General features: G+C 43.2%; 1 long non-coding RNA gene and 1 pseudogene across 1 annotated transcript; one reads left to right on the top strand and one right to left on the bottom strand.

The window, feature by feature from the left end:
* Positions 1-18,398: 18,398 nt before the first annotated feature.
* LOC100456880 (large ribosomal subunit protein eL15-like) lies at positions 18,399-19,010 on the top strand (annotated as a pseudogene).
* Positions 19,011-25,871: 6,861 nt separating this feature from the next.
* Positions 25,872-49,540, bottom strand: LOC134762128 (uncharacterized). Its single transcript, XR_010141791.1, has 7 exons — positions 48,865-49,540; positions 45,322-45,546; positions 36,206-36,386; positions 34,829-35,051; positions 27,481-27,650; positions 26,825-26,959; positions 25,872-26,297 (listed from the first exon to the last, which is right to left on the bottom strand). It is a non-coding gene; the product is annotated as an uncharacterized LOC134762128 (long non-coding RNA).
* Between the last annotated feature and the right edge of the window lie 22,549 nt (positions 49,541-72,089).

Genomic DNA, 72,089 nt, shown 5'->3' with positions numbered 1-72,089 from the left:
GACTTTCTCCAGTGATCAGCTAGATCTACTTGTCCAATCCAGATTAAATCCCCTGAATCAGCCAAAAGGCTTCCTCTCAGCCAAATCGATTCTCCCCATTTTTGTTTTCTAAAGTCCCTGGACTTCTCTTCTTTGGTGTACTCAATCCCAATATTAGTTTTCTTCTTAACTGGCCTTCCCCTTGAGACAATTAGAATGAAAAAAAAAAACAAACAAAACAAAACGGTTGTTTTCTCCCAAATTTCTCAGGGTCATATCAGCTAAGAACAACCTATCTCAGAAGGAAGGTACCTTTCATTCTCCGAGGCTGGTACAAATGATATACAGATAAATAATAAAGATGTCCATGCTGTTAACCTTCATAACCTGCTGGAGTAGGGTTAGGAACTGAGACAAAGACTGTCTGATTAGGATTTGATTTTCGATGATGAGACTGAGCTATAAAGCAGGAAGGAAAAATATTCATTCAACAAGCATTTTGAAGCTTCCAGACATTGTGGATCAGTATTGCCTCTGCATCTTCCTCCATTCTTCATCTCTCCGCATTCTTCTAGTGTCCAGAACAACAGCCATGACAACTAAGCAGATAGACTTAGATCTTTTCCAGAAGACTGGGGAGGGGAAATTGTGAAGACTTACACTTTTTTGATTGTTGCCCTTATTGCAACTGCTTCTCTAACTAGAGTACTTGTACCCCTGGGGGCATGCAGTGGCAAACTAGGCAGTTTAAAGGTATAGAATAAACAAGTTATATCTTCCTGGGGCATTGATTTTACTTGAAGATTTGGGGTTAAAAGATTTTTATATTAAAACAAACATATGTATTATGGAATAGAATGAGGAATTCACATGAATTCCTGAGATAAAACTAAGACTTCAAAGAGATGTGCTGTGGTGGGGCTGCTACAGGCGCTGCCCCCAGCCTCCCTGGAGGACACTCTCAGGCTCCTCTGCCAGAGGGAACTTTGCTGGGTGGAGACATTTGAAAAGCTCTGGTATACCCCACCTCCAAGAATGGCCCAGCTTGCAGGCAGAGCAGTGCAGGGTGTCTCCTGACCTCTGAAATTCATATAGATCATTGTGGGGAGCCCAGAAACCAGGGAATAAACTAGAAGAGGGTGTTCTTAACAGCAGAAGGGCCTGGCAGGCTGCTGCAGGACAGCTCCAAGAACTTGCTCTGTGTTCGAAGAGGACTAAAATAGCCGATTTCTCCCAGTCATGGGGATGCATCACCCGGGGGCCTGTCATTTCCTTGGAAGAAGTGGAATGGATTAGGGTTATCAGGAAAGAAGCAACTAACTCACTTTTATTGCAGGGGAACTTAGTCTCCAGCTGCTCCCAGGGGACAAACGAATTCATACGCACACCTACACACAGAGGCTCCACACACCTACCTGCTGTCCTCAGAGCCAGCCGGAGAGGGGAAAGAGAGCAAATGTGATTAATGGGGCCACCCCAGGGGACTTGCTGGATGGCAAGCAAGCCTGCAGGTACCACGGAGCCAATTTCAGTAACAGGTTTAAGGGAGCCCTGAGACAGAAGGAAATGCAGCTGACTCAGCCATTCCGGCCTCCTCTAAGTCCAGAGGGAGCCTCGGGAGGAAAGGAGTTGGAGATTGCTGCAGAGATCAGTGCTAGGGGAAGCTTACCACTCACACCTCTGTTGCAGCAGCACGGCTGATGGAGGAGATGCAGGCATTGCTAAGGGATGAGGGAACTTATTCCATGCATAGAGGTAACTCTGGTCTCTGTCTTGGCCAGTGTCAAAACGAAACATGATACTAAATATTCCTAGAGTGCTTTATAATTTTCGGAGCATTTTCATGAATATTATCTTCTTCATTTTTATAGTAATTTTGTGAAGAGGATAAAAGAGGCTTGGAAAGCTTATTAAGTTTTTTTTTTTTTCTTTTTCTGTTTGTTTGTTTTGGCAAGAGGTCATAGAGTCAGGGCTGGAAACATGGACTTGGCCTTGAGGCCAGTGTCCTGTCTCCACTCTTCCATGTCATTACCAGATGTGATGGATTTCTTGGCAATCAGTGTTGCCAAACATTAAAACCAGGGACCAAGGAGAAGGTGCAGGAGAGAAGGTTCTCTGAAGCTATGAAGAGAATGGCCAGGACCCGCTTCTGTGCTTCTCTCCTTGCTACCTGTGTGGTCTTAGACAGGTTCCTTAACCTCTCTGAGCTTTTGCAAAATAAGGATGACATCCACATATCACAAGGATTACTAAAATAGCTTATGTTACATGTTTGGCATGATGTCCAGCACACACTAAGTTATCAATGAAGATGAGTTGTTATTATCACCATTTTTCTTTTTGAAAATAGAAAAGAAATTTTCATTAGCTTAGAGAGGAACCAGAGAATCTCTCCAGCCCCTGGTATGTCAGAGACTTTTCAAAAGACACTATTAATCCAAAGAAGGCAGCAGGAAAAATCTAAACCCCAGAATCATTTGTGAATAAAATCATATTTGAACTAGCATCTGTTTACCAAAAAATCTTTATATTTACACACACACACGCACACACACACACACAGAGTTGACCCTTGAACAATAAGGGCTTGAGCTGTGAGCTGTGTGGGCCCACTTATACATGGATTTTCTTCTGTCTTAGCTACCCTGAGACAGCAAGACAAACGCCTGCTCTTCCTCCTCCTCCTCGGCCTACTCAACATGAAGACATTGAAGATGAAGACCTTTATGATGATCCACTTCCACTTAATGAATAGTAAATACATTTTCTCTTCATTATGATTTTCTTAATAGCATTCTTTCTTTAGCTTACTTTATTGTAAGAATACAGTATATAATACACACACAGAATATGTGCTAACTGACTATGTTATTGGGAAGGCATTCAATCAAGAATAGTCTCTTCGTAGTTCCGTGAGAGTTAAAAGTTATATGTGGATTTTTCATGGCATATGGGGTTGATGCCCCAACCTCCATATTGTTCAATGGTCAACTCTATATATACAAAATATATACATACATATTAAAAACGTGTTGGAGCTATCTTCTCTGCAGTGCACATTGTGGGCTCCCAGTCACTACAGCTGAACGACAGTGGGGAAGGTAGAGCTTCAGAGAATCTTCTTATGTCTCTTGCACAAAATAAGCAGGCAGACTCCAGGGAACTGTGGGGAGGACAGCACCAGCTGGAGGAGGGGGGTCGGGCCTTCAGCCCACCCCTGTCTGGTTGTGGCCTCTTCCGGAGCTCACTTGGCAAAGGTCTATATTGTTTAACTCCAGGACTGCAGCAGGAATGAACAAGGTCCTGTTTGTGACCTTGTACCCCTATTCACGGGGAGGGCCCCCATCTCCGGATGCCCTTTGAAACCTTTGAGAATCATTGTAGGAGACTCACACCGGAACTGGGAACTGACTTCTTTTACAAAGAAAGAAGCAAAGGCTCAGAGAGGCAAGGCAATCTGCCCCGGAGCCACACAGCAATTTCTCATCTTTACCCGACTGTCTGGCATCCATGTGGGCTTCCTGGGGCACTGTCCACAGCTACGGAAAATCACTGCAAGCTGCAGGCGCGGAGCAGGGGGTCGAGCCACATCTGCTGCGCGGTCTCTCCCCGGCTCCAGGCTGAACGCCAGCCTCGGGAAAAGCGTGTCTTCCGAGGCTCCCCGAGTCCTTGACCAGGACTCGGGCACAATGCAAACAGGAGAACAATAGGGAGTGTGTGAGGGAGCCCAGCCGGAGAGGGTATTGATCATGTTTAAAAAAAGAAACACACACCGAGGAGCACAGAAAAACCTTACCAACGCACCAGCTGGCTTAGCTAATTAGCGCGGGTGAGCCGTGTCAGCCGCCAGCTCGGAGCCAGAAAGAAAACAATTCGCTCAACAAACAGAACATCTAAGGAGGAACAAAAATAAAACAGCCACTGTCCCCACACCTCTGGAGAATCCGTGCCGTCCAGGGAAGGGGGATGTGATGGGGTGGAGGTGGCGCTGAGAGTGGGATGGAAGTAGGGAAGTCAGGAAGAGGGTGGGGAAAATCTAACCTCGGGGCCAGGGGAAGGGCCAAGGCGGCACCCAGCACTGAGCAAAGGCATCATGGTGCCAGGCCTGAGCTGCCCGGCCCCGCCACCGAAGGAACTGTGTCGACCCTCGAAGCACGGGCTCCAAGCCCGCCTCTGTTTTGGGGGTTCTTTAGCACCAGGCACTAGGATTCCTCTTCTGGGGAATTTACTTATGACGGAGGAAGCAAGGGGGCTGTGTTTGGGCACAGCCTGCAGGCCTGAGCCTGGAAAGGAGGCCTCACCCACAGCAGGCGAGGCATCATCGGGAGGTTGGTCTGTCGCAGATGAGAGGATGTCCAGGAAGTCCCTCAATTTGAATTCATGTGGCCAGTGCTGAATGCACATACATGGGCCTGGCCTACAGGCTTCTGCCTGTGAGAGCTGCGGCACCGTGGACTACACCACCCAGAGGACAAGACTGGTGCATGCTGCCCAGGGAGGGGAGGGACATCGGACAATTTCGGCTCCTCAAATGAGGTGATTCAGGTTATTTGGGTTCCAAGCTACCAAATAGTGCAAAGAGAACAGAGGAAAGGCATGATAGAAGGAAAAGAGGGAAGAAAGGAGGGAAGGAGGAAAGGAAAGGAGGGAGGGAGGGAGGGAAGGAGAGACGGAAGGAAGGAGGGAAAGAAGTAGGGAAAGAAGGAGGGAGTCAAGGAAAGAGGGAAGGAAGGAAGTAGGGAGAGAGGAAGGAGGAAGGGAAGGGGGAAAGGAGGGAAAGAAGGACGGAAGCAAGGAGGGAATGAAAGAGGGAGGGAGGGAGAGAGAGGAAGGGAGGGAGGAAGTGACTTCTTTGCATCATCTATTATACCTCAGTGATCTTCACAGTACCCAGTGGGATTAATATAATCATTCCATTTCCAAAGACAAAGAAATAGGGCACAAATAGGTCACACAGGGAGGAAATAAATGGTGCAGGTGGATTTGACATAGCAGAATGCCCAAACTCAGGGACTCCTGACTATTCTGTTGGACTCTGCAGACAGTGTAAATGAAGTGAGCGACATTTGTACCCCTACAAAGGGCTGTGCACCCCCCGTCTCTGTCAATGCCCCCTCTTCCCTGCTGCTCGGGCTCCACTGTTTTGTTTTTTGTTGTTGTTGTTGTTGTTGTTTCCCCCATAGACCAGGAGCCCTCTGATCAGAAAGAAACCTCACTCGTGAGGTTAATTATCTCTCTATTTCAGGATACTCCCAGGAGGCAATGTGATAGAGTGGAAAGAATGTTGGGACCAGATTCAAGAGACTGTGCTTGGGCCCAGCTGTCCTACTCCCTACTTGTGTGATGTTTAATAAGTCACCCCATCCCTGTGGACCTCAGTTTCATCATCTGTACAATGGGAGTTCACTCACAAATTTGCTACGAAGATTATTTGTGACATTATATATACCAAAATATCAAGTCATTTTAAAACTGTAAAGTACAAGTGTTACTAGGAGTATTATATTAAAAGAGAATCCCAGAGAGTTCAACATGTTTTTCTCTTTGTATGTTTAAAATTACACAGTGGATAGATCTCCAATAATGCCATATCCAACAACAGAGCACAAGGATCGGGGGGACATATTAGGGGTCTAAGGCCTTCCCTGGCTTATCAAATCACATTGCCTGGTAATGCCCCCCTTTTCTTTCTCCCATGAAGAAGAGGTCCTGAGCATGGGCTATGAATTAGGAGGTCACTTTGTGGAATCTTTTTCTTTAAGTATGGATTTGATCATGTTTGTAAATGTACATGTGAACGTGCCCACATTCATTTCCATCCATTTTTTGCTTTTATGTCTCAGTCAATAGTTTTTGGCAATGCCTTTGCAACACCATGAACTGCAGACAGGAAATAAGACCCATCCATTTGTGCTGGTACAAGCTAAAGATTTTCTATAAAGTGCCCACATTTCCAGGCTGGGGGAATGGATTTCACTGTAGGAAAAAAAATACTGTGAGGTGAGAGAAGTGCAGCAAAGGAAAATATTGGCCACTTTAATGATTTACAGAAGCATAAAAAACCTCCTTGCCTGCTGATATTTCATATTTCCCCTTCTGCCAGTAAGGGGGCTGGGGTATGGGTCTGATTTGAGCTGTTCTATGAGGAAGCATGAGAAAGCCCGGGCTGGCCCCTTCCAGAAGACTCTGTCACCTCCAATGATGCACTGTCTGACCCAAGAAAAAAGAACTGGCAGTGGGGTTGGGGTTGGGGGAAGGGGTGAAGCAGGAATAAAGGTAGACACACCTCTCAGGTGGGACTACCCGTTCTGGAGCCCTGGAAGGCTCTAAGAAAGGCTGCTTCCCCATTTTACAGATGAGACAACTAAGAGAAGACCAGAGATTTGAAGCGACTTTCCAAAGATCATCTTTCTAGTATGTAGACAAACTGGAACCAGAATGCAGGCCTTCCAGCTGCCAGCCTCAAATCCTTTCTACTATACCCACTATTAATATTGTTAGCATTATTGTTGGTATAATTACCATAACAAAAGGACCCTTGAGCACTTTCTATGTGCCAGGAACTATACTAACAACTTTACATACATCATCATATTTAATTTTCATACTGCTCTACAAGATATGTGTTATGATTCCCACTGTAGATGAGAAAACTGGGGCTCAGAGAGATTAAATGACTTACTAAGATCATCGATTTCAACTGAAATCTGTGTGACTTCAGAATCCATACCAAAGCCACTTTCCAGTGAGTATTTCTAAAGAGCAGAAAATGTAGGGACATAGAGTAAGAAATGCTACTTCTCAGAGAAGCTGCTCAAACTCACCAACAAAGAAACCCAGTCAAAAACAACTGGCTTGACCAGTTCAGAGGATGGGGCTTTAGAGCAAAGCCCAGGATGGTTGGATGTAGACGGTAAACAAATGCGAAGCAGCCCCTTTCCTGTACAGTTGCGGTAATTTGAATGACTTGCAGCAGTGAGTAGTGGGAATTGAGCTATTAATAAAAAGAGCCGGCAGAATGATTTACAGTCAGACATTAATATGGAGATTTTCATAAACACAATAATTCACACCCAAGCAGAGTCATAAATGTAAAGTTGCATTAACTATTCTAGTTGGCATGGAATGTCACCAGCAGTGTGAAATTGAACATTCCATTGTACCGTAATAATGGACTGATGGAAAAACTTTTAGTAGAGAGAAGGAGAAGGGGAAGGGTGGGGAACTGGGAGACCAGATATTTTCTGTTTCCACCTTGCTTCTTCCTAGAAGTCACTGTCACAAAGCTCTGCCCTTGCCTTATACTTTTTAAAAAATATACTTTCCATCTTGCAATAATTTTATATTTCCATAAAAGTTACAAAGATAGTAAGTAGAAAGAGTAAATTTTTCATCCAGTTTGCTCTGTTTTTTTTTTTTTTCTCATTCAAATAAGATACTTTAATTGTTTTCTGGTAATAGAGCAAACTAGCATACTATTTTCAAATTAGAGCACTCTGCTGGCATAATTGTAAAGTCACACAATATAAATAATCAAGAATTCTGTTCTATCTGTGGCTTATTATGGTTTCTTTACATCTTTGTTTTCTTTTTTTAAATTAATTAATTTATTATTATTATACTTTAGGTTTTAGGGTACATGTGCGCAATGTGCAGGTTAGTTACATATGTATACATGTGCCATGCTGCACCCACTAACTCGTGGGTAGTGAGTAGTGCGCTGCACCCACTAACTCGTGGGTAGTGAGTAGTGCGCTGCACCCACTAACTCGTCATCTAGCATTAGGTATATCTCCCAATGCTATCCCTCCCCCCTCCTCCCACCCCACAACAGTCCCCAGAGTGTGATGTTTCCCTTCCTGTGTCCATGTGTTCTCATTGTTCAATTCCCACCTATAAGTGAGAATATGCGGTGTTTGGTTTTTTGTTCTTGCGATAGTTTACTGAGAATGATGATTTCCAATTTCATCCATGTCCCTACAAAGGACATGAACTCATCATTTTTTATGGCTGCATAGTATTCCATGGTGTATATGTGCCACATTTTCTTAACCCAGACTATCATTGTTGGACATTTGGGTTGGTTCCAAGTCTTTGCTATTGTGAATAGTGCCGCAATAAACATACGTGTGCATGTGTCTTTATAGCAGCATGATTTATAGTCCTTTGGGTATATACCCAGTAATGGGATGGCTGGGTCAAATGGTATTTCTAGTTCTAGATCCCTGAGGAATCGCCACACTGACTTCCACAATGGTTGAACTAGTTTACAGTCCCACCAACAGTGTAAAAGTGTTCCTATTTCTCCACATCCTCTCCAGCACCTGTTGTTTCCTGACTTTTTAATGATCGCCATTCTAACTGGTGTGAGATGGTATCTCATTGTGGTTTTGATTTGCATTTCTCTGATGGCCAGTGATGGTGAGCATTTTTTCATGTGTTTTTTGGCTGCATAAATGTCTTCTTTTGAGAAGTGTCTGTTCGTGTCCTTCGCCCACTTTTTGATGGGGTTGTTTGTTTTTTTCTTGTAAATTTGTTTGAGTTCATTGTAGATTCTGGATATTAGCCCTTTGTCAGATGAGTAGGTTGCGAAAATTTTCTCCCATTTTGTAGGTTTCCTGTTCACTCTGATGGTAGTTTCTTTTGCTGTGCAGAAGCTCTTGAGTTTAATTAGATCCCATTTGTCAATTTTGGCTTTTGTTGCCATTGCTTTTGGTGTTTTAGACATGAAGTCCTTGCCCATGCCTATGTCCTGAATGGTAATGCCTAGGTTTTCTTCTAGGGTTTTTATGGTTTTAGGTCTAACGTTAAAGTCTTTAATCCACCTTGAATTGATTTTTGTATAAGGTATAAGAAAGGGATCCAGTTTCAGCTTTCTACATATGGCTAGCCAGTTTTCCCAGCACCGTTTATTAAATAGGGAATCCTTTCCCCATTGCTTGTTTTTCTCAGGTTTGTCAAAGATCAGATAGTTGTAGATATGTGGCATTATTTCTGAGGGCTCTGTTCTGTTCCATTGATCTATATCTCTGTTTTGGTACCAGTACCATGCTGTTTTGGTTACTGTAGCCTTGTAGTATAGTTTGAAGTCAGGTAGTGTGATGCCTCCAGCTTTGTTCTTTTGACTTAGGATTGACTTGGTGATGCGGGCTCTTTTTTGGTTCCATATGAACTTTAAAGTAGTTTTTTCCAATTCTGTGAAGAAAGTCATTGGTAGCTTGATGGGGATGGCATTGAATCTGTAAATTACCTCGAGCAGTATGGCCATTTTCATGATATTGATTCTTCCTACCCATGAGCATGGAATGTTCTTCCATTTGTTTGTATCCTCTTTTATTTCATTGAGCAGTGGTTTGTAGTTCTCCTTGAAGAGGTCCTTCACATCCCTTGTAAGTTGGATTCCTAGGTATTTTATTCTCTTTGAAGCAATTGTGAATGGGAGTTCACTCATGATTTGGCTCTCTGTTTGTCTGTTATTGGTGTATAAGAATGCTTGTGATTTTTGTACATTGATTTTGTATCCTGAGAGTTTGCTGAAGTTGCTTATCAGCTTAAGGAAATTTTGGGCTGAGACAGATTTTCTAGATATACAATCATGTCGTCTGCAAACAGGGACAATTTGACTTCCTCTTTTCCTAATTGAATACCCTTTATTTCCTTCTCCTGCCTGATTGCCCTGGCCAGAACTTCCAACACTATGTTGAATAGGAGTGGTGAGAGAGGGCATCCCTGTCTTGTGCCAGTTTTCAAATGGAATGCTTCCAGTTTTTGCCCATTCAGTATGATATTGGCTGTAGGTTTGTCATAGATAGCTCTTATTATTTTGAGATATGTCCCATCAATAGCTAATTTATTGAGAGTTTTTAGCATGAAGGGTTGTTGAATTTTGTTAAAGGCCTTTTCTGCATCTATTGAGATAATCATGTGGTTTTTGTCTTTGGTTCTGTTTATATGCTGGATTACATTTATTGATTTGCATATGTTGAACCAGCCTTGCATCCCAGGGATGAAGCCCACTTGATCATGGTGGATAAGCTTTTTGATGTGCTGCTGGATTCAGTTTGCCAGTATTTTATTGAGGATTTTTGCATCAATGTTCATCAAGGATGTCTAAAATTCTCTTTTTTGGTTGTGTCTCTGCCAGGCTTTGGTATCAGGATGATGCTGGCCTCATAAAATGAGTTAGGGAGGATTCCCTTTTTCTATTGATTGGAATAGTTTCAGAAGGAATGGTACCAGTTCCTCCTTCTACCTCTGGTAGAATTCGGCTGTGAATCCATCTGGTCCTGGACTCTTTTTGGTTGGTAAGTTATTGATTATTGCCACAATTTCAGCTCCTGTTATTGGTCTATTCAGAGATTCAACTTCTTCCTGGTTTAGTCTTGGGAGAGTTTATGTGTCGAGGAATTTATCCATTTCTTCTAGATTTTCTAGTTTATTTGCGTAGAGGGTTTGTAGTGTTCTCTGATGGTAGTTTGTATTTCTGTGGGATCGGTGGTGATATCCCCTTTATCATTTTTCATTGCATCTATTTGATTCTTCTCTCTTTTTTGCTTTATTAGTCTTGCTAGCAGTCTATCAATTTTGTTGATCCTTTCAAAAAACCAGCTCCTGGATTCATTAATTTTTTGAAGGGTTTTTTGTGTCTCTATTTCCTTCAGTTCTGCTCTGATCTTAGTTATTTCTTGCCTTCTGCTAGCTTTTGAATGTGTTTGCTCTTGCTTTTCTAGTTCTTTTAATTGTGATGTTAGGGTGTCAATTTTGGATGTTTCCTGCTTTCTCTTGTGGGCATTTAGTGCTATAAATTTCCCTCTACACACTGCTTTGAGTGCGTCCCAGGGATTCTGGTATGTTGTGTCTTTGTTCTCATTGGCTTCAAAGAACATCTTTATTTCTGCCTTCATTTCATTATTTACCCAGTAGTCATTCAGGAGCAGGTTGTTCAGTTTCCATGTAGTTGAGAGGTTTTGAGTGAGTTTCTTAGTCCTGAATTCTAGTTTGATTGCACTGTGGTCTGAGAGAAAGTTTTTTATAATTTCTGTTCTTCTACATTTGCTGAGGAATGCTTTACTTCCAACTATGTGGTCAATTTTGGAGTAGGTGTGGTGTGGTGCTGAAAAGAATGTATATTCTGTTGATTTGGGGTGGAGAGTCCTGTAGATGTCTGTTAGGTCCGCTTGGTGCAGAGCCGAGTTAAATTCCTGGATATCCTTGTTAATTTTCTGTCTCATTGATCTGTCTAATGTTGACAGTGGGGTGTTAAAGTCTCCCATTGTTATTGTGTGGGAGTCTAAGTCTCTTTGTAGGTCACTCAGGACTTGCTTTATGAATCTGGGTGCTCCTGTATTGGGTGCATATATATTTAGGATAGTTAGCTCTTCTTGTTGAATTGATCCCTTTACCATTACATAATGGCCTTCTTTGTCTCTTTTGATCTTTGTTGGTTTAAAGTCTGTTTTATCAGAGACTAGGATTGCAACCCCTGCCTTTTTTTGTTTTCCATTTGCTTGGTAGATCTTCCTTCATCCCTTTATTTTGAGCCTATGTGTGTCTTGGCACGTGAGATGGGTTTCCTGAATACAGCACACTGATGGGTCTTGACTGTTTATCCAATTTGCCAGTCTGTGTCTTTTAATTGGAGCATTTAGTCCATTTACATTTAAAGTTAATATTGTTATGTGTGAATTTGATCCTGTCATTATGATGTTAGCTGGTTATTTTGCTCGTTAGTTGATGCAGTCTCTTCCTAGTCTCGATGGTCTTTACAATTTGGCATGTTTTTGCAGTGGCTGGTACCAGTTGTTCCTTTCCATGTTTAGTGCTTCCTTCAGGAGCTCTTTTAGGGCAGGCCTGGTGGTGACAAAATCTCTCAGCATTTGCTTGTCTGTAAAGTATTTTATTTCTCCTTCACTTATGAAGCTTAGTTTGGCTGGATATGAAATTCTGGGTTGAAAATTCTTTTCTTTAAGAATGTTGAATATTGGGTACTACTCTCTTCTGGCTTGTAGAGTTTCTGCCGAGAGATCCGCTGTTAGTCTGATGGGCTTCCCTTTGAGGGTAACCCGACCTTTCTTTCTGGCTGCCCTTAACATTTTTTCCTTCATTTCAACTTTGGTGAATCTGACAATTATGTGTCTTGGAGTTGCTCTTCTCGAGGAGTATCTTTGTGGCGTTCCCTGTATTTCCCGAATCTGAATGTTGGCCTGCCTTGCTAGATTGGGGAAGTTCTCCTGGATAATATACTGCAGCGTGTCTTCCAACTTGGTTCCATTCTCCCCGTCACTTTCAGGTATACCAATTATACGTAGATTTGGTCTTTTCACATAGTCCCATATTTCTTGGAGGCTTTGCTCATTTCTTTTTATTCTTTTTTCTCTCAACTTCCCTTCTTGCTTCATTTCATTCATTTCATCTTCCATCGCTGATACCCTTTCTTCCAGTTGATCGCATCGGCTCCTGAGGCTTCTGCATTCTTCACGTAGTTCTCGAGCCTTGGTTTTCAGCTCCATCAGCTCCTTTAAGTACTTCTCTGTATTGGTTATTCTAGTTATATATTCTTCTAATTTTTTTTCAAAGTTTTCAACTTCTTTGCCTTTGGTTTGAATATCCTCCCATAGCTCGGAGTAATTTGATCATCTGAAGCCGTCTTCTCTCAGCTCGTCAAAGTCATTCTCCGTCCAGCTTTGTTCCGTTGCTGGTGAGGAACTGCGTTCCTTTGGAGGAGGAGAGGCACTCTGCTTTTTAGAGTTTCCAGTTTTTCTGCTCTGTTTTTTCCCCATCTTTGTGGTTTTATCTACTTTTGGTCTTTGATGATGGTGATGTACAGATGTGTTTTTGGTGTGGATGTCCTTTCTGTTTGTTAGTTTTCCTTCTAACAGTCAGGACCCTCAGCTGCAGGTCTGTTGGAGTACCCGGCCCTGTGAGGTGTCAGTCTGCCCCTGCTGAGGGGTGCCTCCCAGTTAGGCTGCTTGGGGGTCAGGGGTCAGGGACCCACTTGAGGAGGCATTCTGCCCGTTCTCAGATCTCCAGCTGTGTGCTGGGAGAACCACTGCTCTCTTCAAAGCTGTCAGACAGGGACATTTAAGTCTGCAGAGGTTACTGCTGTCTTTTTGTTTGTCTGTGCCCTGCCCCCAGAGGTGGAGCCTACAGAGGCAGGCAGGCCTCCTTGAGCTGTGGTGGGCTCCACCCAGTTCGAGCTTCCCTGCTGCTTTGTTTACCTAAGCGAGCCTAGGCAATGGCGGGGCCCCTCCCCCAGCCTCGCTGCCGCCTTGTAGTTTGATCTCAGACTGTTGTGCTAGCAATCATCGAGACTCCGTGGGTGTAGGACCCTCTGAGCCAGGTGAGGGATATAATCTCCTGGTGCGCCGTTTTTTAAGCCTGTCAGAAAAGCGCAGTATTAGGGTGGGAGTGACCCGATTTTCCAGGTGCCGTCTGTCACCCCTTTCTTTGACTAGGAAGGGGAACTCCCTGACCCCTTGCGCTTCCTCAGTGTGGCAGTGCCTCGCCCTTCTTCGGCTCACGCATGGTGCGCGCACCCACTGTCCTGCGTCCACTGTCTGGCACTCCCCAGTGAGATGAACCCGGCACCTCAGATGGAAATGCAGAAATCACCCGTCTTCTGCATCGCTCACATTGGGAGCTGTAGACCAGAGCTGTTCCTATTTGGCCATCTTGGCTCCTTGGCCAGTTTGCTCTTTGTTAACATCTTACATACCCATGAAATATTTGTCAAAAGTAAAAAATTAACATTGGCACAATACTGTCAACTAAACTCCAGATTTTATTTGAATTGCGTTCAGTTTTTCCATTATTGATCATTTTTTTTTTTCTGTTTTAGGATCCCATCTAGGGTGCCCCGTGGCACCTAGTCATCATATCTCCTTAGTCACTGGTCTGTGACAGGTTCTCTGTCTTTCCTTGTTTTTCATGACCTTGGCAGTTTTGAAGGGTACTGGTCAGTTATGTTGTGGAATGTCCTTCAATTTGAGTATGTCTGATGTTTTCTCCTGTTTAAACTGGGGTTATGGGCTTGGAGAAAGCCTACCACTGAGCTGAATTGCCCTTCTCATCACATCATATCAGGGGGTGCATTATATCCATGTGACTTATCACTGCTGCTGTTGACCTTCATCACTTGGTTGAAGTAGATAGTGTTTGTCAAGTTTCTAAACTGTAAAGTCACTATTTTTTTGCCCTTTCTGTGTTCTTTCCTGTGGAAGCCAGTCACTAACTCCAACTCATAGTGGGTGGGGAGTAGAAAGGAAGGCAGGATTGAGATCTACTGCATGAGGGGAAGATAGACACATATATTATTTGCCCCCTACTTTTAAAAAATTAATTTTAGATTGATCTGTAAATTTTACTATAAAATGTCCTGTCTTTTAAAGCAGATTATTTTGAACATAATTTGACTTGTTTTAGATCACCTCCTGCCATGAGTAAACTCAAATCCCCCAAACTCTGTGACCTTTCCTCAGTTCTGATCCTCTGTGATCTCTGCAGAATTTGACATTGTTGGCCAATCTCTCTAATGGAAAAAACCTCCCCCTACTGCCCCTGCCATTGATTAGTCTCCTCTGCTTTCTTGTCTTCCTTCGTAACTCACTGACTTTCCATATCTATCTCTATTTCCATCTTGATCTCTGTTCCTTTTCTTCCTCCCTCCTCCTACCATATGCACTGTCAGGGTTCTCTGTGGTCCTCTTGCACCAATATTTCCCTTAGCAATCCTTCTCCTTTCTCACCAGTGTCTCCCTTAGCAATCTCATGCATTAGATGGTTTAAATCATCATTATCATCCAGACGACTCTTAGATGGACATCTCCACCTCAGCCTATCTCTATGCTATAGTGCCTCTATCCAAACTCTCTCTTGGCCACCTCCACATTCTGCTATGCCATAAACGCATCATCTCTCAATTAGCGTACGGTTTCAGCTGCTTTAACGTAAGCTGAAATAACATGGTCTAAACAATACACCCGGTTTATTTCTCTCTTGTGTGAAAATCTGAGCTGGTAGAGGTCTGAGGGCTATGGGAGTGGGAATAGCTCTGCTAGGGTCCATGCTATCCAATACCACTGCCTTGGATGTTGCCTTTGCCTACGTGGTAGAATCTGAATCCTGAATGCCGCTTTCCTGTACAGACCTTCAGGAACTAGAAAGAAGAATGAAAAACAAGTAGCCTCCCCCCTCCTTTTTTTTTTTTTTTAAGGAAACAAACTAGAAATGGTACACATCACTCTGTTCACATCTCATTGATGAAAACTTAATCACATAGCAATACCCAGTTACAAGGGAGCCTGAAAAATAAAGTCTCTAGCTGGGTGGCCAACTATACAACATAGAAGGGAATGAATATTGGGACAATTGACAGTCTCTGAAACCACCATTTTGCTCTATTTCCTGAGTCCTGTAACTCCTTTCTTGACCCACTTCTCCTCCAGTCTTCTTAATATGTGCTACTATATTGTTAATATTTATGAATTCTCATTCTAGTAATCATAATTGCAAACTTAGGTATCTTTGATAGCTCCTCTTATTTCACTGTAACAACTTCCCACATGTTTAAGATTTCCTCTCCCTTCTTACTGACCCTACACCAATTCAGACCTTCATTGCCTCTCATCTGAGGTCTTATGATAATTTTTTCTTTATTTTTTTTCATCAGCCAATGGGCAAAGGAAGAAGTCTTATGATAATTTTATAAATAGTCTTCATGCTTTTAGTCCCTCATTACTCTAAAGCATCTTTAATATGGCTGCTGATTAATCTTAGTCAACACAGCTGAACTCCTCAATCCCATGCACAAATCCTCAACAGCTTCCTACCACCAACTCAATAAAGTTCAAGTTTATTACCTCAGCCCTAAGCCTTAAGAGACTCTCTGGTCCACCTTCACTCTCTCTATTTGGTTCTGCATTATATGCATTCTCCCTTCCATGACAATTCCTGACGTAATCTCCCCTCCCTGTTACTTCATCATCATAATTGAATAACAGCTAACATGTATTGATTGCTTACTTTGAGCCAAACACAGCTATATACGCTACTTCATTAAATACTTGCAACAGGAGTGACATCAGCAAGATGGTGGAATAGGACTTTCTGGTGCTCATCCTCTCACAGAAACAGTCTTTAGAAACTGGTCTAGTTTGAATAGCTATACATGCATAATACCTTCACAGAGCAAAGGAAAGCAGGTGAGAGATTGCAGCACCTGGGTGCAGCACAGAGATTTTTAAAAGACACACTTGAGAGGGCAGGAAGGATAATTTCACATTACCTGTATCAACTCCATCTCCAACTTCAGGCAGCACAGAGAGATGCTCTCTGTTTGGGGAAGGAGAGTGAAGCAAGCACAGGACTTTGGCTCAGATCCCAACACTGGGCCCACCCCAGTCAAACCAAGCATCGGACAGGTTCCCATGGCTCTAGATTACAGGCCAGCACCACAGACCAAGCCTCTAGGCCTACTTTTATGCCAGGCCAGCCCCAGCAGCACCAGGCTGTGGACCAGCTCTCATAGACGCAGCCTTCAGGTTTACCCCAGTGCTGGGTCAGCCCCCAAAGACTCAGGCTCCAGACCTGCCTCAAACTTCAGGTCTGCCCCACTGTCACACTGACTCTAGTGGCCCAAGGTTTACATCCCCAGCACCAGGTCAGCCCCCATAGACCAATATTCCAGGTCAGGGCCCACAGGCCTGGCTTCCAGGACCTCCTCAGGTCCAGGCTGACCCCTACTGACTCAAGCCCACTGTGTCCCAGGATCAGGTTGGCACTCACTGATTCGGGCTTCAGACTTATCCCCATGGACTCAAGGTTCAGGTCCATCCCAGCTCCTGGTCAGCCCTGGCAGACTCAGGTTCAAAGCCTGCCCCAGCATCACATCAGCTCCTGTGGACCTAAGCTTCAAATTGGCTTCTGTGGATACAGGTGTTAGACCCACCCTCATGGACCCAGGCTCCAGGCCAATGATCCAGGTTTCAGGCCCACTCCCCAGCAGACCCAAACTCTAGGACTGCCCTGGTGGATCTAAGTTCCAGGCTCATCTCCATGGATTCAGGCACCAGAACTTCCCATCTGCTCACTCAGGCATCAGACCAGCCTGCCTAAGTCTCTAGCAGCAAGCTCACTTACAAATCGTGTCAGATGGCTTGCCTAGAATCTCTGGATGAGCTGACTTGTAAAGGTCTTTTCCTGATGACACCAGTTTCTAAAGACTGGAATAAGTGCCTACATTCTCAAATGTGCAAACACCACTGCATAGCCACAAATATCATGAACAATCAGGTAAACATGACACCACCAAAGAAACAAAATAAAGCACCAGTAACTGACTCTAAAGAATAGAGATTTATAGACTTCCTGACAAAGAATTCAAAATAACAGTCTTAAAGAAGCCCCATGAGCTACAAGAGGATACAGAAACAAAAATCAGGAAAACAATATACAAACTAAATGAGAGGTTCGACGAAGGGTACAAACCATGAAAAAGGACCAAAGACAAATTCTGGAGCTGTAGAATCCAATGACCGATCGAAAAATTTTATAGAGAGCTTCAACCACAGATTTGATCAAACAGAAGAAAGAATCATTGAGCTCAAAGACAAGTCATTTGAAATTGCCCAGAGGAACAAAATGGAAAAGAAAAAGAAAAAGAGTAAAGAAAGCCTACAGAAATTTTAGGACACCATCATGTGAACAAATATATGCATGATGAGTATTCATGTGAGGCTTGTCTATCCCTCATAGTACCAAATGATTCCCTGGTTATGATTCTGAAAGCAAGGAATTTAATGCTGACATACATCAGAAGCAAATCACTGGTTAGAATGCTGCAGATTACATGTGTTACCTAATGAAAGATGACAAAGCTGCTTATAAGAAACAGTTCTCTCAATACATAAAGAACAACATAACCCCAGACCTGATGGAGGAGTTGTATAAGAAAGCTCATGCTGCTATATGAAAGAACCCAGTTTATGAGAAGAAGCCCAAGAAATAGGCTAAAAAGAAGAGGTGGAACCATCCCAAAATGCCTCTTGCCCAGAAGAAAAATCAGGGACCTCAAAACAAGGCAGGCTTCTTCAGAGCCCAGGAGTGGGCTGCTGAGAGCTAAGTCAAGTAATTTTCTATGAGGATTTTTCAGATAAATACAATAAACTTACTGACCAGGCAGCAAACAAATAAATAAATATGTAAATAGATTTTCACCAAGTCACATAACTAAACTCCCAAAAGTCAAAAACAAAAGAGAATTTTGAAAGGAGCAAGAGGAAAGCAAAAATTACATACAAGGGAACGCTCATAAGACTACCTGCGAATTTCTGAGCAGAAACCTTGCAGACCAGGAGAAAGTGAGATGATATATTCAAAGTACTAAAGGAGACTTTCTATCTGGTGCCATCAGGTAAACCAAGATGGGTGCATACAAATACATCCAGGAGCTATGGAAGAAGCAGTCTGATGTCTTGCACTTTCTTCTGAAGGTCGGCTGCTGGCAGTACTGCCAGCTCTCTGCTCTGCACAGGGATCCCCACCCCACCTGGCCTGATAAAGCATGCCAACTGGGCTACAAGGCCAAGAAAAGTTACATTATATATAGGATTTGTAAGCGCCATGGTGACCAAAAATGCCCAGTTCCTAAGGGTGCAACTTATGGCAAGCCTGTCCATCATGATGTTAACCAGCTAGAGTTTGCTTGAAGCCTTCAGTCCACTGCAGAGGAGTAAGCTGGACACCACTGTGGAACTTTAAGAGTCTTGAATTCTAACTGGGTTGGTGAAGATTCCATGTACAAATTTTTGGAGGTTATCCTAATTGATCCATTCCATAAAGCTATCAGAAGAAATCCTGACACCCAGTGAATCACCAAATCAGTTCACAAGCACAGGGAGATGCATGGGCTGACATCTGCAGGCTGAAAGAGCTATGGCCTTGGAAAGGGCCATAAATTCCACCACGCTTTTGGTGGTTCTCGCTGGGCAACTTGGAGAAGGCACAATATTTTCCAGCTCTACCGTTACCATTAATATAAGTAAAGTTCATAAAATTCCTACATAATAAACAACTTAGGACAGTCATGTCTGTCTACAGGTGTTATTTGCCTGTTAAAATTAGTCTGCAGATTGTTTCATGAATGCTTTGTCAAATTATGAAAGTTAAAGTGCAGTAATGTTTGACAATGACCATAAGTGATGGTGTATCTTGTTTCTAATAAGATAAACTTTTTTTGTCTTTGCTCTTATTAGGAAGTTATATGTCAGTGTTTAAAACATATTGTGTGGTATAATAGGTTTAAAATAAATTATCTAAAAAAGGAGAAGGAAAAAAAGTACTAAAGGTAAATAACAACAACAACAGCCAACAAAGAATACTATATCTGGCAAGGTAGTCATTCAGAAATGAAGGAGAGATAAGGACTTTTTCAGACAAACAAAAGCTGTGGGAGTTCATCACCATTAGACCTGTCTTACAAGAAATGCTAAAGAGAATGCTCCAAGCTGAATAAAAAAAGATGCTAATTAGTGATACAAAAACACATGAAAGTATAAAACTCGGAGGTAAGTCAATTTCATTGTAATCAATAAATCAAGTTTAATCGGAAAAAATCCTCACAATAATCCCATAATATAAATGATAGTTATAACTGTTGTACAAATGAGGAGCAGAGGCTCTGAAGTGTCAATTAAATTATCTCCAATTTTATGATTAGAATGTGACAGAGCCAAAGTTTGGTCCCAACTTTGTGTGACTCCAGAGCCTGTGTTTTTAGCTTGAAATGACACCATCTTTCATCCTATGTCTCTTCCCAGGTTGTTCCTTTATCAGAAATGCACTTTCTTCTTATCAACTCATGGCAAAATCTTAACCATGTTTCAAGATCTGCCTTGCATGCCTCTTCTTCCAGAAGACTTCCCTAAAAACTCTCAGTTGGAATTTACGCCTCTTTCCTCTAACTCCTATAGCCACATGTCTGCACCTTTCTTTCAACACTTAGCATCTCCTACCTCATATTATAATGCCTTGTAGAGATGTATTAATTTCTCTAGACTCAATCATGAACTCAAGAAAGTGAATACTATTGGGCAATCTAGGTCATGTTTTTGTCCCTGAAGTGGAGCATTTATTACCTGGACTCAGCCTTCACATGTAAATATAGTATCAAAAATATTTTTCAAATATAGCCCCTCTTCTTCATCTGTATTACTGCTTCCCTCATTCATGCCCTCAACATGTCTCTCCTGAACCACTGCAATTGTTCCCTAACTTATGTGCCTAATCCATTTTTAAATTCCTCCTCCATAAGGCTTCCAGAGTAATCAATCCCTATTAGTGGCTTCCACTGGTCAATGTGATATCCTCTACACATCTTAACCTGGTATAGAAGACTCTCAGTATTGAGGACCATACCTACCTCTTAAGTATAGCCTGTACTTGTCTTTTTTATGATCTAGAAATATTATCTACACTATGCAAGGTTTCATACTTTCATGCCTTTCTCAGGCTATTCCATCGTTCTGAATTGTTTCCCCATCTTTCTTTGTTTATCTTCATCAAGACTCATCTTGGGCAAGATGACCTTCAAGAAGCATTACCTGAATTCCACTTCCACTTTGGGCTAGCTGCTCTTCTTCTTTTCTCTTATGACATATTAATATCTTACCATGCTCAGATGCATATTTTTCTTCACTGTACTATGTTAGTGGAAATTATCTATGTAAGTGTCTGTCTCATTCATCTGTGTGCTCACTTTTTAGGGTTAGGAAACATACCCTGTTTATCTTTGTCTTCCTTGCACCTAGGTTAGTACATATATTGAGTACTCAAACATAGTAGTTTGTTGAATGAATCGTAAAAATCAGTTATTGTATTATACCTTAATACAGTGATACCAACAGGGCCTGCTGAAGTTTACATATTGCCTATATTAAATGATTTCATCTTGCTGTTTCCCTGCAGTCTGTTTGCTGTCATGTCACACTGTAGTGAAAATACTTGCCTCTATCAGCTCCTCTTCCAATAGGATTTTATTGAATGTCCTTCTAATACAGGTTCATAGATATAGATCAGAAAATCAACATGGCTACAATAGTATTAGAACAAGACTACAATGATTCTGATGGGATTTCACACGGGCTTCTGTGTCAGTAAATTTTGTGAATTTTATAAATATAGCAGCAACACCTGTTTTGATTGGTTAAATTATTTTGATCCCATTTCTGGTTCTCAGTATGTTCTGGAGAGATGTGGCTCTAGGATTCAGATGACAGACCCAAAGCGAACTGGGATACACCATGCACCATTCTGCTCTTTCTTTGATTATGGTAATTTTAGTTTGACCAGGACTATTTTAGGCATATGCTTTTTGCATTCATGCATTTTATCGCATTTGATCCCCAGAAGATCCCTTTGCAGCTGATATATTATCTGAATTTTACAGGTAATAGAAGAGACACACAAAAGTTAATGGGCACATCTAAGGTCACACAGTCAGTAAGTAAATGAGTCATGCTGAAAATCAGGTGTCTTCACTCAAAATCCAATGTTCTTTCTTCTATCCCACACTTTGCTCCATATAATTTTTGTGTGAGAAAACTGTATTTGTCTAAACCACTGTTTTTTCAAACTGCAGGTTGAAACTCGCTAGTTGGTCATAAAATCAATTTAGTGAAGGCCAAGCAGCATTTGAATAGAATGGAATGGAATGGAACAGAATGAAATAGAATAGAATAGGTGGAGTATGACATGTCATGACATGTCAGAGTGTAAGTATTGTTTCTTGAAAGTTTTTCTCAGGTCACAATGTAAAATTTTTTTTCTTTCTTTCCTTCTTTCCTTCCTTCCTTCCTTCTTTCCCCTCCCTCCCTCCTTTCTTTCTTTTCTTTTTTTTCCTCTCTCTCTTTCTTTCTTTGTTTCATGGAGTCTCACTCCATTGCCAAGGCTGGAGTGCAGTGGTGCAATCTCAGTTCACTGCAGCCTCTGCCTCCCAGGTTCAAGCGATTCTCCTCCCTCAGCCTCCCGAGTAGCTGGGACTACAGGCACATGCCACCATGCCTGGCTAAATTTTGTATTATTAGTAGAAACGGGGTTTTACCACGTTGGCCAGGCTGGTCTCAAACTCCTGACCTCAGGTGATCCACCCGCCTAGGCCTCCCAAAGTGTTGGGATTACAGGTGTGAGCCATCATGCCTGGCCTAAAATATTTTTCTTATATTGGGTCATAGTAAAAAAAAAAAGCCTCTTTTTTAACGACTTTGTCTAAAACTGAAGTTCCCAAAGTGATCTTATCATTGCCCAAATGCCAGGCATATCTCAGTTCTCATCTTCTTTGATCCTTTGGTGGAATTTGATACTTTCCTCTACTTTCATCATCAAAAAATGCTTGTCTTCCCTGGCCTCTGAGCTCTCCCTTTCTCCTGGTAGTTCCATCTCTCCAACAATCCTCATTCTAGCACCTAAACATTGATCTTCCCTAGAGTTCTCCAGGACCCACTTTTCTTCTTGCTCTATCTTCTTGGCATAAAAAAACAGCTTCAACCATTGTCTAAAAACCATTGATCCCTAGATGAATGCATCTAATCATGAGTCCTCACCCAAACTCCAGACTCATATTTTTAGCTGTCTACTGAACACCTCCTTCTTGATATCCGTGAGTCTCTCAGAGTCAACATGTCCACATGAATTTATTATCATCTCTTCAAATGTCCTCTCCTTCTACGTCAGTGGGGGACACCTTCATTCGCCCAGCCACCAAAGCTAATAGCCTGGGAGTCCTCCTAGAGTTCTCTCTGTCTCTCCTGCCTTGACATCCAATCAATGGCCACATCCTGTCAATTCTGCCTCTGCTATACCGCTTGAAATTGTCTGCTCTGCCACTTTCTTAGTTCACAGCCTAATTATCTCTCATTGAACTACCGCCTCCATTATCCCCTCTTCTAGTCAATCTTTCACATTGCTGCCACAATTTCAAAGATGCAAATCTGACCAGGTTGGCTCTCTGTGTAAATCATCACAGAGTTTGTGCCAGCATGGACTGACGAAGATGCATGCTTCTCAGCATTACCTGCAAGCCTCTTCATTCTTCTCACTCCTGCTTCCTTGCCTCCTCCTCTCCCTTCTCTCTCCTGTCTGCTCAGGTTCTCTTCTGTGCTGCAGTGGACATGCCAGGCTCCTTTGACCTTCCTGATGAATGCACACACTGTTGTCTTCGCCTGAATGCTCCTCTCCTTGCTCACCCTCATTCACCTGCCAACATTCTATTTCAGGTGTAACTCTACTGCTGCCTCCTGGAAGGTTCCTCTTCCTCAGACTTATCTCTTGTGTAGATACTCTAGGGTGCACCCATGGCTTTAGGACATTCCCTAAGTACGTTTTGCCTCTCAGATTACCCTCGATTATAATTGATTATTTGCATTTCAGATTCCACCGCTCTACTGTGAACATCTCAAAAACTAGAATTATGACTCATCCACTTTCCTATGCCCAAGGCACCAGCATATAGTAGGTGTTCAATAATATTTGTAAAATAAATGAAGTCTCAGTTCTGCCATTTACTAGCTATTACGTTGAGCAACTCCCTTAACCTCTTAAGCTTCATTTTCTTCCCTGTAAGTGGACAGAAACTAATGGTTATCGAGTACTTCTATGCATCGGGCCCTATATTGTATGTCTTTACATATGTTATTTAATTTTCACCACAAACCTCTGAAATAGAAATGATTCCTTATCCTATAGGTAAGAAAAGGGAGAGAAATGAAGCAAATTGTCCATGGTTTGGTAGTCAGAGCCAGAATTTGAACTTCAGTCTGTGATTCCACAGCTCTTTCCACTACACCAAGCTGCCAATAAAATGGAGAAGAAGACTATCAATCTCACTGGGATTAAATGTGATAATGTATGTGAAAGCACTTTGTAAACTGTTAAACGCCATCAAAATGTGAGATGATATTATTGTCATTAAGATCTGCCATGGTCTGCATATCATGGTCAGAATTTTCAGTAACTGATATTGGAAATCATTCTGTTGTAGCTGGCTGCAAGGGCCTGTGGGAATCAGACACCTCTCTGGGGCTATTTCCGCAGAATACTTGCTCCCCTGCTTGTAGATGCGAATAAATAGCAGCAATGCAACAGGAGGCCCAGTGGTGCGCAAGGATGCAGCATGCCCAAGGAGAAACGATGATAAGTATGCTTGTCAATTACAGGTTACAGCACCCTATGAATGTCCTGGTGACACCATTGTGGTTTAGAATCTTCAGGCTGCTTTGTTGTTGCAACATCCCATTTAGAATCTTGGCGTGTGCTGAGGGTCGCGAACTGCACTGCTTTTAGCTGCTGCCACCAGTTTGTGAATCATCCTGTTTACAATCTTTCAGATGCTATCTGGGTGGCGTGCCTGCAGAAAAGCAGTGATATATGGCATTGCCTGCATCAGGGAGGTGACAGGGAACCGCCATGAGAGGCAAGATTCACAGTCAAAACATACTGCATTTAGCTGGCCATTTAAGTCACCCAAGGCCATCAGGTAGGTCCTGACAGGACAGCTGACCAAGGGCATATGATGGTCATGGGCCACCAGAGTTACTTTCTCCTATTGAAGGCATGGATGTTGGAAATGAAGCCTTGCATTTTTACTGACCGTGCAAACTGCCTAGGCAGTGGAAGGTTAGCTCCTTAATTTTCTCTTTCATCATTTGAATGCTACTTAATTCCATGTAACATCATTGGCTTGTTAATGTCTCTTGTTTTTTATTGCTGCAAAGAATCATGCTCTAACCGATCTGGACAAATCATGCACATGTCTGTAATTTAATGTCTGCTGACTCCAGTTGGAGACATTTTTCTTCAAGCATATTTTCCCTGGGTCTAGAAAACCTTTCTTGTGACTTGTGTCCCTCCAACATCCTTTTCCAAACTCAGTTTTCCTCTCAAGTTAATAAACAAAAGCAAGAGAAGACTTTACAATGATTCAATAAAAAGGCTGTGGAGAGAGATTCTCCTGGATATGGAATCAAATTTTGAAAAAGTTTGCCTTATTTCTTAGAAGCTATGAAATGTGATTTCCTCTAATGAGTAACAACTAATTAAAGCCTGTGTGTTAAAGCAAATGCATCCCAATTTTATCCCTTCAGAGGCAGCCTCCTCTGAACGCTTTCAGCTTTGTCCCAGACATGGTAGCCCGTGTTCAATTTTGGAGTGCAATATGTAGGACTGAATCTGATTTAAACATTGCCAGCTCACTCTAGAAAATTCCTAATATACTATGAAGTGCTAAGACATTTGCAATAGTCTGGCTTCTCTACCGCAAGTAGATAATTAGTTGCCCTTGTTCATCAACAATGTGTTTAGATATCAACTTATTTTAAATTTCTTTGGGGGCAGACACACACACATTATATATAATGCATATATATATATATATACACCCACATTATGTGTACATAGAGACATTATATATTATATAATGCTTATATATAATGTATACATATACACACACATATACATATATAAAATCCACCATCTTCTGGTGGAAAAAGAGGAAAGGGGGTTAATGTGTGTGAATATATATAATGTATATAAATTACATATAGATGTATATGTATATGTTAGGTATATATATTATATACATAAAGTGTATATATACATTATATACATAAAGTGTATATATACATTATATACATAAAGTGTATATATACATTTTATATGTATATGTTAGGTATATACATTATATACATAAAATGTATATATACATTTTATATATTAACACTGATATGTATATAAAATGTATATACATTATATACACATTAATGTTAATGTGTATATATACAGTTGTGTGTATATATACATATATATACACACACACACACATATATATACACACACACACATTAACCCCCTTTCCTCTTTTCACCAGAAGATGGTGGATTATGGATCATGTGCAGGCCATGTTATTACCCCCTGCAGAGTAGTCAGAGAGAATCAGATCAAGTGATAGAATAGACTTAATCATCATCATTTTCATCCTAAATACTTAACATCCTGGCTTGCAGGACCTCTGTATTTACTGTGGAGGGGTGTGTACATGTGTTGCCATTTTAAAGATGGCAAGAGTGAGGCCTGAAACATAAAGTAATTTCCATAAGCTGAGCAGTTTGTAAGGGTGGGAATCGAAACTGATGCTCTTGACTCTCTGTTCCAGCACTCTACACTGGTCCAAGCTGTTTCCAAACACACTGGAGACAGTAAACATTTAGGGTTCTCTGGTCTTCTTGCCTCCATCTTTGATCATTTCTGTTGTTTTGGAGAGCCGAAGGCATCTGTAAGGAACCAAATCTTATAAACTCAGTGCCTAAGTTGTGCCCCTGATATGCTGTAACTTACAGGTAACAGCGTTGAATTGAAACTAATAGCCCAGCATGGCTCACTGCAGTGTTCTGAACTTACCTACAGTTTCACTGTGGTGTTACTTATGGAGATGACAGATTTAGTGTAGCTCAGCTTAATAAAATAGCATTTATGGGAATATCTGTGAAATTAGAGCACACTTCAGCCAACGTGGCATCATACACATTCCCCTCTACTTAGGACACTGTTCTTTGGAGACTGACATGAGCCCTGGGCAGTTGAAGAGCATTTGGGATACAGGGAAGGTAACCTAAAAAGGATTAGGAGAAACTTCCTAGCTTTTACGAGGTAATTCTCCTTCATGCTCTATTCCACTTTTGATGGAATGAATATCTCCATCACAAGTGCCTGTGTTGTATCAGGGTGTTCTAGTTCCTGAGCAGTCTCTGGAGACAAGTAGGTACAGTTGAACTTAGCCAAGCAAACACTCATTTTTCACCTCTGTGATCCTGCACATGTTTATCCACCTTCCTGAGCCTCCCTTTCCTCATGTCTAAAATCTGGGAGTTGGCTTAGTAATCTCCAAAAGGCTAGAATTAGAAGTCTGTTTCTTCGGGGTCGTTCACTCCACAGTCTAGGATGAAAGCAAAGCGTTCAGTCAGCATGACTTGGGGGAATCATCTCTGCATTTCACAGCTCTGAACTCCACCTAACCCCTGTCTGCCTCCCACTCCCACTAGCAGATATTACCTAGAACTGCCTGAAGTCACTGAGTTCCCAGACACAGAATGTAATAGGAGTGGTATTGTGCCCTCCAAGTCTTGTCTTTCTTGAAAATGTCTATGGTAGTTTTCTATCGGGTCTCCATAAAATGGTCACGAGCCTAAAATTAGTATTGAGGCAAATAGTTGATAGATTGTTTGACTCCACTGAGTAACTTGCCAGATGGTTTTAGAGCTGTGTAGACATAGTCTCGGGCAAAACTGTTGAAAGCATTTGTGTAGGCAAGCCCAGCCTCAGTGTCACAATGACCAGCTGGGAAGTGAAAAATGTAACCAAACAATGGACTGCTTTCTTTTCATCAAGCCAAATAACCAGTTTTACTGATTTTCTTTTCCCACTGACTTAATTGTTTTTGCAACTGATGTGACTCACTTCACAGATTGTTTCCAATCATGCGGGCGCAGCCCGAGTTGCGGAGCCTTGTGGTTACTGTTCCTTCCACCCTAGTGAGGTGGGAGTCGAGAAGTCCGGTGACTCACCACAGGCTACCAGCCACGTGATGGCGCTTCATCACATTGTCCTTCTGTGTGCCCAGCACTTTGCTGCGGACATGGAAATAAACAGATGCTATGGGATAGCAACACATGCACACACACTATATCAAGAAAGTATGGTCAAGACGCCGTAAAACTCAAAGGGCTAGGCATCTTGAAACTTTGTAAATAGCCATTAACCCAGGACAAATTGGGCCCATTAATAAAGAAAAATGCCAATTTCATTGATTTGCCTGTCTTACAGTTCACCTGCTTCTCTTCTCAGTGTGACAAGCTCCACCTCCAATCATCCTGCACTCTCTAACAGAGAGACTAGAAACTAGCGCTGGCTGAATCAGCTCTGTGGAGCCCAAACCAGAATGCGTCTGATCCAACTTTGTGGAATGGGGTAGGAGTGTAGTTGGGAGCTTAATTGAGCAGATAAACTGGTCAGTAAGTCTCAGAAGCCATAGCTAAAGGGGTCATCAATGCGAGGAGCACCTGAAATGGTTATAGGGTGTGAGAGTCTGTAAGCGCCAAGACTTAGGAGAGGATGAATACAAGGAACCAAATGCTGAAATGGGTGAGCAAAAGTCCTACAGTGGGTCCTACAGAATGCCCGAGACAGGCAGCTGTTGATGGTGGCTAGTTTCCTACCAGCTCCTGGGCCTCTGGCTGAGGGCAAGCCAGTCCCGAGATATCAGAGTAGAGACATGGCACTATCATTTTGCAAAGTGCTTTCTATCAAATTGTTTCTGCTAAAGCTAAATATACCCACACCCTATAACTCTGGCAATTTCACTGTTAACTATCTAGAAATACATGTGTATAACCACTAAAGGACCCGTTACAGTGATTAGAACAGCATTATTCATATAACCCCAATCCAGAAACAGCCCAAATGTTTCTCAACACTGGAACCGATAATTGCGATTTACTTAGAAGTAGGATAATATGCAGCAATGAAAAAGAACAAACGGTTGCTTACAAACATATTATTAAGCAAAAAAGAGGTAGATGCAACATAATGTACTGTGTATGCGTCCATTTATATAAAGTTCCAAAACAGTCAAAATGAATCTATGGTGACTGAAGTCAAGTGATCACTTTTGGAGACAAAGGTAGAAGTTAGTGGCTGGAATGGGGTCCAACGGAGTGCTGGGAATTTTCTATTTCTTGATCTGGGTGGGAGTTATGCTGGCGTATTTACTTTTTGTATATATTGTAATCACATACAAATATTTATATTAATAAAAATTTTAGGCAGGTTATAAAAAGGGGGACAGGCAAAGTAGACACTGGGGTATAAAAGTCCTCTGTCACCAGGTGCATGTCTCATGGGAATAAGCATGATTGCACTGACCTATTATGTAGATTTCATCTTGCCTGGTGTCTGAGGGTGTTCAGTCTGTGTGGTCATGTCAGAACTTAGTGGAAAACCTGAAGACTGAGGGGAGAACAATCTGATGTCCATGCCCTTCACCTAGAGAGGAATGCCCAGAAAGGGGTGGTTGTGGCAGGGAAGGTGAAAGTGCAAGTGCATGCTTGGGAGAGTAGGGAGAGTATAAACGTGTATGGAAGCAGGGGAAGGCAGGGACCACTGGCTTCTCACATCTGGACTCTGAAACCACCATCTGATGCAACACTTCTCAGAAGCACCCATGCTAATCACCACCAGCTGACACCCCCAGCCACATCTGCACCACCCCAGCTAATCACTGCCCACAATTGCCTACACCTGTCTTCCCCTCCTGCCCGTCCCTGCCACCTGCCTGCCTGCCACTTTCAGTTCTCACGCTAAATCAATAACAAAGTCCTCTGAGGGCTGCCTAGCTTCTCTGTTGATGCCCCCTCCCCTTAAACCCACTTCCCCTCCTCCCCTCTCCAAGCCTGATCCATCTGCCCAAGCTCAGATCTGCTTCAACAGGACTGGCAGGGTGGCTCTGGTTGCAGACAGCATGGCTCTCCATGTCCTTAGCAGCTGCCGATGCTGCAGTTTAAGAATCACCATGTCTGGAGAAAGTCCATTAAAAGACAGTAGCAATGTATATTGTGCAGTGACCCTCTGGGCACCCAATTCCACCTTGTTAATGATCTCTTTGAAATAGCCAAGGCTACAGAGGGAAATGTGGTTCAGAGGTCCCCAGGACTGTGTTTTTAGGACACAGCTGCACTTGCTATGTTTGGGTAACACTCAGGAATCACTCTCCTGCTAATGGGGGCAGGTCCTCAGAGACCCACTCAGCCAATTAAAATACTCTTCAGGAATGTGCTGAATGTCCAGCCACTGGGCAGATCTGTGAATGTTTATCCTGGCAAGGAGAAAGCTAAAGATGTAGCCATCTATTCCATGTGGAGGAAGGAATGTTCCAACGGTGAGTCTCATAGCTGTTTCTCTCCTTAGTCAGGACACTCGGGTGAAAGTGACATATTCCAAACACACCCACTGCCTTAACAGAGGTGATATACAATCCCCTGTTATCCAGCTGTGACTCTACCACTGCCCTCCCACTCAAGAAAGCAAACTGAAATGCAAGTAAAGCAAGAGAGACGTTACGATAAGCACTCTTTCAAATTTTCTCTATTTACAAAATCACCTTCTGAGATGTGATGTTTTATTATTGGTAACAAATTACTTGCAGTGTACCTCAAAACAGATGAGGCAAACCAGTGTGTTTTGACAAGTAAGCTAGGAACTGTTGCTAGAGAATATGGAAACCATCAGCTAACCACACTATAAGAAATACATTGGTGGCAGGATATAAGGAAGAACTACCAGGTAGTAAGACTTGAGCATTCAATAATAGCTCAGCAAACATTTAATGAGTGCCTGCTTGGTGTCAGGCTCTTTCCTAGGCTTGGGGCGTGATTGCTTATTGCAAGAGTAACTGGAATCTGTGAATATCTTTAACAAAAATGTAGAAAATCATTTAAAGCAGAGATTTGACAGAAAATGGCCTGGGTTGAAGACATTCTCAAGATATTTAATTCCCATTTCCTTCCATTCTTCTCCAAGCACTTAGGGATGATTTCAGGGCTATAATCAGGTCTGGGCTATAGAGTGTGAGAGTCTAAGAAGCAGCTCTATCATGTGGTTCGTAGTCTCACCTGCCTGTACCTGGTCACGAGTTCTGTGAATTCATGAGCTTTGGAGAGGGGGTGAGAAAATGGCTCTTAAACGTGATCTCTCTGTGGAGGAAGGATGCCAGTGCCCTGACCACCATGGCCTTACTAATGGGAACAGTGTTTTCAAGGGTCCTAAATTGGAAGTTAAGAGACATATATTCTAGCCCCACTAGAGCATAATAATTTTAGGAAGACATTAAGGGTCCAAGGCCTCACATATCCACCCAGCAACAAGGGGCTTCAAGCCATGATGTTGAAGTACATTGCTGTTAAAACACAGATGCCTGGAAGCTGGAGAATACCATTACTCTAACTCTCCATGGGGAAATCTGACACTGTACCATTCTATTCCATCCTCACATGTTATGACAAAGTTCTGTCCATTATTTTTAAACCATGAGCATACCTCCAAGCCCACTACCCTTCTGTGATACAGTCTCTGTCCTTTCCAAACTCCTACTCCCTCACATTTAATCATCCAGTTATTTTCCCATTCCAGAACTCTCCTTAATCTCTCAGATTAAGGAGAGAAGCATGTCCTTTCTGGCCTCATTAGTCTCCCTGAGCCTGTGCCCCTGGCCAGTCATTTCACCTGCCCTCAGCCAATCTGGAAGTTCCCACTCTCCTGACCAATGAGTCCCTTGGTGCCAGAACCCAAACACAGCCCAGGTTCAACCTGCTGCCCTAGCAAACACTGCAGGAGAAAAAAGTCATGGGCCCACCCATAATCCATAAAGTGAGCTGGGCCACCATCTCTTCGGGAACCATTTCCTTAGCTTTAACTGACCTCCCCATCAGAGTTCTTCCAAACCATCCTCATTTTCCTCAATCTCTCCAATCTGCTGCTATCCCACACCCTTACTGTGTGAGTTGGCTGGGGCTGCTGTAACAAATACTACAGACTGAGTGCCTTAAGCAACAGAAATTTACTTCCTCACAGTTCTAGAGGCTAGAAGTCCAAGATCAAGGTGTTGGCAGAGCTCGTTTCTTCCAAGGGCTCTCTCTTTGTCTAACAGATGGCTGCCTTCTCCTAATGCATGTCTGTGTCCTAATGTCCTCTTCTTATAGGGAGTCCTATTAGATTAAAGCTCATTCACTCATATGCCCTATTTTACCTCAATTTCCTTGTTAAAGGCTCTGTCTCTAAATACAGTCACATTCTGAAGTACTGGGGGTTAGGACTTCAACATATAAATTTGGCAGGGGAGGGATGCAATGTAGCCCATACTACGTACCCTTAAATGACAACCTTGCTTTCTGTTTATTGGAAGACAAGAGCCATCTGATTTACCTTCCCCAGTTGCCCTGCTCTTTGCTCCAATGATTCCCAAATTTTCAGATGGCCTCTCTCTTTTCCCCTCTCAGCTCCAAGTTAGTTTGAGTAATAGCTTTTCTGGAAAGCTTTACTTAGCCCTTGGAGCAGAGTAAAACATTTCTTCCTCTGCAGTGTCATTGTATTTTGCTTCCAAGATAAAGAAAACTAACTCTCTGGAAGGCCTACTACGTGCTCAACACTGTGCTGGGCACATTAGCACAATGTTCTTGTGTGATTGTTGTAGCAACCCAGGGGAGTGGTGGTTAAAGCTGAGAAAACTGAAGCCCTGGGAATTTACCTTCTCCTGAGTCTCTCAGTCGGTACGTGGGCAGAGGTACTATTCAAAATACCACAAATGTTTCTATCCTAGAATCTGACAGTTTTCTAGTGATTCTTTTTACCTCCTTCTCTGCTAGAGGGGAGTGGCCATAACTTGCCCTTTCTTTATGCAAAGTGCCCTGCCACAGAGGAACCTAGCCCATGCCCGTTGAATGGGTGAATGAATGAATCTTCTTTATTAAAACTAAACTTAGTAAAGTCATGTTCTTGATCCCTTCTCCTCTGAGTCCTTCTCCAGACATTTTCCCCATCATCTTGCATCTTTAACATCTTCCTTTCCACTGACTAATTCTCTCCACCTTGGATACATCTTCTCTATTTCTCTTTTATTTTTAATACTTCTCTATGCCTTGATACCTCAAGCTATCAGACTATCACTTTACCTCTCTTTCCCCTCAATCTAATTGAGAGAGAAGCCCTTCTCTCTGGAGATGCTACTTCAGATGGTCTATTGTGAGATGTTGGTATTTTTTAAAGCCACCCAAAGAGCCAGGTTTAGGGACCTCCAATCCATGCTCTGGGCCTCCACTTCCTTACCTCACTGACACTTGCAACTGGCTTTCACTGTTACCAACAAAATCGCTCTTGCAAGGTTTTCAAAGACTTTCTAAATGCCACATCCTCCTTGGGCCTCTGCAGCATTCATCTCAGATGGTCACTCTCAGGATCCCTTCACTTTTACCACAACCATCTCTCTGCCCTTCTTATTCTCCATCTACTGCATTAGTTGCTTGTTCTCTTCCCACCTACCAGATGGAAAATTCTCCAAGGTCTGATTTTCTTCCCTTGTCTCTTCTTTCTCCATATTCTCTCCCCTAGACAATTGTATTTACTTCCCTAATTCCAATTACCTTGTCCATGTAGATGATTTAGATATAAATATCTCAAACCCCAGCATCTCTCTAGAGTTCTGGACTCAATTATCTTCGTTTTTGGAAGAGCTCCACCTGTATGTCTGTCCTGGGTTCTCCCAAAAGCAAAACTTGAGGCAAGAAATGGGTGCAGGTAGTTCATATGGGAGGTGATCCCAGCATGTAACAGTGATTGAGCAGGGAGAATTAGTCAGGAGCAGGAAGCACTGATGTGAGAAACATCATCAGGATCAGTGCTGTGGGCAATGGAGCCTCCATTCCACTGGGACCTCCTGAGAAGTTGACAGATGCTTTCAATTGTTCTTCTGAAGGACTAAAGGTGCAGCACTGATCCCATTCCCCATGAGCTGGGAGTCTCCCAGGGCATTATCTTCCCTACACTCAAGCTATTCTGTGGGCAGTCCAAGCAATCTCCTAGGTTTTGAAGAAGGTCCTGGGGCACGATGTGGAAAGAAGCACAGAAAGCCCTCAAGGTGGGATGCAAGTCAAGTGCTGGGTGAGTCTGAGGCCTTGTGGGACTCTCCACTATAGCTGTGCTGCAGTCAGAGGTGGATCAAAGGGAGATTGACACCATCAGCATCCTTTCTCCCAAGTCAGCTCAACCAAATATCAAAGCACAAAGCTGCAGTGACTTCTGACTCTTCACCCCTCATCTTAGTGTGTAGTTATTAGAACCATGTCCTATTTATTCCAATCAGACTTGCTGTCCAGCATTGTCCCCTCATGGCTTTCTCATGATTGCCTCAGCACAAGATTTTAATTACCATCTTCTGGACTCGTATCTATTAACTTTTATCTCTACTGTCTATCTTGCCCCCTTCCAAACTACCTTACACATAGATGCAAGATTATTCTTCCCAAAGATGTTTAAGTATCATAAACTGCTAAGAAGTTTTCCATGGTTTCCAATGGATGGCCAAAATGTGTCCAACATCCTTAACCTGGCATCTGATACCCTCTTTGTTCTGCCACTGTTTCATCAGGGCAAAAGTGTTATTACCCACCTACCTGTATTTTCTCTCCAGGACTTTTGACTGCTTTAGCTACACTACTCTAATTTATTTTTGCATTTACATCTTTATTCTCTCCTTTCCCCCTGCATATAATTTTCTAGATGGCCCCATGCACTGAAACCATTCTAATCCCACCTGTCCTTTTAGGCCTATGTGTGTACAATATTTATCTCCTCTATGAAACCCAAATACACATCTACTTCCTTTCTCCTGAACTCCAAATGCTTAATCTCTTCTTATCTTTTCTTCATTTATTATTATTTTTAGCAACATGGTTGTGTTTGATTTGCCTTTTTCCTAGGTAGAGTGTGGCTGGGTCCTTGAGGGTAGGGGTGATAGCTGCATCATCTTTGACTCTTCTGTGGCATCAAGCACAGTGTCATGTACAGTAAATGAAGGGAGAAAAGAAGGCAGGAAAGGAGGAAGAGAAGGAAAAGTAAATCTGATATCACACTGAGAAACAAGCTGCACAGAAGAACAAATGCTAGAAGCCAAGTAAGGGCCAGCATATGCTAACCAACTCACCCCTCCAACAGACTCCCTCCTCTTTGAAAAGGACTTTATTGTTGCTCATTATCTCACCTGCCCTTGCTGCTGAGCGCCCACCTGGAGTCAAGCGCCTTCTGCCTGAGACAGCTGTTTCTGATGTCTGGGTAAAGGTTGTGTAGACTTCAGCTGGGGATAACTGGCAGGAGGAAGGGTACCCTTTCCCAGTTACAGATGGCAGAGGTGAAAAATACATAAAGAAAACATGCCAACTGTTTCCAAACCACCCTTAGGTGTGTCAGCACAATGTCCACAACAACTAGGTGAAATGAAAAAAGATATAAATCAAACATGGTTTTCACTACATAATGTCGAATACTTGATATCACTAAAGTTGTAGCTACCCCAGACTGTCAGATTGCCTGAATTGGCAGTATGTTCTTTACTATATATATATATAGAGAGAGAGATGGGTTTTAACCAAATCACCAGTGTCTTCCAGCACCATAGCAGGATCAATTGCTATCCGTAAGTCTTCAGATATCCCAAATGACTGGTTGATTTGGTCAAACATGAGGCTGGACTCACCCATCAATGACATGACCAACTCACCTGTGACTTTGGCTTGGTGCCGAGTCAGCCTCTGTCACAGACTAGCCACACTTAATTAAATCAGCAGTCAGAAAGATTCCATTGCTTCTCAGTTCCCTGGCCCCACGAATGGCAGAAGGCCAGAAATAGGGCCTGTGAGATTATGCATGAGCGACAGCAAATCACAACTATCTAACTTTTCCTCCTTTCCTCATGTTCCCATTAGAATAGAGACAGGCTTTGATTTTTATTCCCTCAACATGCTTTGCTTAAAAACCAACTGGCTATAGGAAACACTAGAAAGGAGATGGGTATTATCTTCAGGATTTCCTATTTTCCCTCTTATATCACCTTTCTTCATTTTAGATCACCAATTCCAGTCTCCTGTCCTTGAAAGTAGTGTCACCTACTCTAATGTTAATTTTACAATCATACCTCTCACTCCTTTCCTGCTCCTGTTTTCCTTCCATCCAAACTACCTACTGTGTATTATCATGCATCCATCCTTTCATTTATCCATTTAGAAGATAGATACTGAGCACCTATTACGTGCTCAGATAATGCCCCATTGTGTTGGAGCTGGGATGCACATGGTAATATGCTCCTTTTGAATATAGTACCTTAATATAAAAGAGTGACCCAAGGGGTTGGGATTACAGGCACTATGGCAGACCCAAAGATTGAGAGTCACTACATGAGGACAGACAGGACTTTAATGACTTTCTGAAATAAAAAAAGCAGTTGATCCATCCTCTGCTCCTTCTTTCTTTGGTTAGAAGCCTGGCCTTTCCCTTGCCATTCAAACAGGACTTTGTGTAACATGAAAAGGATGAAGGTTCCCATTCTCAAGGACATTATGATTGATGGAATTCCTTGACTTACCATTATAAACTCGAATGAAAGACAGGACCATACAGAAAGTGGATTGGTCTCTTCTTCCCCTTCCAGGAAAAGCAAAAAGTACAGCGCTGCCCAGGCCAGCAGTCTCAGCCATAGCATCTGTTCGTGATGTCCTATCTGTCTTGGAACCCAACGAGTCCACCATGTGATTGATGGTGTTCCACTCGATAGGGAACGGAACAAGCAATGATTTGTCATTCACCATAAAGTACTGCTATTTCATCTGCTCCCATTCCCCGGGACGCAGCTCTGGCTGTTTGCTCTATGCATCAATTTATAGTTTATCCTAAGACTAATGATGTTGTGTTTACGAGGCAAGGTGGGGCTTTGTTTTTGTGTTCTACCAGCAGAGGATTACATTACTGATTGATCGCACACGGTTGTCTGACGCAAAAACATTTTGAATTGATACCTGGATTTGAACTACAATCAACTTCCTCGACAATTGCCCCTTGGTGATGAATAGATCAAGGAGCTGCAGCTTTCTAATAGGGCCTCAAGGAGATTTTGACAATCCCTGTTAGAAGTGAACAGTTTGTTGAGGTGTATGGGAGACAAATAGATCATCCAAAGGGCTGGCCTGTGGCTTTCAGGAGCCCGAAGACATGCTCTAAGACCCCACTATTCGAAACAGCTGAAACAGGCAGGAACAGCCATTTGCTGGTATATGTTGAACAATCAGTTCTCCTAAGGGGGGTGGGGGTGGGAATAAACCTAATTTGTAGCATTACCAATTTCTCTGGTATAAATATTGCTACCATGGCCAATTTCAAGCTACCAATGTGATGTCACTGAACACAAATTTGGGAAGGGAGGCATACCATTGGCTCTCATGAGCTGGTACTGGGTAGCTCCAACACACTATTCAACAAGGACTAGTATTTATTTATTATATACTGTCCTGTTCTAGGAAATTTTTTTTCTGATGAGAAAATTAGGGTCCAGAGAAGGTATGTAAGTTACCCAAGATCACACAGAGATACAGTTGAGTCTTCTCATGCCGTGGCTACACTCTTTTTGTTATCTCCTATAGTGCAGAGCGTAGAACTAGCAGGTGGTTGGGCCAGCTGGTTAACTCCAGAGTCTGATTTCAAGGTCTATGCTCCTTCCATACACCACGTTGCTGCTACAAAGAATGGTAGGATTCAGGCTGTCCACTTTTGTCTACACTTCTGCCATTTAAGCCTGGTCAGTTCTGCTCTTGCCCAACTTGCTTTGGTGGGGAAATTCAAGTCTGCCTCTGTACTCATCTGCCAATTTCTCTCAGCCCCAGTAACTCTAAGGAAAAGGTTATAAGTTTTCATGGTGACTCCTGCCTAGAATCTGGAAAGAGACAAGATGACCCCTAGGAGATCCCAATCATAACAGTCCAAGAAGCCAATTCAACAACCAATTTGCCTGGAAATCTAAATGACTTCCCCCTTGGATTTGTTTTCACCCCTTTTAATTTTCTACCCACTGTCTTTGCAAGTTCATTTCCTTCCTGAAATTCTGAAGCAAATGAGGCAGTGCTGGTTGGCGGGTGAGCACAGGGCTGGGGCAGTGACCTGCCCTGTGCTCTGTCTGGCAGACTCTGGTGCAGTGCAAAACAGCAGGGCATTAATGGCTATTAATATCCACAGAGGAAGTGCTGAAAGGCCAACCACATAATTACCATTTATTCATCATATCAACTGGTCTTCAGCTCCTTCCGGCGGTATGTCATATTGTCATGGAGTGGGGAGTTTGTGGGGAAGGGGGGAATAAAGAGGAGGATTAGCAGCCCCTTCCCCACCACCCTCCCTTCCCTGCTGTGATGGGAATGGGGGTCACAACGCAGGGCACTGTGGCTCTCTAAGCACAGAGGTAAACAGGAAGCTCTGGGCACGATCTGGGTGGTAGAGAGCAGTGGTCAAGGAGGGCAGCTGCCAACCAAGGGCAGCAATGCCAGGCTGTTCTCCTATCTCCTTTCTTAAGAATTGAGCTCCACAGCTGCAGAAGAAGGCTGTGTGGAGCAAGCAGAGCGGGGATGAGACCAGAGACTCTGTCTGCAATTCTTAGCTCCTGAGAAGTGAGTGGATTTTGGACTGCTCATGAGTTCAAATAATTTCCTGAGGTTATCCAGCCACCCTTTCTGGCACTTGCATTTCAGGTTCCTGGGGCACCCTGCTCCTTAATCCCATCCCCTGAGAATGGAGTACTTTGGTTTCTGGGGACTCCAAATCTGGACAGGGATGGTGGGGAAGAGATTAGTGTTGTGTTTTTTCTTTCCCCCTGGTACCAGCTTGACTGGCAGACTGGGCAAAGAAGAGCCCATTCTAAATGCTCCCCGGGGTCCAGAATGGAACTCATTACATCAAAACTGGTGGTAGCCAGCAGCTCTGCTTTGTGAGCTGTGAAACAAATGTTTATCCACCACTCAGTGCGGTTCAAAGCTATTTAAGGAGCTCAGGGTGTTGAGCTGCAGGCAAGAGCTATATGTGCACGGCCAGCCCTGGCACTGAGTGCAGTGGGCAGATCTGGGGACTGTAGCCTCCAGGCTCTTTGGCTGCAGGACTCAGCTGAAGGCAGAGTGGTCAGAATGAAATGGCCACTTTCTCTTCGTTGCATTTTGTCTTTCATCTCAAGCCCCTTCCTGTCCTTTCTCCCATTTCCCTTTCATTTGCCTTCCACGTTTTTATCTTTTCTCTCTCTCTCTCTCCCCCCCTTCTGATTTTTTCTTCCTCTCTATGCCTTTCTTTCTTTTCTTTAGCCTTTCTTCATTCCCCTTTATTCTTTCATTTTCCACTTCTCTTCCCTCAGATAGGCCTGTGGCTCTCTCATTATACTGTCATATGCATTATTCTCTGTCTCAGTGATGTAATCCACAAAATGCATGGAAGAATAAAATAAAGCTAAAGTCTTTACCCGCACAAAACCACATCTAAGGAAAAGGTGGCGCAGTGTGAACCTAATGTGTTCTTAGGGAAGGGAGAGAGGTCAGTAACAGAGCGTGCCCAGTGTAAGTTCCAGGAACTTTTCTGGAATGACATAAGGTGCTGATAATTTCCTGTCTATACATGCCAGTGCCTCCACGCGGTAGCATCATGTGCAGTGTTTTTGTTTTTTAAAGAGCTGTGAAGATCACCAGTTATAAGTGAGAAAGCTGCGATCCACGACACTGGTTTCCAGAGTTTGGTGGAGGTGGCTATTGAATTTGTGTATGAGTCACTTCTGTTTTAAGACAAGAGGTACTGGTGAGGATACCCAGAGAGTGCAGATGAATGAGGGAAAGTGAGGTGGCAGTCACTACCAAGGGCTCGACATCTACATTTTCAGTGATTCCTCATTGAAATGATTCCTCGTTCCTTACTTTACAACTATTGTAAAGTAAGTGTTATGTTCTGACTATCTACTACTGCATAACAAACCACCCAAACAGTAGCTTAAAGCAATAACTATCTTTTATTTTGCTCTTAAATCTTGGAGTTGCCTGAGCTTGTCTAGGCAGTTCTTACTTGGGAGGGTCTGTCTTATAGTTGTAGCCAGGGAATAGCTGGGACTGAATTCATCCTTAAAGCTTCTTCAGTACATGTCTGGAGCTTGGGCTGCAAAGACAAAGACAGCTAGGGCTCTTGGGCGTCTCACCTGTTGTCTGACGTCTCTCCAGGGTAGCCAGGGATCTCATGCAGCAGCAGAAGGCTCCCAAAGCAGGCATCCCGAGAGAAACCAGCAGAAGCCAAAGGCCTTTCCTAAGCCACCCTTGGAAATTTCATAGCATCCTGTTCACTGCATCCTAATTCTTGAAGTCTGTCACACAGTTTATCTAGGACTTTCAAGGGGAGGAGACCTAGATTTTGCCTTTTGATGGAGGAGTATCAAAGAGTTTGCAGACAGGTTTTAAAACCACCACATGTTGTTAAGCTGTTTTTTTACCACCCAAGGTTCAGGTAGTTATCCAGCCCTGCTGTGAAGTATTGCAGTGGTTAAACACAGATGTTGTAGCCAGACTGCGGGGCTCAAGTACCATATTCATTGTGTATGAGCACTGTGATGTTGGGCAAGTCACTTAATACTTTGAGAATCAGTTTTTTTGTCTGTTCAATGGTGATAATATTCCTGACTCACAAGATTGTTGTAAAGATTAAATTAATATCTATTAAGTACTTAAAAATAGGGTCTTACATCTTGTTGGCATTCTACAAGTATTTGCTATTATTATTTTTATTAGATTCCCGTTTTATAGATGAGAAAGCTGAGATGCAGAGAGAGAGAATATCAATTGGCCCCTGTCACATAACTGGGATTCGAAAACAGTCCCAACAGATTCCAAAAATCCTCTCTGAGTTCCTGATAGCAGCACCTCTTCCCTCCTATACAGAACTGCTTCCAACTTTAAAATCCCTGTAAGTCTAGAATTTGGAATTTATAGGCCCCCAGGCCTTGGAAGAAGGTCCCCCAGGAGCTAAACTCTGGACTTATGACCCACCTTCACCCTAACCATTTAAGTCCAGCCACAAAGAACATTGATGGGGAAAGCAAGGTCCCTACACTGGCCTTTTATGCACATTTTTGACCCTTAGGGGTTAAAAGGGTAGAGATGTTAGAGGAGATGGCCCAAAAATAAGGAAACAGTACCTAATGACATTTGCAGGCAAAGGAAACGATACTGGATCCTACTTCAAAAGGCAGTTTTTTGAGACGTTAAGTTTTGGTTCCTGTCTCTGTAAAGAGAACTGTACTGTGTACCACATGGTTTTTACCAGGACCATGTGAGAGCCTAAGGGTGAAAGTACCTGGTAAACCACTGGGTCCTGGCCACCTGTCAGTCATGAATTGAGCCCAGCAGAGAGCAAGGTGATAGCCTTGGACAACTGCCTTGCTTAAGCTGGGACATGGTCAGAGCAGCCCTGATGTGGGGAGAGGGCTGTCCTTTGGGCTGTTGCAGCCTGGGCTGACGTCCAGTCATGGTTTCAGATTGCCCATGGGCCTCTTTGACAGGCATGCACACCTGCACTTTCGAAAACACACAGACGTGAATGCACACAGTCTGCACACTGAAACATGTCTCCCACGTGCATCTACACATGCATAAACACACACACTGTCTTTGTCTGATGTCCACTGCATGTGCAGAGGCATTTCAGATAAACACCTGTTGCCTCCTAGGCCAAAATGAGGGCATGGATGCCCCCACCCTACCCTCTGAGAGCCCAGCATTGCCTGAGGTCCCTGAGGCCCCTGTGGGAGGACAGACCATCTTCTTTCAGCTTCTCTAATGCACAGCTTCTTCTCAGCGTCCGCTGCCATGCAGCCTCCAGCCCACACAACCACAGGAGCCCAGCTCCTGGGTATGCTGCCATGTACTTAAACAGCCTCTTCTTGATCCCTTGTAATCTCCTGGCTTTTCCTCCTCTCTTCCTTTTTCTGCTTCTTCAGCTCCTCTTTTTCATCCTCTGCCACTGTCTCTCCATGGAAGCCTCCATAGGGCATTTGCGCTCCTCCCCAAGGCCTGAGGCAGGAGCCCCTCTTGGTCCCCATGGAAGGGGGCAAGGGAGGAAAGGAGGTGGGGAGAGGGTCTCTGGAGTCTGGGGCACAAGCAAACATCTGAGCTGAAGGAGCGTCCTGCTTCCCAATTCCAAATCCTGAGATGATAAACTGAAACACCAGAAAGCACAAAGCACAGTAGTTTAAAGGCAGCAACATGGAGGGGGTGGGCTGACCTAGCTCCCTATCCTCACATAGGAGGATGGCCAGAGTGGTTGGGGCTCCCAGGCACACACCCAGAGTGCTGCCTGTTCTCCTCCAGGAGGAAGATTTGTTTCTCCCTAAGTGAGACTCTGGTCCCTCTAGCAGGCACAAAGCTTAGGCTTTGCCATGGGGTGGGAGTGTGGGGAGTGGGCTGGATAGAGAGCTGATGATGTCCCTGTCCACAGAGGCATATGCATAGCCTACAGCTGCAGGATTCTGCCTGGGGGAGCCTGAAGCCCACCACAAAGTAACATTTCAGGGTTTTCAAATCAAGTCAATCCTATGGGTTAGCTAGGGCAAGGACCACCATGCCATTTGTTAGATAAGGAAAATGAGACATAGGACTCCGAAGATTCACTACAAAGTCTTGCACCGTGAGGTGGGGGGTGAATGACCATTGACTCATCACCAAACTACTCTCTACACTAACTCTTCATGGCAATTCCTTGAGCTCTTCTCCTTTCCATCCTGGGAAGTCTGCTGGTCAAGGGGCTTAGCCCATAGCTCCTAGGGGTAGAAGAGGGGATCACACTTGGCTCTTGGCTCTTCGCTCTTCCTGAGGCCATGCCTGCAAGCCGTTTTCAAGGCTCTGTTGACTTTAGCATTAATGAAATGAGCTCTTCCCTCCAGGGCATATGTGTTAGTTTGTTCTCACACTGCTATAAAGACATACCAAGACTGGGTAATTTTTAAAGGAAAGAGGTTTAATTGACTCACAGTTCAGTATGGCTGAGGAGGCCTCAGGAAACTTACAATCAAGGCAGAAGGGGAAGGGGAAGCAGGCACTTTTTTTCACCAGGTGACAGGACAGAGAAGAGCAAAGGAAGAACTTCCAAGCACTTATAAAAGCATCAGATCTCATGAGAACTCACTGACTATCATGAGAACAGCATGGGGGGAAACTGTCCCCATGATTCAATCACCTTCCTCCCTCAACATTTGGGGATTACAACTCTAGACAAGATTTGGGTGGGGACACAGAGCCAAACCATATCAGCATGTGTTTTCTTTCCACCAAGTGCTTTGCATTCACTATCCACTTGGTCCTACCACATTTTTGTGGAATTGGTTCTATTATTATTGCTTTACTTACTATTACTATTATTTCTACAATGCTTCAATAAAAGAAGGCTCATTGGGTTTTAGGAAACTCCTCAGAGTCCTAAGAGAAGTATGTGGCTGAGTTGGGCATTGAATGATGGCTCAAAGAGGAGGAACCCCTGCACACCCAACCCAACACATACACACACACACACACACACACACACACATGTTGTTTATGTACTTTGGTCACTCCTTGGCTTACAAGCCAATAGAACTCTCTTTTGATTTCCAGAATTTTAGAAGCTGAATTTTGTCCACAGTTGAGTCATGGCCAGCTCCCATGAAGCCACATCATTCAGGTCATGGGGTTTGAAAGGCCAGGAAAAGCCACCAGTAGCCACCATCCTGCCCCTACAGCACACTTCTGCACATGCACACACACACACATCCAACACATATTTGCTCTGGACAGGTAGAAAGGCTCTTAGCTCTCTGCTGTCTTTTTCTGTTCTGGGGAATTTGGGCCTAATGAAATGGATACATGAGGAAGGCCAGAGTGTGGGGTAACAGTAGAAACCTGTGGGAAAACGATATGCCATTTCAGCTTGGGCTTTCCTAGGAATAGCTGGGAGGGGCTTTGGATGTGAATGTGAATCAGGTTTCTACTGCTCAGAACCCACTGTGGTCCCTGCAGCAGTCTCCAGAAGTTGGCTTTAAGTCTTCTGAGCTCCCCTCTCATGTGCTTAAACTGTGGAAACTCTTTTAACCTCAGACAATAGAGGGAATTCCCCCTTATAAGGTCCCTGGCAGATGGTTATCCAGTCCCTGTTTAAACCCTTCTAGTAATGGGGCTTTCCCTGCCTCATTTCTGAACTATGTATGAGTAGGCATATGCTACTCTCATAACCCTGGCCAATGGTTATACAGTCCGTGTTTAAACCCTTCTAGTAATGGGGCTTTCCCTGCCTCATATCTGACCTATGTATGAGTAGGCATGCATGATGAATGGCTACCAGCTGTTTCTCTGAACTTCTCATCCTGAGACACAAAGGGAATCCCCTCCAAATTTCCCCCTGTCCAAAATTCTCTCCCAGCAGCCTCAGTTATGAGACATCCCACCAAGACACAGTTATAGCTCCACAAGGCTACCTCAATGTGCAAGGGAAGGACTGGAGAGTGAGGAGAAAGAAGAGAGGGGAGGGGAAGGAAGAGGAAGCAAACCTACCTCCCTGCCCCTCGATGTCTTTTGCAGCTGGAAAATGTTGGGGGTGTGGAGGGTGGGAGGTTCTGCCACAGAAGGAGGTTTTGCAGCCTCACATGATAATAAGCAAAGATGGATCATCTCCAAGTAGATCACCCCTGCCCACAGGTTCTTCTGGGAAGTGGTACAGTGCAGTGGCTGAGTGTGGGCTTGGGAATCACATGACGCTGGCTTGGAGATCCAGCCTTGCAGCTTACTTAGTTCTATAAATTCTCTGAACCTCAGTTGACTTCTTTGAAACATAGAAATAATAATACTACATTATACAGTCATTGAGGATTAAATAAGATAATTAATGTAAAGTGCCAGGCACAGGCTTGGAACATAGAAGGTGCTCCATACATAGTAATTATTATTATTAAGCCCAGAAAGCTCTGTCATTCAGGAATAAAAGACTAAAAATATTGATAATAGCTATGTGCCATGGCTTACACCTGTAATCCCAGCACTTTGGGAGGCTGAGGCAGGAGGATCACTGGAGGCTAGGAGTTCAGGATCTGTTTGGGAAACATGGTGAGAGCCTGTCTCTATAAAAAAATAAAAAAATTAGCTGGGGGTGGTGGCATATGCCTGTGGTCCGAGCTATTCAAGAGGCTGATGTGGGAAGATCACTTGAGCGGGGAAGGTCAAGGCTGCAGTTAGGTATGATTGTGCCACTGCACTCCAGCTTTGGCAATAGAGCAAGACTGTGTCTCAAGTAATAATAATTAATACTACTAATAATAGCAGCTAACATTTACAAGATGTTTATGATATACCAAGTATTCTTCTAAGAATTGTATCTGTTAACTAATTCTAATCCTAACAACAACCTTGTGAGGCTGCTACTATTATTTCTCTCGTTTTACAGATGGAAAAGCTGAGGTGTAGAGAGCTTTAAAAAACCTGCTCAACTCTATACAATGGGTAGAAGGGTACAGTGGGCACTACGTACAGCTGGGCAATGTTGGAAAATCCCTTCCTCTCTCTGGGTCTTAGTGACTACTTCTGTAAAGTGGGGAAATTGATCTATTAATATTTCCTGGGTTATCATGAGTATTAACTAAAATTGTGGATAAAAATGGTCAGGCATAATGTCTGGTACCTGGTAGGTGCTCAAATAAATGTGGATGTCCCTTTCAGGGGGTCATCTCTTCTTTTTCACCTTCTGGCCACTCTTTCTCCATTTCCTGCTGGAATATAATGTTGTAAGCAGAGAGATACTGCCTTGCAAGGACTTGGAAAGACATGCGACAAGAATCCTCACCCGATCATGAACATAATGAGGGGCAGTGCGCAGGTCCGAGGTGAGGCCCAGCATGCTTCGTTCCTAATTGAGAGAAAGGGAAGGCTTTTATAGTTTAGAAGGCTAGGGAGGCAGGGGGATGGACTAAATGACCCCACAAAGCCCATTCATTCCCTCCTTACTCTGTTCAAAGTGGCACTTTTTCTTCTCCCCACCCCCACCCCAATCCCCACCATGCAGGCAGCTCTATTTTATCCATGCTGGACTGGCCCTCACTGCATTCTCACCTTTACTGGAAATAAGGAATAAATAAATACAAGGTTCCTGAAACTGTCTCTCTGAAGTTTAAAACAATACAGTGCAGGCCCCCTTCACCTGCCCAGAAACCCAAGTTCTTGTCTGTCCTTGCCCCCTCCTACTCCCGCTGCTGTCTTCAGCACACATTAAGATTCCTCTCCAAGGGCTGCTGTAAAGGCAGGATGGCAGGGGCGGTGATATAATAACGGACAGCAGGACCCCTGGGCAGGAGATTCTGATAGCCGGTTCACTAAGAAAAGCTCACAGAGGGAGCAGGGGAAGCCAGTGCTTTTCCACCAGCCAGAGCCCGGCTAATTGCCACCGGGGAGAAGGGCAGAGTTCGCGCAGGTAACAGGTGTGCCTTGTCTTAATGAAGACTGACTTGTTTGCCCAGAGCTGCCTGCAGAGGTAAGAGGAGCAGGAGGAGGGACGTGTGCTGCTTGGCTCCACGCTGGACTCCACCAAATTAGAGGAGCTGGTTTTGTCCCCTTTATGACCCACCCTGGGGGTGGACATATGGGAAGAAGGGGAGATAAATAGTATCCCCAAAATAGTGCTCGCCTAAGAGAATGGTGGCAACTTGATTATTTGTGGGTGGTGTATTCACTTTGCAAGATATCTCTGGCCTTGTTACTGTCCAGAAAAATTCAATTAGGAGATAGCAAGGACAGTGATGGAACAAGGGAGGGGAGAAATGAGGAGAAGGCAGGGCGAGAGGGAGAGACCATGAGTGTGCTGTGGGAAGGGAGAGGTGGAAGAAGAGAGCTGGGGCATACACAGCTCCGAATGCAATTCAACAACAAGTATTTATTAATTATCTATTATTTGCCTGGCACTTTACTGGGCAATGGGGACATGGGGAAGAATAAGCACAGTCCCTGCCCTAAATCTGACAGGGGAGGCTGCCATGTAAACAGATATTGCAGCACAATGCGAGGTGCTGTAGTAGAGGCTGTCACTGCATGTACAGGGAGAAGAGGGAGAAAGATGGAGAGGAAGTCAGGAGGAGTTAAAAAAAAAAAAAGCCACATAGAGATCAGAGGACACTTTAGAGGAAACCATGAGGATGAATTTGAGTTCACCTGGTGGGGCAGTATAGGGGCAAAGGAGGTTGAAGGGAGGACATTCCAAGAATAAAAAATCAAAGGAGCAAATGGGCACAGTATATTCAAGGCAGAGTGGGTAGTCCCTGGGGAGAGAGAGGGGAGCAGAGAGATGCCTCTGCAGAAGTCTCCTGGGACCAGAACATGAAGAACATGAACAATACCGCAAGAAGCAGGGCTTTTGTCTAGGAGACACCCAGGGTTATCAAGCAGCAGTTTTGGGTGCTCCTCTCTTATAGAATTATGCTCTGTCTCCTCTACGGCCACAGACAATCAAGGGTGGGCAGCAGCAAGTGGGGCTTACAAGGAGCTATTCGTCTTTCTTCAGCAGACTTTTGAGCACCTCTCCTTCTTTCCATCTCAGCCTCACATCCTTCCAGTAAGAGACAAAATGATTTCAGATCAGGGCACAACAGATGGAGGCACAAAAACACAGGAAGATTGGGGGCTTGCCCAAGGGTGCTCAGTGTCTGCTCTGGGTCCAGCTGCCCTGTCCCACTCGTGACTCAATTACTCCATCATCCAGATTTAACTCTTGAAAACCATTAATCACTGAACTGGTCAAGATCAAAAGGATGAAATCCTGAAATGACCAACCAACAACCAAAACCATGCACATCCTGGATACCTTGCCTAAAGCTCAGCACAACAATGCAAAGCGGGTATCAGTTTCCCGTGAGAAAACTAAAGGTCACAGATTATGTAACTTACTCATCATCACAGAGCTAGTGAGAGAGTGAGTTGGGATTGGAAGCCAGGTATAGTTGACACAATGGCCTGTATTCTGTTTACCATCACTTCTCAGAACAGCGAGAGTTAGGGGAAAGACGGTATGGAGACTGGGTGGAGATGGCATCTCAGAATTGATCCAGTGCAAAGGACTAGAATCTTGTTAATTCTACTCTATGATGTGTTAGAAACAAGGGGGTGGGAGAGGACAACATAGTTGTGTTAGTTTTGTGTTGCCATTTTTTTTTTAAATCTCTGAGATGTCCCAAAATGTTGACTTTGTAAATTTGTTCAGTGAGGAGGTGGGTAAACACAAGCATTCAGAATGTGAACAGCATCATCCAGCCAGAACGCCCAGCAGGTTTGTAGAGGTAGATGTAAAACACTGCAAACAGCATGCGGGAGCAACCAGCTCTCCCTGAGAGGGAAGTACAGCCTCAGCATGGAACTGGAAGCCCTCTAGAAGGCCATGGCATGCTGAGACGGAGGACAGGCACTCTGCCAGGCCTTCCAGCTATCCCTTGGGGCCCTCCCTTCAGGAGGGCAAGGCTGTACAGTTCACAGCACACCCATTTCAAGCCTCAGTGAGTTCAGTGAAATGCCATCTCCCCAGGTCAGCATTTTACATTGCACCAGCCCAGTATCCCTGCTTGACTGCAAAGCATTAACTAGGGCCCTGCCTCAATCAAACATGCTGCCATGGTGTGACAGGATGCATTCTGTGTAACGACAGGCAGAATGTCAAAGACCTGGGGAGGGAGGCTTGCATTCTATCCAACAGTGCAACGGGAAGCTCAGGAGCTACTGAGCACCTCGTCATTGGAAGCATCCAAGAAGACATTGGATAGGCATCTACATTGCATAGTGTACTGGAGTCACATTGGTCTGAGCTGGAATTCTGGCTCTACCATTTATTGGCTCAATTTCCTGCAGCCTCAGTTTACCCATTGGAAATGGGGGGGAAATAAGGGTATCTATCTCACAGGGTTGTTGTGAGGAGAAGATCATGCATAAAAATGGCTTAGCACAGTGCTCCATAAATGAGAGAGGCAATGATGAAGGTGAAGGTGGTGGTGATGGCAGTGGTGAGTATATAAAGAGGAAGAGGAGAGTGAACACATTCTTGACTCTGAAGGGAGTTTAATGAGGAGCAGTTGCAATGGGCCACTCTGTAGAACTTGCCATTTTGACAGCCCTGCTTCCATATGGAGAGCTAAATAGAGGAGGCTCTGGGAAAGTTATCCCACAATAAAACCCACCCAGCCCTTCCTACATTTGTTGTGAGTCAGACACATTCTGCCATGCCTAACCCTGCTTATGTTCTCTCCCAGAACTCTGGACAGAGAGATACAATTCAGCCAGTTAGAGCACTGCTTAATTGCTAACATTTTGCAAACCACTGCCTTATTGGCTAGAAGGGCAATAATATCAAAAAGACCTCCTGGTGACTTCACAGTTGGGAAAAATAGATGCTCCTAAGTCATCCCTTCTACCCTCCTCTAAGTATCAAACCCCTTTCTCCCCTGGGGAAATTTCTTCTTTCATTTGCTGTAAAGTGACTTTTGCTGAAGTGTGTGTTTTTGAAGTGGAAAATTGAAAGCACACGATTCATTCCAAAAGAAAACTGTTAGTTCACAGCTGAGAAATCACTTTGCTATTGGTCCAAAGGGTTGCTTCTCAGGTTTGAGGGGGGCAAATTTGTAACTCTACTTTCTCCCTCTCCGACTACAGAACCACTCCATTGACAGACCAAGAGCCAGAGAAATGAAGATCAAAATAGCACCTTTATTCCTGATAATGTTAAATTAGAGGGTGTGGCTTGTGTCTGACCAGAATGACCTGCTACTCAACCCCTGAGCTGATCTGATCCCCCAAAACTTCAGGCTTCCCCAGTGGGGGCAGAGCCAGCCCCACGAATCTTACCACATGGCTGACAGCAGAGCTTGTGTGTTCTCCCAGGGCAGGCATATACAAAAAGAGAGGGAGAGGGAGGGGAAGAGAGTGAGTCATACATAAACTCAAGTGACAAATCACTCCTAGCTGGGTCAAAAAGGGAGCAGAGAGGGGCCAAGTGTGTGGGGTCAGGGAAGTCCCTCTATATGAAAACTAGAGAAAGAAGGGGATAAAAATTCCCCAGCTTTTTGTTATCTTAACCAGCCGGGCTTAATGCTTAACCCCTGGACAACCAGGTATGTGGTCATCCGGCTCCAGGAGGGGATGAGCTAACTATCTGAGCAGGAGGTCGCTTCCCCAGCATCAACCTCTGTTCCTTCCTGTGCCTTCCTGGGACCATCCTAAGACACTGTTGACTTCACTTCCATAAACCTCTCAGATGAGCCAGAACAGTGTGTTAATAAAATCCAGTCCAAGGCTATGTTGTGTCTAAGACTGCAAGTTCAGAGCCTGTTCTATTTCCAATCCAAATTGATGTCCAGCCACATGGCCCACTAACCTCATCAGAGGTTCTGTAATGAGGTTTAATAGCAGAGTGAAGATACTTCAATAATAAAATGCATAAAGAGCTAATAAAAAATGCATAAAGATTTCTTCACTAATAAATGGGAAAATAAGATGCCCCAAATTTGGATATAAACCCTTCCCATTATCAAATTCCTAGGGAAAAATTTAGAGATTAAAATCCCAAAGAGATTAAAGTCCAAAATCAAAGTATTTAGCCCTTGCAAATTAAGCCCAAAGAAAGTCCAAATTGCCCAAGTTACATTTAAGTTCAAAGCAGTGGAGATCCTCCCCAGTTCCCCACTCTGCTCAGTCTCAGGCAGCAGCGCTCTTGGTGTCTGAGCAGAGGGAGAAACTCCTTGAGCAGCTGGATCCTGAGTTGGCTTCCACTGGGGTGTATGTGTGTACCTCCTCAGCACCTCAGAAATGAGATCATTCAACTCCAAGCCTCTCATGCACTCCCTTTTTTAACAGCCCAAATAATTAATAGCACATTAAAGCTTATCAAAGATCTGTCCTGACACCAATAAAATTTAGAAAACCAGGCATTCTGAAGCCCCTAGAGCAGTTGTCCCAGGCAAAATTATGTTCCAAGCCCCAGTGCTCAGTTTTGCCAGAAACCATAGCAGAGCATCCTGGTACCTGAGGGAAGCAGGAAGCCAGAGATGGTCCCAGTCCAGCCCTAACAGGTTCCCATCAGTGCGTGCCAGTATCTCAGAATCCATGACCTTTACCCATCAATCACAGGGTTATTCCTGGCACTGTTTTATTAATGCCTTGCTTCTCCCTTCATGGAGAACACCACCATATCCCCACATGCCTGGAATCTTCTCTGCTGGAATTGGCCTCTCCTTGCTGTCACCTGCCAGGCCAGGGCTCAGCACCTGAAATGGCAGAATATTGGTTTCTCCAGCAAGGAGCCAGACTGGGATGGAAATTTCAAAGGAAATATCCAGAAACTGGTTACACAGCTCAAAACCCTCACTCTTGTCAATGGTATTAAAAAAAATAAGTGTGTGGGATGATTGACAGGAAGGTATTTGTGAAGAGGCTTCTTTAGAGACAGCTGAGCTGTGAGTTCCACCTCCCTAAGGGGAGAGGCAGGTGTAACTGTACCTTATCTCGAGTCTGCTAGGAGGTCTTCAATGGGACCACTCAGACAGCAGAGTGTATGTCCCCTGTAGTGTGGGAGAATGAGTGCCTGACATGTGACCTTCACCTATAAAATCTGGGTGACAGAAGGGAGGAAAGCAGAGGAGGTGGCACATGGGTGAGTTGCTCTCCCAGTATCTGCTCAGGCAAAGATGTGTAAGTGTTTCCTAGGGTTTGCATATGGGCTTTGCAAGCAAGAGAGCTGGGATGGTACAAAGTTAGGCCCTGCCCACTGGGCCGCATGCAGGAGCAATGGGACCTCTGCCGATAGAAGCCGACCATTCCTACAAAGGACATGAACTCATCATTTTTTATGGCTGCATAGTATTCCATGGTGTATATGTGCCACATTTTCTTAATGCAGTCTATCATTGTTGGACATTTGGGTTGGTTCCAAGTCTTTGCTATTGTGAATAATGCTGCCATAAACATACGTGTGCATGTGTCTTTATAGCAGCATGATTTATAGTCCTTTGGGTATATACCCAGTAATGGGATGGCTGGGTCAAATGGTATTTCTAGTTCTAGATCCCTGAGGAATCGCCACACTGACTTCCACAAGGGTTGAACTACTTTACAGTCCCACCAACAGTGTAAAAGTGTTCCTATTTCTCCACATCCTCTCCAGCACCTGTTGTTTCCTGACTTTTTAATGATTGCCATTCTAACTGGTGTGAGATGGTATCTCATTGTGGTTTTGATTTGCATTTCTCTGATGGCCAGTGATGGTGAGCATTTTTTCATGTGTTTTTTGGCTGCATAAATGTCTTCTTTTGAGAAGTGTCTGTTCATGTCCTTCGCCCACTTTTTGTGGGGTTGTTTGTTTTTTTCTTGTAAATTTGTTTGAGTTAATTGTAGATTCTGGATATTAGCCCTTTGTCAGATGAGTAGGTTGTGAAAATTTTCTCCCATTTTGTAGGTTGCCTGTTCACTGTGATGGTAGTTTCTTTTGCTGTGCAGAAGCTCTTGAGTTTAATTAGATCCCATTTGTCAATTTTGGCTTTTGTTCCCATTGCTTTTGGTGTTTTAGACATGAAGTCCTTGCCCATGTCTATGTCCTGAATGGTAATTCCTAGGTTTTCTTCTAGGGTTTTTATGGTTTTAGGTCTAACGTTTAAGTCTTCAATCCATCTTGAATTGATTTTTGTATAAGGTGTAAGGAAGGGATCCAGTTTCAGCATGGATGAAATTGGAAATCATCATTCTCAGTAAACTATTGCAAGAACAAAAAACAAAACACCGCATATTCTCACTCATAGGTGGGAATTGAACAATGAGAACACATGGACACAGGAAGGGGAACATCACACTTTGGGGACTGTTGTGGGGAGAGGGGAGGGATAGCATTGGGAGATATACCTAATGCTAGATGATGAGTTAGTGGGTGCAGCGCACCAGCATGGCACATGTATACATATGTAACTAACCTGCACATTGCGCACATGTACCATAAAACCTAAAGTATAATAATAATAAATAAATAAATAAATAAATAAATAAATAAAAAGCCGACAATTCAACCCCTGCCCTGCTGCAGGCACTAGCTGGGGAGAGAGAAACCAGCTATAACTTTGTATGAAGTTGGAAGCTTTGACCATTACATGGGATCAGGCATTCTAAATATGAGTTCAATCTAGATATGATTTCAGGTATCATTGAACATTTTATTTCCCCCAAAATATTCCTAAAGGTCATGGATCTTTCCATGTACATATTCGGGGTTAGTAGAACTTTCCTCCTTAAGTAAATGTAAATGGATAGTGGGAAATCAAGAAAGTTGCTTTGTGATTTCATTTCACACACCAAGCTTTTTCAAAGAACAGGTCACAGTGGCATAGCACTCTTACAGATTCTTCTTTACTTAACTTGCAGCGTGGTTATCTGTTGACACATCTCATCTCTGGCCAGTAGACTGTAAGCTTCTTGTAGACAGGTGTCTTCTTTATCGGTTACAACTCCTTTCTGAATGTTTGGAACATGGCAGGTATTCAGTAAATATCTGAGTTTAAAAGGAAAACAGAAAGGGAGGGAGGATGGGAGAGACAGAGAGAGTGAAAGAGAGAGAGAGAGAGAGGGAAATGAGAGAGTCAGAGCATCCATGAGACTCTTGTGCAGCAAAGATCAGTTCATCAATAGAACCAGAGTACTATGGGGCTAGAAATTGATGGGCATCTTCCCCACACGCTGCGATGTATTTTTTGTCTTTGAAGCCTTTGCCACAGATTACCCTCTGGTCCAGAACTGCACATAGCCACTCACTGCTGGCCATTAGTCACAGGTCAGATGAGCAGAAATGCTGCTGGGCTGGTCTAGAGATTGCTGGCTAGGAGTCCAGAGTTCCTGGCACTAGTTCTGGGCATTCATGCCTAGAACTCTTCATTGCCTCATCTAGTAAGTGGGGATGGCAATGTCTCCTCTGCTAAGCTCTCAGGGTTATTATATAGAGTATTTGGAAAGGGCAGGTTTCAAAAGTGATTGCCAGGCGCTGGCACCTGCCCCAGATTTCAGCTGCCCTTTGAAAGGCTGTCATAACCCAAATAGGCTGGGCCCTGGGGGCTTCCCTCCCAGGCTGGGATCAGGACACTACAATGTAGACAGCTTAGGAGATCCTGGGCCAGGCCCTTCCTCTCTTCATGACTGCAGCCCTCCCCATTTCTCCTGCTCTCCTGAGGACTAAAGGGTTAATGAGTAGGAAAATAAAAGAGATTTTAGTGCCTGCCCTCTCTTTGCAATTCTGCCTTTTCCCTCTTTGACACTTTGCCTTCACAGTCCATTCTACAAAACGGGCTCCGAATGTGCACTGATGTTGTCCTGCTGCAGTTAGTGATGAAGCCACATCAGAGCCTCTCTTGATGCTGCTTCTCTAACCTGTGGTGTGCATATGAGACAGAGACAAAGAAAGAAAAAGAAAAGAGAGAAGGAGGAGGAGGAGAAGGAGGAGGAGCAGAGAACGGCTAATGGGGAAGGAGGAAAATAAAGAGAGGGAGGGAGAGGAAAAAGAGGGAGACTTGCCATCTCTCTGTATTTTTAATTACATAAATAATACATGTTCATTGTAAGAAGTCCCATAATAAAGGGACGTGTTTTTAAGTGAATGGTCTTACCTTACCTCTCTCCTTCTATCTTGAAGTAAGTTTGGGGATCTCCCTGAAATCTTATGAACCCCAGCGTATTTATTTGACCCCACAAATCCTCTGCTTCTCACCTAACCTCACCCCTCCTGTGTTCTCCTACACACACACACACACACATACACACACACACACACCCCCCACATCCTTGTCTCTCTGCTGCCTCACAAATCTCTCCCAGGCACATTTGTTCCGTACCCTTCTATAGGCAAAGCCTAGTACATCATAATTGCCAGCCTGGTCTAGAATCCATTGAACTATTCTATGTGTCCATCACTTTGGAGAATCCTGAAATAGCCATCATAAAATTCCCTTGGCAGCCCCTTCCTAAAGAGGAGGGCCCTCCTGCAGACACCATTAGGAAGGTTGTAGAACTGAGGGGGGAAGGTACCACTGTGAGACTAACATCAATGAAATGCGTCTGAACATTTCCAGAGCTGAGCAAACCATATGTCTTCATAATTTGATTGTGTCCTGGTCCCAGAGGCACCTCCAGCTCTATTGAACACCGATGGAGTTATTTAGGTTCATAAATAATATTATCAGAGAGGGTCCATTGGGTAAACAGAGTCAGTGTGTAAATTGTCGGAGTGAGATATTGATTGTTCTTCACTGACTAATGAATTATTCTGTTTAAGAGCCCATAGAAATAGTGCGTATCATTTCAAGGCAATAGGGCCTTTGAAGGATTTTCTTGACAAGCAGCTTCTATCTAGTAGTGTTGGCTGCCATAGCTGAGGAACAGCACTTCATCAGCCACTGTGCCACCACAGGAGAATAACAGGCAACCCCATGGTGCAGGGGCCCCAGAAGGAGTTACGAGGTCGAATGAGGGTGAGGAATGGAGACAACTGCCAGATCCAGCCAAATCCAGCCCCCTGCTGCTGCAGGTTTCAGATCAGGTCTCCACGAAGTTCACAGGCTTCAGATCTATTGCAGAAGTGCCCAAGATGAGGGTTCCAGAGTAGGGACTTATTGACATACGACTTTGTGTATTGTCTATGAGCTATTCATTCCATGCTCTGACCTTCCTCAGTGACCTGCCAGTGGCCGACTGAGCCCATGCTTTTAATGCAAGGCTATTGGTGAGAGTTTCAAAAGGTGCAGGTTGCTGCTAATTTCTGTACCTGCCCCTGCTTTTAAGAGTATAGTGACTCTCCCGCCTACAAGTCTACATCTTGGCCCCTTTCCTTATTCTATGACCCGTTGACCTTCCCAGTTTCTACCCAGCTCTTGGCCCCTTGTCAATCTTTATTCTCTTTACTATTGAAGATCTTTTCATATCTCCCCTCACTCCACTTAACTGTTGGACTGCTTGTCTTTTTCTTAATGGCTTTTCTGATTCTTTATATTTTACTGAATCTATTTGTACTAATCCTTTACTGAATCTATTTGTTGCAAATATATTTCTTCCCATCTGTGCTTTGTCTCTTTGCTTTCTTCATGCCATTGTTTTGGTGAACATACATTCCTAATTTTAATGTATTTACATTTATCAGCTTTTGAATTCATTATTAATACTTTTTGTGTTATGTTGAAGAAATCTTCCACCCCTCATAGTTACAAAGAGAGCCTCCTTTATTTACTTCTAAACGTTTTACAGCTTGGCCTTTTACATTTAAGTCTAGTTTTTCAAGAAATTATTTTTAGGATTTGTGCATTAGGATCCAATTTCAGTTATTCTTTGTAAGTACAGGCAATTGTCCCAGCCCCAGTGTTAAGTTGTCCCTTATCTCCCCAGTGACCTGCAAGGCCACCAGTCATATAAGTTTCTGTGGATATGTTGCTAGCACTGTATTCTGATTCATTGGTCAATTAGTCTATCCCTGTGCTAATACCAGAATATCTTTTTTTTTTTTTTAATAGAGACAGGGTCTTGCTATGTTAGCCAGGCTAGCCTCCAACTCCTGGCCTCAAGCTTTTCTCCCACCTCAGCCTCCCAAAGTGCTGAGATTACAGCTGTGAGCCACTGCGTTCAGCTATAATACCACGGTATCTTAAACATCTACAGCAGTGGTCCCCAACGTTTTTGGCATCAGGGACTGGATCAGCAGAAGACAATTTTTCCATGGATGTGCAGGGCAGGTGATGATTTCGAGATGAAACTATTCCACCTTAGATCACCGGGCATTAGTTAGATTCTCCTAAGGAGCACGCAACCTGGATCCCTTGTATGTGCAGTTCACAATAGGGTTCGCGCTCTTATGAGAATCCAATGCCACCGCAGATCTGACAGGAGGCAGAGCTCAGGCAGTAATGCTTGCTGGCCACTCACCTCCTGCTGTGCAGCCCAGTTCCTAACAGGCCACAGACTGGTACTGGTCCACAGTCCAAGGGTTGGGGACCCCTGGTCTTCAGGAAAATCTCCTCTTTCTGTTTACTGACTTCTCCCCAAATACTCTCTAGTCCAAGCCAGTCCTCAAGACCTAACCCCTCCAGGAATTCTTCCATAATCCTCTATCAGCCAGTCCTCTCTCTCTTCCCCTTCTTTGATCTTTACCTCTACCATTTATTTACAATTTATTACACAGTGTCATGTGCATATATCTCTGTCTCACACACTAACTCCTGTGAACAGGGATTATTTCTTTTACTTCTTTTTTTCTCTGTTCAGCTCCAAACCCATCCCTAAAACCTCACATAGTACCAGACTTCCTATAGACTCAATGAATATCTGCTAAAAAGATTCAAAGGTCAATCTCAGCTTAGATCTTTAAATCTCAGTGGATTTGCCCATCCTGGCAAAAAACAACAATCTGGGCACTTCTGGACACATTACACCTTAACCATAACTTATTTTTTTTCTGGCCTGTCGGAGCAAACTCAGTGGAGTTAACGAGGCTGAATAAACATGGTGGAGGAGTGGAAACCACCTTCTTGTCTTTTCCACGGAAAACTAAGGCAATCAGGTGCATTGGGCCATATGCTACAGAAGCAAACATCCACAGGGTTGGAGGTGGTACCAGGTCCAGTCTGAAGCCCAGGGCAGCCTCTCCACTTCGTCAGCCCAGCAGACTGAAATCCTCTGCCAATCACCAGAGGGGATGCTTGGAGTCTTGTACTTGCTGCCCCCACACCAATTTACAAAACTGCCTTAGTCTTCCTAGTCAGGTCTGCATCATGAGCCAGCAAAGGAGGCTACCAGAAAAGGGACTTCCTGCAGCTAGGAATAGAACTGACACAGTGAAGTCTTGCAAAGCTCCTGAAGAGAGGAAACCTTCCTAGCACTAGCTGATGCTGGTGATGCTGCAATATAGATTCCAGCCAGGTGAGGGAAGTGGAGGTTTATACTGGTGTAAAATGTACAAGAAAAGGAAGGGGGAAGCAGAAGGAACAGAGAATGTACTTGGTGGTTGAGAAAGGACTTACCATACCTCTTCTTTCACTCAACAAATATTTGTAAAGATCCGCTATATACTGGGGACTCTGCTAAGTGCTGAAGACTCAGGAATGAAGCAGACCCTAGTTCCTGTTTCTTTTAGAAGTTCACATCTTGGGTACAGGCTAGCCTTCTCATTTCCCTTCATGTCCAGAAAGCTGGAGCACAGCTAGATCCTCTGCTGTCAATTAGGAGAAGTGAAAACTGCCACCAACATTTCTACATAGTGCCCCCACCAGAGCGGCAGCCGGGCACAACGGCTGTGGAGTAAGTTGCTTAGCCCCAAGTCGTTTGCCTTTGTTTTCTGAGTTCAACCTTCAAGTTAATTCAGAGCAAAAGACAGTTACTTAAATCCAGATATTTTATCTTAATGTGGGTAATTCCCATAATATCATACATTAAGATGTCTGATTTCAGCTGCCACCCAACAGGTGGCAGGGATGTCGTTTCAGATCTGTTTTATCGCTGCATGTGCATATGTTTCTATTTCGTTTATGGCATATGAGAGGCTGTCACCAAATTGGTCTCTCATTCAAAGTGTGGAAATAGAAGCAGTTAGATCCTGACCTTTATGTAAGTTAGGAGCTTTGTGCATTGAGTGCATGTGCGCGTGTATGTTTATGCCTGAAAGAAGGGAAGAGGCAGGAAAGAGGATATAATTGCCAACCCCCACCAAGGACCCATGTAGTTCATCTGTACCAACGACAACTGGAAAACCAGATCTTAAGGAACCAATGGCCCATTGCATCTCAAAAGCCCCAACGAGGCAAACCCGGTGGCTTTTTGCAGAGCCCAGTTTGTCAATAGTAAGAAGGTAAATTGCAAGGAGAGCACTTTTCTGCTCTCAGCCCTCCTCACCCCACCCAGTCATCTCAGCCAAATTAGCAACGCTTCACGGGGCTGTTTGTTTGGGACTGATTCTGCTGCCTCTGCTCTGTTGTTCACCAAGATAGGCTGGGAAGCTGCCAAGCGATTAAGCGATCATGGTTAGCCTGTTACTTGAACTGCTTTCTTCTGGAATATTAAAAGTTCTACAGCCTCAAGCAGTGCACTTTGGCTCCTAGTAATTAATACCGATTTTGCCATAATATCTTATTTTTATGGGCATTATCTTGTTTTTCATGAGCTGAAAAAAGATCGCTGCAGCTTATGAAATACGTTATAATGTCTCACTTTGCACAATCATATTTGTGTCATTATCTGGCCCCTCAAGCAGCTAATTTAGCCCACATGATACAGAGCAATATTTATTTTCCTACCGATTATTTGAGGGGCACTCTTTCTACCATGTTGCACATATGGGCAAATCAAGCCTTGATCACAAATACATCCTTCAAGTCTTAGCTCCCTGGCCATCTCTATTGACTTTGCCTGACACCTCCTAGCAAACCCGGACCCTCCATCTTCCTGACTTTTGTTTTTGATATATATTCCCATTATAGATCTCAATACATTGCTTTTTTGTATTTGTCTCCCCATAAGACCATGAGTTTTTGAGGACAGAAATTATATCTTCTCTTCTCTATAGATTTTGTTCCTATTTCAGAGCCTCACACATTGTATGTGCTCAGTAAATATTTATTGCCTGGGTGCAGTGACTCATGCCTCTAATCCCAGCAGTTTGGGACGCCGAGGCAGTGGATCGCTTGAGCTCCGGAGTTTAAGATCAGCCTGGGCAACAAAGTGAGACACCATCTCTACAAAAAATACAAAAACTAGCCAGATGTGGTGGTGCACACCTGTTGTCTCAGCTACTCGAGAGGCTGAGGTGGGAGGTCTCTTGAACCTGGGAGGCAGAGGTTGCAGTGAGCTGAGATTGTGCCACGGCATTCTGACCTGGGTGAAAGAGCCAGACCCAGTCTCGAATGAATGAATGAATATGTATTAAATGACTGATCATAACTTTGTTTAACATATTAAATAAGTTCATATAAGCAAAGAACTTAGCAGAGGACTTGACACAGAGCAAACATTCAATATAGGTTAGTTATTATTATAGCAATTTATGTGAAGCCAAACTTTGTTTTTCTGCAATTTGCACATCTGGTCCTTGTTCTTCCCCGTGGGTTGTAAGCCAGTGTTGGTAAGCTTAAAAATGCTGCTCTCAGCAGGAACTAGCTGAGCTACTGTTACTGGCTAGGGTAGGAGCACCAGGCCCTGGAGGGTAGGGGTTGTTGGAGGATGACTCATCATACTCCTCTGCACCGGGAAATGTACTCATGTTTGTACAGAATATGAATATTTCCAAGGAATTTCCATAAATGCTGTTTTATTTGATCATCCTAAAAAGCTGGTGGTATAGATGGTGTGGTATCATTTTATCTCCACTTTATAGATACTTTCTGGTGTTCTGCCCAAGACTGTATATACTATGAAGGATAGAAGTGAAACTTGAATCCAGGATTTTTGACTCCACTGCAAAAGCCTCTAGGCCTATGACCCCCAATATCCTTTGAAATGGCCTTTCATAGTGGTGGCTTCAAAAGATAAATGGCATCATTAGACCTAGGTACTCCAGAGTAGCCCACCCAGAAAGGTTGCACTTGCTACCCCTTCCAGACAACTGAGGCGGGGAGCTTATCTTCCAACTCTGTCTGCCCCTTCACTTTATGCTTTTGGTCCTGGCTGTGGCCCAAAGTCTCCCTGGTGCTGTCTTCTCTTGATACCTTAATACATTCATGGAGTTGACAAGCATAAAAGATGGAGTACCTCTCCTCCGGCTGTCAGCTGATTGGCCTGCTGGGAGCCAGTGGGTCATACTACACTAGTGAATCAGGAGAAATGTTGTCTGGTGCTGGCATCACGGAGGGTCTTGGGGCATATTTTATATGGGGCATTATTTTATAACCTCACCTTTGGGCAGAGAGAGCTTCTCCCTGTGCAAAGAAAGGATAGTTGGTCCTCCCACAGAATCATAGTATCCAATATGGGAGGCTTCATGGTGTGGAGGAAAAAGCATATTCTAGTTCTACCACTGATTAATCATATTGGCTTGAGCAAACGACATTCCCACTTAGAGACAGAGTGCCCTCTTCAATAAAATGAATGGAGAAAGTTAAAAAAAAACAAACAAACCAGGTATTGTAAAAGAGCCAATGAGACAATGTATAAGAAAAACATTTCAGAAACTAAAGTCTATATAATGGAAGGGATTATTCTGCTTGAAGCTGATTTCTATGACTATCAAGTTATATCTGTCATCCTCTTCAAATTTAATGTGGCTGTGACTTTTACACACTCCTTCCATGTTTTAGCAGCAGATCCACGGTGACTCAGTGGAGGTATGGTACATAAGAGGGTGACTTGTTCTGTAGGATGGCTACCGGCTGGGGCCAAGGCCATTCTGAATTTTGGCTGCTGGTCATACACTCCATGGAAGGCATGGATAGTACACTATCTGACCCAGTGATGTGGAGGCTGCTCAGAACCCAGGGCAATCTAGTGATCCTCTAGCTCTCAAATACCAATTCACTCAAAATACACATTCTTCATAAAGCCCTTGCCATTAAAAGAGTTTAATTTTTTAATCTCAATAACATCAGGTTGCATGTGTCATAGATATCTGAAATCAGCACTTCAATCACAGTATCACAGAATCTCAGAATTAAGGAAACTTGAGAGGTTATCTTTCCAATTCAACCCTAATCCAATTGTTCTATTTGGTTACGCTTCTCTCCATGACACAAACATGATTATAACTTTTCTAGTGGTGGAAAATATTTCTTGTCCATCTTCGTGCCTCCCATAATGTGACTTTGTGTCTTCCATCACAGTCACTTGAACATACTCATGCTAAATAGCTTCTTTTTGAATGAATGAATAAATAAGTAAATAAATGGAGAATAAATGAATAAACGAATGAACTTTGGTTGCATAGCTAATATGACTTCAGTTCAACTAGTACAGAAGGTCCCTTACTTGTTAACAGGGACTTGAAACCAATGTATTCAGTCAACAAGTTTGCCTACTGGATCACTCACTGAAGAAATGATTATTGGGCACCTACTATATGCCAAACACTGTTCTAGGCACTGAGAGTTTATCAGTGAATAAAAAAGACAAGATCTGCTCTCATGGGGCTAACTTTCTAAAAGAGGGAAAACAAATGGGCCAATCTGATTGATGGGTGTTTAACAGAATAAGATGACTGACTATTTCACTACTGATTTAGCTATTTTAGCAACACTTAAGTACAACTTTTAAAAAATTAATTTGTTGACATCTACTATCTCCAGATGCTCTTCTAGGCATTTTGGGGAGAACAAGATAGATTATATACACAAAGACATCAAAATTTACCTGATGGCAGTGAGTAGCACAGTTGTCACAAACTTTAGTACATTTGTTTTAAAACACTACTCACAGATTTTTTTTTTTTTTTTACCACACCTATGACCTGGGTTATTAAATTTTTATGTTACACAAGGACTTTATGAAGATAGTACATCTATGTGTGAGCTTCCCAGATTTGTATTTATCTGTCATTTATTTTAGGGAATGGTGATACTGACAATAACTGATATCTGTGTGTGCGGCCGTAGATGAAAAGACCATCCTGGGACCAACTGTCCTTTCCACATTGTGCACATAAGAAGATTACTCTTTGGTTTAGGAAAGAATGCTCTGTTTGCAAAATCAATGATTGTTTACTGCTTAACTTGGACTGTCAGCTCGGAGAACTCTTTGCTCCAGAACAGCCCCAGATGGTGCGTCCCACTTTCCCAAGTCCCTTCCTTAGCACTGACTCTTCCATGGCCGTGTGTCTGGTGGTTTATCTGCTGCAGAGGCTGCTCAGCCTCCACTGGTTTTGTTTCAGGGCTGGCATTGGGGCTGAGGGTATTATTTGAGCTGCCCGCTGACCTGTACACTTGGCTGTGTGTCTTCTAAAACCATTCTTTTCCCACCTAGATACTCACTTAAAAAAGGTTTTGCTGTTTCTTTCCATAACCACTGCTTATTTTTATAAAGAAACCTCTACAAATCAAGTGGATTTGTGTTTTACAAAGTCCAGAAAAGGATTTTTTTTGGTTCATCTGACATTTTTGGAATCATATAGGTACATGTTTGCAGAATTAATACAACTTGAGTAATATGCATAATCATAGGGAATATACAACAATATGTAATAATCGTCTCTTACATAAGGAAACATTTATTTTATCTATTAGTTGTTTGCCAATCTTATCTCTCTCACTGAAATGTAAGATGGTAGGAAAGGAGACATGGCTTAGATGCATCCTTTTATTCCTAACAGGTAGCACAATATTCTGCATACAGTGAGTACTCATTGCATATTTATTGAGCAATGGATACATTTTAGAAATACAAAGAATGAAAAATGTTATTTAAGAAACTGACACCCAGAGAGGTGTCTAAAACTCTAGCCTAAATCCCATGTGCTTATAAACAAAAATTATAATTTTGACAAAAACCAAGCATATTAATTTACTGCTTTAACCTTTACAACTATGCTATGAAATAGACAAGGCTGGCTTTTCTACCCTTCATGATAGGTAAAAAAACGGAGGCTACAAGAGTGAGTTTATTTGTCCAAAGTCACACAGCCAGCTGGAGGCAGAGGCAGGAGGCAGGAGGCAGGAGGAGGCAGTAGGTTCCTACTTAGTGGGCCATGTCCTACAAAACGAATGTACTCACTGGATACTTGACTGATGATGAGCAGAATATTTTATGGGCACCTATTATGTACTCAGCAACTTACAGGAAGCTTTGGGAGCACTGCAATTATGAGATACCTTTACTGCTTTCATGGACCTTATCACCTGGCTGGAAGGTTCTGGAACCCACAAGCAAATGTTTAAATAGCCATGTAAGGCAGAGAATGAGAAGGGCCAAAACAAACATGAGAGACCCTGAGCAGTGTGGAGCTCAGAAAGAGAGTAGACCGGCACTGGTGGCAGTAAATGAGGGATGGTTCTAGTTGCATCTCAAAGGAGTTGGGAGCATTGATTCCAACACTGACCGTGGTTCAGTCTGCAGGACTGCTGAGACTTACCTGATGCCTGGGAAAGAAGGGATCTTTGGCCTTGCAACTCTTCACTCCCTTCTCATCCCTGTTCCACAGAAAGACAGGCAGAGCAGCCACCTGAGCAGCAGGAGAAGTCATCCTCTCCCGAGTGACCCCCATTTTAGGCACAAAGGCTGCCTCCTGGGGCAGCAGTGGAGGGCCCCTCTATTAACAGAGCCCCATGCACTCGGGGTGTTACTCCCTGATGAGCATGAGGAGCAGAGACTGAAGGGGCAGACTCCTTCATCCCCAGAAAGTTGCCCAGACCCTGTAATTAGCGTCCCCAGCTTGTTACATCTGCCACTGTTTTCCCCCAAGGGATACAGCCGGGCCTCACTTGCGCTGACTGTTATCTTTCAAGAGCTCAGAGCAGAGTGCTTTTTCAGTAACCTCATCAAAGGATAAGCTAGGATTCAGATAAGCTTTTCAAGGAGGAAGTCGGGGTTATAATTTTCAGAGACTTCTGAATGTCACCTCCAATTTTCAGCTCTTCAGTTCAAATGCCAGTTTGGGGGAGCTGGGCAGCCTCAGATATTGAAATGGCAACCTCTGACCTCAGTCCGTCCACATTCCTGGTCATCTTAGAGCCCAGCAGATCCAAGAGTTGAAAGTGCTGGAGATGTCTGACTTTATAATAATTCTGCTTCTCAGAAGTGCAAATTATGCAGGAATTGGTGCTAAACTCTCCATTAACTACGGAGTCCAAGGAACCTTTAGTTTCCCAAATTACCTGTCAGTTTCTCCGTGACGCCATATAATTCTGTCGTTTAGAGGGAAAAATGGTTGTAATTTGAAATTTCAGTGAAATTTCTAATTGAATCTGCATTTAACTTTGAAGACTTAATGTTCCTCTATTTCAGCAATGGGTTGAGTAGCATTTGAAATTTCAGTTTCATCTTCCTCTAAAATCCACAGCGCCTTTCTCCTATCTCAGGCAGGAACACACATTATGGCAGAACTGGCTGCTCATGTTTCATCATACAATCTTCATCCTGAAACAAGACCTTCAGAAGTCATCTAATCCATCCCCCACCTCAGTACTGGGAGGGAGGATGTAAGAGCTAAGCTCAAATAAGGTTTAAAAAATAATTGCTTCCCCTTTAAAAAAAACTCATAAATGATGATATACCACAATGATTCTTAGTAATGAATTCTGGTAACTCCTAGTCATCATACTGATCAAGTCATAGAATATTTAGGTTTTGTGGTTTTCAAACATTCTCCCTGAGGAAACTTTGGAGCAGACATGATGACTGGGGGACTGGGGGGGCAGTTCTTGATTTATTTTCTACTCTCATGTAAACCAGAAGAGCTCACTTAATATAATTAATTAACTTAATTAAAAGTGGAGCTTTTCTGGTTGAAATGGTTTATTTGATTTCTGCTTATATATTCACTTAAAGGAAGAATTCCTTAGCATTGGGAGAAAAAATGGATTGAAATCTGTTGAATGAATATCACATTACATCTGAAGCAACTGAGACCAGATAACACCATGTTGAACTCAATGCCATTGGCTAATTTATTCCATACATATTTATTGCAAGCTTTTTATGTGTCAGGCTTGTTCTAAGCACTGGAGTATAGTAGTGAACAAAACAAAGCCCTTGCCCTTATGGAGTTTATATTCTAGTGGAAAGAGAGAGAAAATAAGCCAGAAATCAGTGAATAATGTGCCCAGGTAGTGCTAAAGGCCATGGAGAAAAATAAAATGGAATAAAAAGACAAAAAACCACTCGGGGTGGGAGAGGTGTGCTATTTTATATAGGATGGTTAGAGAAGGCCTTATGAAAAGGTAACATAACCTTGCTATGCATATAACCAGGAAAGGAGCATTTCAGCAGGAAAAAATGTCAAATAGAAAGGGCACAGCCAAAGCTGTGGCTGAAGTGCAGTGAATGAGGGGGAGGACTGAGAGAGGAGGTCAGAGGGGTCAGAGGGGTCAGAAGGGCCTGATCATCTAGGACGCTTTAAACTGGCATAGGTCACTTGGATTTTGTTCTGAGTGAGCCATCGGAGAGTTTTAAGCAGAAGAGTGGCATGATCTGACTTAGTTTTTCTAAAGGATGGCTTTGGCTGCTGAGGGGACTATAGTTGGACAACAGTGGAAATCAGGAGACAGGTTCATGTCTTCGGAGGCTGTGGCAATAATCCAGGCAAGAGAAGATGTCAGGGTGAACAAGGGTGGTGGCAGCTGGGGTGATGAAAACATGATGAAGTCCTGGATATTTTCTGAAGATTGAGCTGAAAAAAATTTGCTAATAATTTGAATTTGCAGTGGGAGAAAAAAAAAAAGAAGAGTGAAAATGACACCAAGGTTTTATGGACTGAGCAACTGAAAGAATGAAAGTGTCATTTTCTGAGATGAGGCAGGTTAGGGGAGAAGCTGATTTAGGAGGGAAAATAAAAGTTTTGCTTTGGATATGTGCAGGTTCCAATGATACCTGTTAGACATCTATTAGCCCTCAAACAAGAACAAACAATTTCTCCAGCACCAAGAAAGCATTTTTCTGCTATCCCCTTTCACCTTTCGGGAGCAATACAAAAAGTAAAATAGAGCCAATTCAAAGTTTTAACATGTCACCTTGTCTGCAGGTGGTAGCTCAACCATTGGTTGACTGGCCTACTAATTTCCTTTCATTGAATAATATATGCAAAGGGATACAAGCTCATTTTAACAATAGCCTGTGCAAAACAGTAGTCTGCTGAAACTTGACCATCACAAATGTCTGCCTAAATCATGGAGAAAGCTTGCTATCAAAGTTGCAGATGGCACCCAGCTGGGAGGGATAGTTAATAACTCTGGATGACAAAATCTAGATTCAGAAGGCAGGCTAGGAGGATGGGATAGAATACACAAGATGAATTTTATCAGAGATACATTTTGGGTCCCACCCTTAGTTCCAAAATGAACTGTGCGAATACAGAATGGGAGAAGTCTTAGTTTTCTAGAAATTTGTGTAAAACAAAGCCATAGGGGATTAGTTGACTGTAAGCTCATTATGGAATAGCATGGTACATGACTTTCAACAAAACTAATGTAACATTAATAGAAATGTAGTGTCCTGAATAAGAGAGTTAATCATCTCAACCTATTGTGCACTGAACTGTCCACACATATCAGGATAATTATGCTCATTTCCAGTGCTGTATTTGAAATCGCAGTGAGCATCAACGGGAAGGTGCTTGAAACTCTCATGGCTTTCAGGATGTATCTCTAGCTATTGCTTTGGGGAGATAAGCAATGAGAGAACTGGCTGAATATCTCTCATGCAGGGTCATCATCTCCTGGTGGTTGTTCCTCACTTTTGATTATTCCAAATTGAGGGTGTGGGCTAAGGCTTACCATAAGACCAAAGAATGACTCATTTTGATCCATTCTGAATACCATCTAGCCCACTTTTCTTACGCAAAAGACACTAATCCCATTGGCATTTAAATAGTTCTTTTGTAAAATGTTCAGATGATCAGCCCCAAAGCCATAAAATAGAAAGGGAAGGAGTAGAGAGAAAAAGGGAAATAGAGCATAGGTTCATCTAAGCTTACCTGTTTGCCAGCACCACACAGAAGGATGTGGCCCCACACATCCCATGTGGGTGCTCTCAGTTTCCTGCTTTCACCTCTCCACTCATCTGCTTTTTCACAGTCCTTGCCATTTAACTCCTCCCTGATCTGTTGTTTCTGTCCCACATGCCTATCCTAGAAAAAAGTCAGTCCCCACTTTATTCTTGGCTCTCAAATTCTGCTGCCTCGGAAATTCTTCTCTGCTCAGTTTCTGCTGTCTCCACAATGTGGGGAGAAAGATAAATTCTATGCTGCAAATTTGGTGGAAGAAGGCTGGGAGGAGGTCTTGAAAATGAAATGGAAAGTACCACAGTGGCAATTTCCTTCCAAAGACTACCTGTGTCACTCGCAAATGCCTGTTACTCTTACTCTTACTATTATAAAATTGGCCCTTTTTATGGCAGGGATAGCTAGCTTCTATATTGGAGACTTGATGATGGCAACTAGCTGCCCAATTAGGGACTATAATTTCTTGGTCTCTCTTGAAGCCAGGAAGGGCCATAGGACTAGAATTCTTGTCAATGGAGTGTGAGCAGGAGTGGTGTGCATCACCTTCAAATAATGGAGCTTAAGAAATAGGTGTATCTCCCACAGTCTCTCTCTTCCCATCTACTAGCTAAACGCAGAAGATTTTGCAGCCCTAGATGAGAATAAAGAAGCAATATTGAAGGGTTCTGAAGCCTAATTACCATATGAAGGGTTCTAGCATAAAACCATTAGGTAAATGAGAAAACACGTATCTATTGTGCTAAAGCCAGATTGAGGGGCTTATTTGTTTCAGCAACTAGTGTTATCCTATTACATTATTTCTTTGGAAGAAATAACTCTGGAACCATATGCGAATTGTTTGCTTCTCTAATCTCTAGGTGAGGGGTAAAAGTGAAGGAGGACACTTTGCCCATACTGGGTCATATATCTAATGAGTAACCATTGAAGAAAGCTGGAATTAAGAACCCTGCTGTGTATATGTGTGTGTGTTTGGGGAGACGGTGATGGTCATTGATGTAGGGGGCAGCACTACTCAACAGGTAGAAGCTACAGGAAATCCAACTCACTTCAATGAATGGAAAACCCTTCTAAATCTGCACCCTATGTATGCTCCATGCATTGTCTAGTTGCCTGCTATGTCCCAGGAAAAAACTTGGTGATTGGCAAGCAAATTGGTACTACATAATGTTTCTTTCTTTTTAAAAATTAATAACAGATATGTTTATTATTACATATCCATCAGTGTGGCTTTTAATACTACTTGAAACATGTATGTCATCCTAGAGACACAATATCTCTTAAATTTTAAAAATAATTTTTAAAAGTCCTTTTTGTGTCTGCCAACAATGAAACCTTGCTGTGAGGGAGTGATTTTTCCACTAGTGAAAGTTCCATGCAGAGTCTCAATAAGCACCCGGTGGAAGGTTGGGCTAGACAACCTCCCAGCAGATCTCTTCCCATTTTTATTATCCTACATCTCAAAGGCTTTCACAAGCTTTTCCCATCCATTTTCTCTTTTCAGCCTTATAACAAATCTGTGAAATTATCATCCCACTTTTAGAGGATGAAAAATGGAGAGGTTTGATAAAATGAGGCATCCAAGGTCACCTTGCTATTTAGTGATGATGCTGGAACTGTAACTTTAATCACTTGATTCCTGGAACAGAGTTCTCTGGTGATTCTCAATTCTGGAAACAGAAAAGGATGATGGAAGGTTGACAGAGAGAAATAGTAGTCTTTACTGAATGCTTGCAATGCTAAGTACTTTATATACATCTTCTCAATAATCATAGCAACTCTTTGAAGTAGGCACTATGATTAATCCATTTTATAGCAAGAATCAGATACTTAGAAGGGTAAGTTTACACAGCTCAAAGGTTGTAGATCTTGGGTTGGAGCCCATTTGTCTCACCCAAACCTTATACTCTTCTGCTCTATAACTACTAGCTTCCTGCCAGGTGCAGAAGAAAGCAATGGGGGTCAGGGTAGTTCATGAAAGACTTCACTGGGGAGATGGGACTCAAGCTGGCTGTTGGAATTATAGGATCCACTAGTGTGTCCTATCAGGAAACTGGCCACAACATATTTCTAAGGAGCAAGAGTTCACATATATTGTCTTGTGCCTTTGCCATTGCTGATAATCTCCAAGGAATCTAGAAAGGGAGCAAGGTTGGGGGAGAATGGATAATTTATCTACCTGTATCTTTCTGGGATTCATAGGTCATCCTCATGGGCATAAGAACTCTGTAAGGGAAAATAAATCATGGTTGGGTTGAGAACTTGATGCTTACACACACACACACACACACACACAATCTCACCAGAGACAGCCAGGGCTGTCTTTGATGGTTTGGGGAAAAATCATCTGAACTTTGAGGACTGCAGAGTAGACCCTTAAAGTGGCAGAATTAGACTAGCTCCTAGACATGAGGCCTTAGAAAAAATTCCAAACAGTTACAATTTCCACTGCTCCATCCCTATGGTCATGGTTACCACTGTCCCTAAGCCCTGCTATTCTTTCTCCCATATAATTTGTATTTTCTCTTTCTGCAGCCATGTCCACTTTTCCCCAATGATTTAACCTCACATCAGATCCTTCAGTGGGAGCTTTAATCTTGAACATTTTATTAATAAAGAAAAACAATTGTATTGAGTATAGAGGACCTGTCTTCAGTGGAAACCCCTGTTTCTGCCCCCTCTTTCCCTAGACCAGCCCGCTGCTGCTCTAACTTATTTTCCTCTCGGTCAGATTCAGGGCTCGTCTCTCAAACATTGTGTCCCATCCATTCTGGCTAAACGACACTAACTACATTGTAAGTAATAGCTCGCCCGCAGCAATGTCGCTAACGGGTCTGTCTGTGCCTGGGTTATGAATGGGCTCGTCCTCAGACGCAGTCACGTGGCTCTGGGCTGGGAGCTCATCCCATCTTGCAAGGTCAGACCTCATCGGTTTTTGGATGATGGGGAAATCTCCTAGGAAAACCTAGGATGCGGCAGAATGGGCTGCTCCATAGATAATCTCTCTCCTGGAAGGTGGTGCCTTTTCCTTCTCCCAGCCCAGAGTCACCAGTGCATTCAAAAGACCAAGTCTTTAGACACCTGGATCAAACACTCAGGATAAACCCCAATTGCTACCTGCTGCCCTTAGATAGTATATGCAAGGGAAATACTTACAGGGTATCTTTCCTCAGGAACATCTGTGAAAACAGCCTTATTCTTCATAGTCATCTATCCTAGCAAAGCATCAGACAGAGTCGGCAGTCAGGAAGTATTTGTTGACTATTAACACTAACAATAGTTTTATTTTATTGCATGCCAGAGACTATGCTAAGTACTTCACACATAATAGATAATTTTATTTTACTTAATGCTCCTAGTAAGCCTATGCATTAGGTATTGTTATTTTACTATTAGAGTTCAGGAAACTAAGGCCCCTGCAGTTTCCTCATCCTAAAGTCACACCACTTCTGAGAGGTGGAGCCAGCATTACAGACTGCCTGACTCCAAAACCCAGTCCTCTTAGGCACCCTCTTATACTATTTCCTTAAAGGAAAAAAAAAAATTGTTCTTACCATCAGCTGTGTTTTAAAGTCACTGGCATTTTCACATCTGCTCTTAAAAGTCTGATCCAAATGCTCCATACATAAATACGTGTGATTTTGTGTGTGCCTGCGTGCAAATACATACACATCCAAGTTCACACTAAGGGAGAGGGAAATGATTCTGAAATGGGTTGGGGGACAAAACACCCATGTTCCCTCCTCAGCTCTGCTTCATGAAACGCTGCCCAGCCACATACCATGTGGCAGATGGTGACACATGACCCCCTAAACCCCCAGTCCCCGGTCCTCAGCCCTACTACTCCCCACTTCATTCTCAGTCATTTGGTGTAGGATCCTTTAGATTGTCTTGTTTCAAACTGAACTTTCACCTTGTAGATTTAACAATGGAACTGGACTTCCCCCATTTTTCTACCCTTGTCATTCTCCAAGGACTCCTTCATTGAGGTTTTTTCCTCCTGGCAGGTTCAGGCACAGCGCTTGCACAGCTTCATACTGGCACATAGGATCCCTGTATTCTTTCACTCGTGAATCATTTGTCTAGCAGATATTAATTGAGCAACTACTATGTGTCTCTGCTCAACCCTAGAACACATTGGTGAACAAACCAATATAGAACTAGCACGCAAATTGCTCACTATCTACTACAGGGTATGGGGAGCTGATAAGTAAATAGGCAAAAATTACAGGTAGCAGGGGAAAAATAACTTATGTTAAAGCTTAGGCAGAACTTCTGAAACTGGAGAGCTCTCTTCTCTTTAGCAATATACCTTGATGGGCATGTGATGAAAAGATAAGGCTCAGGGCCTGGCCTGCCAGGAGGAGAGTAAGTCAAGGTATTGCTTTTCATTGTAAAGAGGAAATGTTAGTTCACTTGAGTAGACTTACTGGGAAGAGTCAAGAGGCAGTAATGGATATAAATAGAGAACACCATGAGAATTGGGGAAAACGAAAGAACCCATTATCCAGAAGAGGCAAAAGTTAGAGAAGTTGATGGTGATGGGAACATCCAAAGGACTTTTAAGACCAAGCTAGTATTTGTTTTAAGTTCTTTGCTGTGTGCTACCCCTCTGCCTTGCCTTATATCACTTAAGTAAAATATATCATACAAAATAGCTGTCGTTAGTGGTTTTGTGGAAATTGTTGAATAGGGCAACATAGAGAAATTTCAGCTTCTTTACACCCCTTTTTGATTGAGAACAGAGTGACAGGAGAATATGACACTGAGGGAGGGAGCAACCC

The sequence above is a fragment of the Pongo abelii genome, chromosome 9 (genome assembly GCF_028885655.2).
Source record: "Pongo abelii isolate AG06213 chromosome 9, NHGRI_mPonAbe1-v2.0_pri, whole genome shotgun sequence".
NCBI classification, from domain to species: domain Eukaryota; kingdom Metazoa; phylum Chordata; class Mammalia; order Primates; family Hominidae; genus Pongo; species Pongo abelii.
This window is presented reverse-complemented; position numbering and strand designations above follow the sequence as displayed.